This window comes from Ptychodera flava, chromosome 16, assembly GCF_041260155.1.
Source record: "Ptychodera flava strain L36383 chromosome 16, AS_Pfla_20210202, whole genome shotgun sequence".
Lineage (NCBI taxonomy): Eukaryota > Metazoa > Hemichordata > Enteropneusta > Ptychoderidae > Ptychodera > Ptychodera flava.
In genome coordinates, this window is record NC_091943.1 from 2,877,075 (window position 1) to 2,936,558 (window position 59,484).

Sequence of the window (59,484 nt, forward strand, 5' to 3'; positions counted from 1 at the left end):
GGTCGTGAATATTGTAAAAACGCAACGGTCTTACGTACCCGTAGATGGAAATGACCGAGAGTTTGAAGATTATCTACAGGCAAGACTCATTTTAGTTTATCATTTTGCTAAAAAATTACTCTTTTGCAAAGATTATTTCCATTTCAGTTAGTTTTTCAACCCCAGATTAAAATATCGGTTGATTGCTCCTTTAAGGATGAAAAGAAATCTTAAGTTGGGTGAGAAAGAAGCGTAAAGTTATTCAAAATTATGCAAATCACCCGATTTCCTGCCATTTGTTCCTCTTGATTTCAGTATTTCAAAACAATAAGCCCCAGTCTGGCTGGATCAAACGTTGAGTCATTTTCAGATTGTGTTCTTTATGTACTATATAACAAACGAAATTTTGTTAGGCAATACAGTTCTAATATTTTGAATAAGAATCATTTCAATTTTTCTCATAATGGTTTTGATCATTTTATGAATGTCAGTCTTTCAACCGTTGTCGTTGAAGAATGATAATAGATAGTGCTCAACAAAATTGTTGCCTGAATTACATGCTGTAGCTTCAAATGAGATATTAAATTTCATTAAGCAGTATCAAGTAGTTGACTTCAATAAAATTTATCATTGATACCAAAATTACGATTTTCTACCCCAAATAACTACCATCTTCATCCCTTGAGTAATCTATAGCTACCGTACTACACTTTATTTCCTCTGCTTGTTGAAAAGGTATTGTATAGCAGGGTTTTCATGTAATCTTTGATAAGAAATGTTGCCTTTAAAATGTATTGATTAAAGGCGGAGCCTCCCTTTAAAAGGACGCGAAGCTATAGCGGCGTTCATTGTGTAAGTGGACACCAAACAGGCAACACGCGGGTACATGCTCAAGAAAACGCAACTTTTCAGTTTTCCCCAGCCGCAAAAACGCAGACAGACTGTCAAGCGGTCATCACGAAGTTGATGCCGATCGAACTCTGTGGTTATATTCAAAGTGTAACGCGACTGGAAGACAATTTTTTAGGAAATTCGAACGTTTGTGGTGGGGAATAAATGACCGTTGGCGATTTGAACCGACCGTCAATCAAACGCTTGTATAAACTCTGTTTGCAGGATTAACAAAAGGTGACAAAAGGTTGAGATCAGTTTGTGTAATTAATGCTATAGAAATCAAACATCGTACTGACCAAGTGTTTGACTGGGAGGAGAACTCCACTAATGCGAGAACCTGGGATTGACAATTGCGGCTTTAAGTGCAACTTTTTCGTAATTAACGTATATACCTCATATGAGCACGTGTATGATTTCTTCACTTAGTTCAAATTTTGCTTTCCAGGCTCTAATTCGATTTTCCATGGAGGGGTCCCTTCGTCATGTCGTCATGAAGATAAAATTGTTAAATTTTCCACTTTGTATTTTTATCACAGATATTCGCCTGAAGTGTGCAAACAAAAATAAATAGGCCTAACTTTGGTACAGGCTTCCCAAAAGCTATTATACAACTGATTTCTAAAAATGTGTCTTTGTGCTTTTCGTTATGCTACTAATTCAATTACCATGATATTTATCTTTTCTGACCAGGAACATTTACCGGAAGCAGCATTGGCTTGGAATGTTGAGAGGAAAGCTTTGAAAATACTTGATGAAGAACCGATTGGTGTTGGAGAGTATGGACGAGTCTACAAAGCTCGATTGGTCCTCCATGGAAAGGAACAAGTAGTTGCAGCTAAAACTCTCTGCGAAAGTGGGTCAAATACCTCTAAACACACAAGTTGTCCACTTTGATAAAGGTTGCTATTCGTCGTGTGCCCCCTCGGCCTTATAATTTGAAAAATCAGCGTTAGTGTGTGCTCATTAACGTTATCATATACCAGTGCCCATATCGCTCCATCTGGGTGGCGTTTACCGTGCAATATCAGCAGTGATATTTTACGGTAAACTTCGAGATATGAGAGATATGTTCCGACATGCACGAAAGACGTCATCAGTTTAGGAGTGTTCGCAAACTACATTTGCAGTGCGATAGTAAACAAAATATACAAACAAAATGGAAATCTACGATGCGATGTTGCCAACTTAAAACTTTGAAGGGTTTTGAGGAAAAAGGATGTTTCCTGTGGCTGAATACGGGATAACGCGTTGAATCTTGTGGTGTTATCTCGTGGTTATTATATTAAATTTTTATATAAGCTCTACTAAATGTTCTAACTTTCGCATGGCCATGGTCTGCCGCAAAACAGGTAGTGAGCGCATGGCGTGACAGCGATGTCGCGAGCACGACACCTGTTGACATGGCAACTCTCAGTGTAAACTGACAACGTTGCCACCGCTCCGCATGACGACCGACCGCGATCGAAATCGGCAGAAGTTTAAAGCAGATAAAAGTTTTTTGATTGGAAAAGATTGGAATAACATACTGCTCCCAAAAAGTTCGAGTATGCCTATTTTTTTTCTACTGACGTTCACGGAGATATAGAGGTTTGTCGCACGTGGTGTCGACTTCTTCATATACTTTATGAATGAAGCCTGTTTACACAAATATTTCCTTGTTATGAGCAAGGCGGGTTAAGAAGTAAAGCCTCAAAATTTGTTTTCTTATCATTTACAAATTTCCCGGCATGAGTACATGTGAATTATAAATCAATTACCCAATATCGCCAATCCTTGTGTCGTTTCGGCATTCGTGTAATTTGTATCGAGTCAGACACCAGACGATGGTTTGCACGAGAAGATGGTTTGCGTGAACGTGCCTACTGACTATGATTTTCTCTTTTCAATGCAGCTCGTTCAGATGCAATAAGTCGGAAAAATTTCATCAACGAAGTCCGGTGTCTGCTGGAATTAGCATGCCATCCTAATATTATCTCCTTTCTAGGCATTCGCATAACTGGAGGTAGGACAATAAACGTCCTGCTATAGGGACAAAGCTTCACAAGATTAACTTATAATTATATAAAGCGAAGGATAATATTTAATGAGTAGATGTAAGCTCGGTTGTGGTAAATAAGGTGTTTCGCAATTCATCTGAATATTTGTGATCTTAGCGGCTGAAAATAGCGTGAATCGTATGAAACGAACTATTTTAAGTGTGAGAAAAAAGGTTTATTCGAAACAGGCGATGTTATTCACCATGAAAACCTAATTCATTTCAACTTATGTAAGTTCTTCTTCGTCCATCAAGACCCAAAATACATACTGACAGAATATGCATCCAACGGTGATCTGAAGAACTACCTCATCTCGCTGAGATCACTCAACACCAAGACTGAAACACGATTGATAGAAGTTGCCAGAGACATCGCCAAAGCGCTTTCATTCATGTCCATGAAACGTGTCATGCACAAAGACATCGCTGCTCGCAATGTGTTCCTGACTAAAAATTTCACAGCCAAGATCGGAGATTTTGGTCTTGGACGAGACGTTTACGAAAGACTTGAGAGCGATTATCATTCGCTTTCGTGGGTATGTTATGCATTATTTTGATTTTCTGAAAAGTCACCATTAAACTCCTTTTCAAACAAGGAAATATTAAAAAATAGTTGTAAAGCTTATACTTTCAAACGCTTTTTATCGATTTCAATGGCCAATAGAGCACGATTTTGTGTAAAAACGGAACAAATGAAGATGTATAATAAGCATTAGTTATTTTTCGTGGCTCTTGTATTCTGTTCATGTAGATGCTTCTGATATTTTACAGTAGACTGGAAGCGTTGTGGCAGTGTCACAAACTCTTTCTGCATCACATTTGTATTCGTGCCTTATATCCTTGCTACTTTATCCTCTTGTCTGCTAAACCGTTTATTTGCCTCCCACCTGTCTACCGATTTCTATCCTCAGTGAACACGCAAGGTTACAGGGGCCTTCTGATGGAAAGTGGGTTATCATAAGGTCACATGTACCACGTTTTACTGCGTATACTCACAGCAGCGTTTGTGATATTTCTGATATTTCTGTTCGCAGGCAAATCATCAAAACCGATTTCCATTACGATGGATGCCGCCGGAGTTTCTCGTTGATGGAACATTTACACTTGAAGGCGACAGGTAAGATTAACAACGGAACAAAGTGTTTAAGTTCCCCTTATTTTTCATATTTTTTATCTAAATAATGTAAGTGATGACTCTCAATGTTTGGAAAACTGAAAATGTTTCTTTTCTGTATTTCAGTGAAACCTTTCCAAATATTTTCCATTTTTACTCCTATAATATTTTATCACCTCGAATATGACAACAAGAAAATAAGTTTGCAATATGTTTACGTTTCCTCCCTCTGATAAAGCTAAAATATGAACTTCATTTCATCTAAATACTGTTATTAGTTCGTATTGTATAAACAATATTTATTGATATTTTTCTATACAGTAATTTTGTATGTTTGTTCATTTCGCAGATGGTCGTACGGGATACTACTGTGGGAAATAGGTTCTCTTGGTAAGTGTTGAAAATCAAAAGTTTTCACATCTTCAAACTCTTGTTTAAGAGACAGAGAGGAGATTGCCACTTTAAAGCGAAAGAGTCGTCGAAACTGCGCCTGTGCGAGTTTCTTGTTTACAAACAATGTACTTCGTGCCAGCAGGGTTGACTGGCTCAGAGGGTATTTTAGTGAACAAAATAACCATCCATTGAAGCTGTTTTTACTAGAGTACTGAATCAAGTTGGAGGTTTAAAGATGTTATTTTTAAGTTGATTTACTACCGTTGAAAATCACAGGTTTCTTTTACACCATGTTGAAAGCATGAGAAGATTTGATTTTGAAAATACCACACAGTGTAAATAATTTGAATTCCAGAAAAACTCTTCTGTGGAACAATAAGGACATTTTGATTGGCAAACGTTCTGTGTTTTACCAGGAATTTGTGGAAGTAGGAATTCTAAATTTAGAACAACTGCACAATTAAAATGGTCAAAAGCTTGACAGGGAGACTGTACATAGTAAAGGTATCCCTCGATCATCAATATTCAAATGGTTTGGACTAAAAAGTAATATTCCAGCCAACATACAAATAAATCAGCAAAGTCCAGCAGATGATGACGATGAAATAAAAATTGTATTTGAAAATAACAGGTCAATTAGTGTGGAACTGTATAATACAAAAGTAATCACACAGATAATTAAAGACATTAATTTTATACAACCAAAATCAGAACATGAACATGAACATGAATTTAAAATCAACATTGACAATAAGAACCACATTTATCAACTATCATTCAAAATAACTATAGACTCTAAATTGAGAGAGTTTCAGTTTAAAATATTGAACAATATCCTGTACAAATGCTGGACTGAGTAAAATGAATTTGCCCACGGTTGAGAATGCTCTATGTCCTTTCTGCAAAAGCAACAAGGAAACTGAGCTCTTTATTTTACATGACTGTCAACATGTGCAAATATTTTGGGAGTCATGTTATGGGGACAAAAATTAAAATTGAGAAAAAGACCAAGAATATGGAAGATCATACCAGGTGATCCCAAACTTTCTAGTATTGTGAATTTTCAACTGCTTATTGGTAAAAGGTACATTTATATCTGTCGTAGAAAAAAAGGAACTACCAAGCTTTATAGCATAAAAAAGATTTGTTAACTCCGTACAAAAAAGTGAGTTTCACATTGCCTTTAGAAAAGAGATTTCACATTGCCTTTAGAAAAGAGATTTCACATTGCCTTTAGAAAAGAGAAAATGTCTGCACATAATAAGAAGTAGGGAATTTAGAGTTCTAATATCCACCGAGACCCATGCAACCCAGACATGAAACATGACAGTGATGAATATTCAATATTTAATTGGCTTCTGTAATGTAAGACAATTTTTTTGTCAGATGTAATAAGGCATGCATTAAAACCTTTTTGATAACTCCAATAAGAAAACAAACAAACCAAAAAAACAATGTACTTCGTGCAAGATATCTCGATGCACCTCATCATCATCGCTGCAACATTTAAATTATACGACGTAGATTTAGACAGACATGTTTTAACTTTCATCAATCACCATCCTACCTGGGATACAATGTTTATATTTTTGAACTAATTTGTAAGAATAGGATATATGTTGGTATGTTCAGGAAATTTAAGCTATAGTGCACAATTTCTGATAAATTTAAACAATAAAAGATTCTATTTTCACAATTACTTCGAATTATTTTATAACATATGGATACCTGTAGTTCTATCTTATTTAATACCTTCTGTTCGATGCTGGTCTTTTGACAAGGTGGTTCTCCCATGATGGGTGTACCCGTTGAAAATTTACTTGAGTATCTACAAAGTGGCAGAAGACCAGTGAAACCAGAAGGATGTACACCTACAACGTAAGTAATTTTCACATGTATCGTTAAGGTCATAATAGTCCACCTTCCTGGAAGTACCAGTGTACTTACCCCTTAATTCAAACGTTGGTACATCGTATTCATTTCAAAAGTGAACAGAATGTACTTACCGTGTATACCAGAAGCCGATCGCCACCTTCAGCTCCGTGTCCGTGCCTACTTTGTATTCTGTATGTAATATGACTTGCTTATACTGTATCAGCTATATACTATGCCAAGATACAGGAATACAGGAATGCAGGAATGTTTGTCACCGTACACCGCTATGTTTCACTGCTTGTAGCTATCGGATTAAGCAGCTCTGTTGGCATGAGAACCGATACAATCGCCCAACACTAGACCAGCTGACGGCCGACTTCGATTATATGTTAAGAACTCCAGCGAGCAGATCTGAAGTTAGTTCTATGAATTTCACATCATTTTGTGCTCCTCAAGTGCTTTTTTTAGACTGTCAGTTAGAAAAACGTATAATAATCTCAAATTTACATGAATGGAAAATATATAATTTTCACGAGCGGCACATGCTGTTTTTCTATGTGTGTATTTTTTCCTTTCTCACATATTTACCGTTACAACTTCAATTTTATCATTATTTTCAGAGATTCTTCACTGAAGACTTTAAAGAGAGACACAACAATGGACTCAATGACAAAACATTTGAATTACCTGTATGACAACAGCGTGTGGCTGGAACACTTAAGCCTTGTTTGACAGTCTACCAAGGGCCAAAAGAGGTAGTCCCTCGTTATGCACAGCCAGCAATATACACGCGTTTGACAAAGAAGACTTTAGTCTTGAAATGTCGAGCACTAGTATAAATAGGAAATTATCTAAATTCTTGTCAACATATGAAAGACTGTGTTCATGTTTCATATTAAAGATGTCGTCTGAAATCCTTTGTTTGAATACTCTCTGGTCGTTAAATGTTAACGACACAATCTAGGACAAAAGAAAAGCACAAGAACTATGATTTAGTGTAGGCCTCAAGTTATATGCTAGTTTTGCCATGTATGCGGTGACACTTTTCATTGCGATGTTGTTAACCAAATGTGAACCAGGCAAAGATTTGCCACCGATGCTGTATAACTATTGATAGATATTAACATTACATTTCATTAATGTTCGTAAATTTCAGATTCAAAGTGTTTATTTCAACAATACTCTAATATATTGTATGAACAAATTCGGGATTCATCAATCGTAAACAAGCAACTTAGGAAAATCCTAAACCCTATTAACACGGCACGACTACTATGTACATTTGCATCTGTACTTAATTGAATGCACTAATCTATAGAACTTGTTGGTTGCTCGTCCTGCCATCTGAGAGCCTTCAATAGAAACTGAGGCAAGTCTCTAACAAAGATTAACGGCACAACAGATAATAAACATACTTGTCTACAATTCGGTCACAGTCGATTTATTAATTAATGATACATTAATACGGGTCAGAGAACACTGCAATATTGCTAAACGTGCCTTTGAGAAACAGGCGGTGACTAGGAAGCCACATTGAATATCCTTTGTCTTTAATGAGGAACAGCATCGAAGGTTAAAGGGAAACCTAAGTCCAGCGACTTTGACCGTTTATCCCTTCCAAAACCACCCTTGAGTAAAATGCAGCTCAAATTTGCAACATAATTGCACGCGCTGACGACTACGGCGTGACGAAAAGACAAGTTGAAGTAGACGACATTTATGGAAATGAGCCCGGAATTCCATGGGCGCGAAATGGCTTATGGGAGAAGCGTGCGTGACGTCATCGGCGATACAGACGATTGTAGCTTGCAGCTGGAGGAGTACTGTGTACAGTTCAGCGCGTTCGTAAGACGACTATGGAGAGTTCGGACAGCGATATTTCTGACATTGAGTATTACTTTTCCCCGACTGAAATCAAACCATACTAATTTGAATCAAGATATGTAATAATTTGAAAGCATCTCAAAACATTGTTCATATCTTGGTTGTTTGCGTTTTGTATATGATTCAGCGGAGAGAGTCACTGTGCTTGTACAGACCCCGAACTGGATTGGAGACATTGAATGACCTTGCGATCCTTCAACGTTACGTTTCTAAAACGGAGTTTTCTGTATCAGTCGCTTAAAATTAATTTTTGGTTCGTGAATGATACGGAATGATTGACTGATTGTATGTGTTACCATGTAAAGTCGAGCTTGGCCAGATATTTAAGGTTGCGAAATTTCCGATATGTATCGGAAAATATTTATTCGCGATTTGACAAGTCTATTATAGTGTCGTCTATTTTTCGAAGCTGGGGTAGAACTTAGGAAGTCGGGCTTACTCAGATCTACAAAGTGATGAAATCGCCTCTATAATGGATATTTGCCTGCTATTAAAAAAAAATAGTATCGTCTTAAAGCTTGTTGTAAGTAATGTATTTCATACAAGACCAGCCCAAACTCCCGATGATTTCCGATATGTCCTCTGTTCAAGTCCCGATCGCCAAGTAAAAATGTTTACATGTAAAAGAATGTAATTTGTGCAATTGCCTCCCGAGTCCCGATGATATCCGATCGGCCCTCTCGACGAAGTCCCGTGTGGACATTTAATGAAAAAAAATGCTCTAAATGTAAAAAATGTATTTCGTGCATTAATAAATCTAATAATGTAAAACATACAGTATTCTTGACTACCGGCCATGGATGCTATTTTTGAACTAAGAGTTTGACAGAGGTAGTCGGGTGGTCAGATCTTTTAGGTGGTGAAATCTCCGATATACATCGGATATTTACCCACAATTTGACAAAGTATCGTCTAGTATCAGAGTTAAAGTCCTAAGTCGCCGATTTTTTTCGGATAAATATCCGTGATTTCGTAGACCCGGCGTGCCGAAACCACACAGTGCAAGTAAATCTAGGATCGTCTGGTATCGATATTAGCCTAGGAGTCCCGGCGCAATTGATATTTATCGGGTAAATATAATATCGGCGATTTCTCAGACCCGGCGTGCCGAGACACAGTAGGCAAGAAGTCATCCAGTATTTTGTAATATCAATATTACCAGGTATAGTCTCGAAATTGCCTATGTATTATTGGTTATATATCGGAGATTTGGCAGACCTGGGATGTCAAGATAAGAGACGCTTTGTGTAGTTTTGTCTTCGGATTTTAGAGTCCCGAAATCGCCAATATTAATATTTATCTGGTTAAAACCGGTGATAGTAGGCTGACTCAGCATGGGATATGTCAAGATACGAACCGCATTGTGTAGTATCGTCTTGTGTCGGTATTAGAGTCCCGAAATCCCTTATAAAACAATCATCCTGAAAGAATTAGAACATACCGTTGTATCTTTTACAGATTTTTAAACTCGCCCGACTTTCTAGCCACTGACTGTCTTTGAAAAAGCTGTTCTGTGGGAAGACGGTAAAAGCTGACTCCGTTTGTTCTTCTTTGAGTGATTTTTGCACTCAACTGAACAACATTTAATTATTTTTTATGCTACTGAGCATTAAAGAGTCGTAACGTGCAGAACTGCACTCCTGCAGTCATATACTCCAATGCTTTGGTAGGCTGTCACACACGTTCGTGTATCGCAGATGACGTCACAAACGCTCCTCCCATGAGCCCTTTCGCGCCCATGAGATTCCGAGCTCATTTCCATAAATGTCGTCTACTTCAACGTCTCTTTTCGTCGCTCCGTAGTCGTCGGCGCGTGCAATTATGTTGCAAATTTGAGCTGCATTTTATTCAAGGGTGATTTTGGAAGGAATAAACGGTCAAAGTCGCTGGAATTAGGTTTCCATTTAAGCATTACAAACACTCTACCCATGATGAGAAGCAAATTATAAACCTTTGCGGATAAGAAAAGTGATGAAGTCATTGCTACTGAGAAACTTTAACGCAGCCTGTTTAGAACATAACATCCCTGGACGTAATCGGTCGCCCTAAAACTGTATCTGGACTTGTGAGCCGTAGTGTTGGAAACTTTCCCCATAAAATATTTGTAAAGTGAGTAACGTTACATTTTATTTCTGTGCAGAAGATTGAAGGCATGCGCTTCTCTAAACTTGTAATCTTTAGAACCACAAAGCTTAAAGGGCCAAAGGGGTCTTTGGTCTATGGTGTCTCGCTATTTCAAAAAGGTTAAACGTAACTTTGGCAGACGAACACTACAAACACATTTTCCAAGATTTACCGATATTTGAAATTGAAAACGGCCGCCATCCCTGTGTTAATTTTATGCGGAAAATTAAACTTTCCGATTTTCGAAAAACCTTATCGATGACATTTTCTTATACAAAGAGCTTGTAAATGAGCCCTCACAATTGGTAGACAAGACAAGATTTGTTAAAGTTTAACAGTCAAGATATCTGTCCCCGCGGCGCATTCTACCTTTACTTAAAGGCTTGTCTTGCCAAAAGTGCCAAATAAATTTGCCTTGTACAGCCACAAAGGCACAAGAGAGAGTTTGCTGCCATAACTTTTGGCATTTGAATATTTTCATGACGATGCCGTATATGTACTTTGAAAACATGCCCATTTTAAGCCAAGATATAATGGGTAAAGGTAAAAGCAAAACTACATTAGCACCGGTAGAAGTTCTACCCTCATATATTGTCATAGTCAGCGTGTCATCGCCATCGGCTTCCAATAGAAAATGATTTTACCGCTCTTGAACATTGCGTAAACTATGGGGGGTCCTATGACTTTCGTATGTGATCATGTTCTCAACAGACTAGTCTAGTGTCTTTAAATACAAGGCCTAGTTAGAAATAGGCAATCAGACGTGTGTTAGAATTCTTATAATTGTTTTAATTAAACATTTTATGTGCTCTTTATGTATTTTCTTGTAAGATTTATTTATGGTATAGGTGTATGTATTTTACAAATGTGACCTTTCTTTTATATTTTACTGCAAGAAATGGCGCTATAAAAATTATTACACTATATACAGTAAACACAGTCGTCTTATTGGCCCTTTTGACATTTAAAAGAATAGAAGACAAATATATTAGGTAAAATAATATAATATGTGTTTTTCCAGTAACATGCCTCCGAAAATTAGGATACAACATTTTGAAGAATTGTTTTTCACATTTTTTCTGTTAGTTGTCCGAAATGCCAGAACACCAAATATATAATTTAGGGACGCCACTTCAAAAACCTCTAGGGTCGCTCGGGTCAATGAAACAAACACGGTTTTTGTTTCCCTATACCGGAATTTCCTGTTTCTTTTCTCACCTGAGTCACATGATATAAACGCAGCTTATTTTCATAATGTGATTTTCAACCGCGGTAATAAGTACGCTCTTTTTTCTTCATATTTAAAATTCGGAAGCAGACCGTTGAAGCACATGCTTTCATGAAGGATCCATCATGAAGACTGTCGGAAAAGGAATAAATTACCTGGAGAAGCGCGTCCTTTGTTTTTTCTGTCTTATCAGATTATTTTGTGTAGGTAAGTGTATGTAAAGCAATCGGTTAGCATGTTGGGAATCAGAGGTTTGGAGTATCGTATCTCTTGACGTAGCAAAACCTTGGACAAAATCAACCCTACTCTTTCAATATCCGAATGACTAACCTCCAAAAATCGCAGGAAAATATCTAATACAATTTAAAACAGATTAAACGGAAGTTTCGTTCGCGTCAAAATAAATCAACGCTATGACATTTATGCATGTTATTTTTACGTTACCTACCCTGCCTTAATCTTTTTCTCTCATTTTTTTTTTGCAACAAAAGACTCTTCAACGCTCGCTGAAGTCGATAATAACCTTAACTTCACGATCCGTATACCCGAAGTAAGCAACGTCTACATAATTCGTGCCTCTGTCACCAGTTAAGAAAATGAAAGCGACTTACATTTAAAAGTTGGTGATCCGTGCCCAGGAAGGTTAGAACGTATCACCGCACGTTCGGCAACTCTTTATTTCAATATTACAGTGCGAATTGATACTGTTTTGGAAAGTCAGGCTAAACTTCTCTGTATACAGAGTTTAAAATTTACATTAACTATTGTAAAAGCGTAGTCGCTCCTTGTCGATCGTCATAACAATGCGATGAGTTAAAAATTTATGACGATTTAATGTGGGTGAGATGCAAGCTTTTAAACTTTGTCACAGAAACTGATAAAAAGGTCAATATACATTATTATAGTTAATATAGACTGCGTCATTCAAATGGTAAGTGAAATCTTCGACGTAATACTTTTAAGGATATGCCCTCTTTACATACAACGTATTGCTCAGTCGAGACGAAAACGGGATCTTATTCTATAAAGCAGAAGTTAACTCATTCAAATTTATGAGGAACAGAACAAAATCCTGGAAGTATTACAATTTCAATAGATTGTGTTTACAGCAAAGCCTTACACATTGATATAAATGCACGAACTGCCATGCATATTGATATATAGCATGTAGACGAAAACGCAATCTTATTCTTTAAAGCAGAAGTTAACTTATTTAAATGTATGAGGAACATGACAAAGTCATCGAAGAATTATAATGTCAATAGATTGCGTTTACAGCAAAGTCTTTCACATTGATATAAATGCCTGAACTTCCATGCATGTTACTTTATAGCATGTAAACACGTTTGATTTGGCCACACTAACATGATAAATAAAATGAGTGATGGATTACATGAACTATTTTTCTCTGTCATATAGAGCTCAAAACCTGGAAAGAAAGTATTTAATTTTAAAGACGCTTTGAAAAGCAACGTAACTTCGTTCCAGATGCTGTCAGGAAACAAGGTAAATGTGTAAAAATGGATCATGTCCTTGTTAATCCAATAAAAGTTTGGAAACATGAAAACTGCTTTATCTCAGAGTAATCCAAACGATTGGGGATTGACTACAACAAATTTTAGCCCAGGCGGAAAGAAATAAAGAGAAAACGACGACTACTATTCGGGGGAAATTTAGGCTTGACATTATGGAAATATGGATCAAACGTAACTGCTGCAAGATTATTGAGCAACAGCGATTCGTTAATTTTTCGTCACAGCCATAAGGAGCCAGTCGAACTGATAGGATCCCTTGCACATGGTAAAATTTTGGTCTGCTTTAAAACAACAATAAGTGTATGACAGAGTGAGCTCCTTCAATTATTTTATCAGTTCAATAAAACAATCAATCAATCAATCAATCAATACAGCAAAATTTTTATAGTGCCAAAATAAAAAAAGCAGTGTTGCTTTGTGACGCTCAATTGTTAAAACACACAGAATGCTCTGGAGAACAAGTTCGTTTTCACTTTTCTTTTGAGAGCTTCCAAGATTGGTGATTCTCGAATGTCGAGTAAGAGTCCGTTCCATAGGTGCAGCGTATGTCAATGCATTGCCACCATAAGTGATGGTTTGTAGGTTGTAGATGCTAAAAGTATCTTGGTGGATGAACGGAGCGTACGAGCTGGCTAAAGGGATGGAGTGGATCAATGATGTACGCATGAGTCTGATTGTCAATAGCCTTGAAAGGTAACAGCAAAACTTGTAGTCAATCTTATGACGAACTGGTAACCAATGGAGATGGATGAGAGCTAAGGTGATCGGCACAAACTTTCTGGTACGTGTGATATTCTCGCTGCAATATTTTGAGCTTGTTGTAATAGGCCTATTGTGTTATCTGGGAGTCCATATAGAACTGAATTGCAATACAAAAGTTTGGCCGTCAAAGTTTTATGTATTAAGGCTTGACAGGCTTCATTAGTAAGGCGGCGTCGTATAGACTAAATGCGGTAATGGCGATGGCTGTAGATTGATTTGCAAATGTATTTAATGTGCTGACTGAACATGTGATTCTTGTCAAAGACCATGCCGATATTGCGAGGAGATGAAACGGGTAAGATGGAAGAAGAACCGATGCTGTCACTGTTGACTGGAGATCATGCTGTTGAATTATATTTCCAAATGAATTAGTATAGATGGTGAACAAAAGAGGGTCAACGACAGAGCCCTGTTCACTCTGAAACTGAGTTATGATGATATCGTTGATTTTGACGGACTGGCCCCTTTGCATCAACTATGAGTTGAACCACTTGAGTGCAACATCAGAGATACCAAGATGAGAGGGTCTGTAAAGTAATATCTAGTGGTACATAGTAGCGAATGCTGCAGAGAGGTCGAGAAATAGAGAGTAGAACATAATTGTCAGAGTCCACGGATAAACAAATGCCATTGTGTACTTTCAGGAGGGCAGTTTCAGTACTGTAACATTTCCTGTAAGCTGATTGAGATGGTAGTTAGAGTTAGATTTCTTTTAGGTAGTCGGAGATTTAAACAGCGATGATTTTTCTCAAGTGCAGATAGGAAATAGGTCGGTTAATCTTGAGAATGGTGAAGTCCAGTGGCGGTTTTGTCAGTGCGAAAAAGGTTTGCAGTTTTGTGATGAATTGAAGTAGAGGGTGGAGACATTTCTTGAGCAGTAAAGCTCGGACTTGGTCGAGGCAGTATAATTTTGATGGCTAGTTGATTGTGATTTTCCAGACATCCTCTGTTTGAACGGACTTAAATTGCAATAAATTAGATTTACTCTTGGTTTTAAAGTGGCTTTGTTCACTGGTTAACGTGTTGACTTGATGCTATGACGCATGTTGGTGATTTTCTAAATAAAGTACTGGCTGAATCGTTATGCCAGATCAAGAATTGAGGTATGGGAAGTATCAGTTACATTAACAAAGCGAACACATGGACAATAAATATATAAATATTTTATGTAAAGCAAATCCTTATAAGCTTTGAAACGTTGCAACGAAATACAAGTGACACACGTAGAGATTATCATAATAAATATCATCTGCATAACTTAAAATGCAATCCAAGTACGAAGTACCTTTGTTCTTGTTATAATTCACCCCATGAGTCGCCACAAATGCAATCATTACTGGGAAAGATTATGAAGCTGAAATAATTCATCCACTTGCAGTATCTTCTCATTTATCAACCAATACTTTTAGTCAGTATCATTTAATTCCTTTTCGTAGGACGACAGATTCAAGCTACAGCCTGAGGGTATTCTATTAACGAAAGGATTTTTGGACTGTGATATCGATGCTACTTACAAGCTGCACACGTCATTTATCGTAAGTAACATGGTTACCTTTTGGCATAAATAAATATAGCATATGCATCCACGAACGATGTACCTACACAGTACGTAATTAAACCTTCATGTTTGTGTCGAAAAGTTTGAGTCATGCCAAAGAGAAACACTTAAGCACATGCAGAGGTGTAAATATATCTTACGGATCTACGTCTCTGCAACATCCCCCTCCCCCACCATGTAGAACTAGGAGCTTTGACCAAAGCAGGAAGCGGGAGTTATATAAGAGTGTATCTACTAATGCCAAATTCGAAAGAAGAATCGAGGCTTTTTCCCGGAAAAAAATATTAGCTGTACTTACTCCTTTTGAATGAAAGGTCTGTAGGATATCTTATATGACAGGCTACTCCTTTAAAAATTCCAATTATCGGTAGATTACATAACTTTTTGGAGACCATCAAAGCAGATTCAAGCACTAGAACCAGAAAACGAACGAGTACATGTGCACGGCTTGAATCAACACACAATAATGTAAAAGCGCGGGGAAAGCGAAATCGCACTTCAATAATGAGGAACTAACGGACCGGAAAAAACACATCTTTCATAATATCAATACACTAGCCTAATTATCTAAGTGATAGTTTGTCTTAAAAGAAAGGTATAAGATATTCGAGGGAAAACGTGCAGAGTTGTGATACACAACACTCAACAAGACACTAATCACACCAATTATCATATACCCATGCCCACATTGCTTCATCCTAGTGACGTTCAACGAAAAATATCAGCCGTGATATTTCACGGTGAACGTCGAGATATGCACTATAAACGTCAACGGTTTTGGAGTGTTCCCGAAGTACATTAGCAGTTTGTTGGTAAACAACGTAAAAAAACAAAATGGCTGCCGCTCCCCGCCTGCAAAGCGATGTCGCCGACGTAAAAAAAACTGAAGGGCTTCGAGGAACACGCGTATTTCTGGTTGCCAAATACGGAAATAACATGTTGAGTCTTGTAATGTTTTCCCAAGGTACGGTTTTCTGATTACGGATCTCGTAACTTGAACGAGGTCACCACTGTGTGCGTCGATAAATCAAACATAGCTGCCGTCACATGCGGTAAATTTGAATCCTACAGTGATCGTTTTCATCTCAATCAAAGCGCAATATTCACCGTGAACATTAGCAGTGGTTGTTGGTCGAACCATATAAGGAAAAAGGGTCATGTTGTATTTCTTACTCCTGCCAGGAAAAGTCACTGCAATATTTCCATCGTCGACTGTGTCAATAACTCTCGCCACGGTTCACCGGCAAGCCTTATCAACTGCCTCTACCGTTACCTCCCGCTGATACGTAAGAGTGACCATTCCCCAAGGGCCATACTGATACAATAAAGGTTTCTGGCTAGCAATTCATGTGATTTATCGGAGATGTCACAGGATAGGGCACCACAGCTCTTGGAAGTAAAAAACTAGTACACGTTTGCCGTTGGTAGCTTGTGCATGAATAAGCTGACATGAACGAATTCCGAAGAACGATATTTTGTTTCGTTTTGTTTCTTAAACTTATTTTTGAGTCTAAACTAAAAAAAGTAGATAACTTTACGTTGAAAAATGGGGACTTCATTTTTTCCTGTAAACATAGTTCCATGTGCAAGCATAATGTATGTGCCTGTGGTATTGAGTGGGTCGTCACAGACCTGACGTTCCTATCATCGCACCAGCTGGATAAGATAAACGCAACAATGGATCATTAACACCTTAGGGGATTAAAGATCTTCTGTTTGTCACCCGAGTTGGTCAGGCAAGGACCCGGGTTTCAGGTACCATGCAAGTTAATTCAGTCTTTCCCTAATGTGTTACAAGTCCATGGTTGTGCAAGAAATTTGATTTTGGAATTTCACCGAAATGGAGATTTAATATACATAGCAGTCTATGATGAAACTATGAGCAATTTCTTTTCAATACAAAAATAGGTAAATCTGAGCATTTTTGTACGCTTGATTATTGATATTTATGTTCTTAATGAGACTGGAGTGGGTACAAGTCCATGGTTGTGCAAGAAATATGATTTTGGAATTTCACCGAAATGTTGATTCACTATGCATGGCAGTCTATAATGAATCTATGAATAATTATTTCCAAAGCAAATTTTGGAATTTCACTGAAATGTTGATTTACTGTACATGGCAGTATATGAGAGAACTATGCACAATTTTTCCAATACAAAACAAACAATATCTTTGCATTTATGTACATTTGATAATTTATATACACTTTTCCGCTTGTCTCTATTCTTTCATGAGTTTTAACTGTTTAAGGCGTTGAATGTAGGATACCACTGCATCTTCTTTGTTTGTGAAACTTGTGGATAATATGTACGTATTCAAAAAAAAAACGGCGTATTTCGTTGGTGATTTCCTAATCAAGAAATATCACTCGGGGAATCAAAGTTTGGTCATAAAATCAGCTTCTGTCAAAAGTAACCCTCCCCCAAGATAGGTTTATAAAAAGTAACCCTCATCCTTGAACGGTTTTCTAAAAAGTGACCCTCCCCCCATTCCCCCAGTCCACCCCTGTATTTACTTAAGTCTCCCTTGATGAATAGGTGCCGCACGTTGTGATTTCGAATCCGATCGAAATCTGCTGAATTAAATCGGACTGCAATATAACGATAATCACATAAAAGCTCTGAGACACATTTGTTTAAGCAGCCCATTTTACACGAATAGGTTTTAAGTTTGTCATTTTTCGCAAAAAGGAAAGTTCACGGGAGAATATGGCAACGTTGACAGTGATTCTTCTGGACGAGCCCGACTGGCCACCATTTTACAACTCAACGTGTGAAACCCCTGTTTACGAAGGCCTTCCAACGGCTCGAGTAAGTGATTATTTAAATGTGTATGACTCTGACAGACGACAATGATCACAATAAATTGATGCATTAAAATGTGTATTCCAATAACGAACAGATGAAATTTATCGCAGTGTCCCGAAGCTTTCTGGAATGCACTGAAATAAATGCTTTACAAATAAAACAATACAAAAGCTATTCATGCAGGATCGTCAATCTTCTCACTCACTTTGTAGTAATAAGTAAAATTGCTAATTTGTAAGCCTAAAAATGATAAAACTTAAAAAGGTTTTAAAATTGTAAATCTTTATTTGATTAAATCTTGCTTACGCAAGGTAACTGTCTATAACCCGTGTATTTTAAAGGAGATATGATGGCCTAACGATAGTATTTTGGCTTTCATGTTTTCGTGTGCAGAATGGCTATCTCATGTTCGATGTCTTTGTTGGCGAAGAGAGAATTCGTGGATTCGATATTCAACTTCAAGATGTAATTTTGGATGCAGACTCCGACAATGGTAGATGTAAGCCCTTTCAATTGAACTCCTCAATATTAATGTCTTTAATATGCAACATTGCGTAAAACAGCAGAGGCTAGGTCATGTTAGATGTGTGGTCAGACATGGTACCAGAAACCAAAATACACCAGTAAAGGTAATGTAGAATATTCTGATACTTCAGAATATATTTCTGGCAACCAGAAACCCGGAAGTTGAATGTTTGCCCATCTCTTATTCTTACTGCCTTACTTCTAAAGAACAAGTAAATTTAAAAGAATCAGAAGGATTCTCCTTTCAATCTCAGTATCTCAGTAAAGTACATTGCCTGTGGAACATAAATGTGTTGAAAGAAGTTAGGCCGTACTACATTCCACAACTGTCATCGTCAGTTGTACGGCAACATAATTCAGTGAGTGCAATGAGGAAACGTTTTACCCATGTAATCAATATTTATGCCATTTTTCTTTTTTCAGTAATGATATTATCGCATTTGCTTTTAGTATAAGGCAAAGTTCAATGACTCTGTTGATTACACTTACCATTCATCGTACACTTTCAATATAGATACTGATCGCCTTCGCGTCCCTCTGATTGTCGTTTATGCACTATCTGCCATCCAGTGTGTGCAATAGAGGAAAGTAGTAGAGATCCTCCACATGACTATCTTATTGATCTGTTTCCTAAAAGGTTCCATGCGTCCGTTATTGTATTATGGTATCAAAACAGACGAAAAATTAAATATTAGATAATAAGGCTGATAAGCTAGTTCCTGTATGTTGTTGTAACCCTCACTTTTCATGCGACAGCTGTGCACATAAGTATCCCTTGTTTTTCAAAGACATGCACCAAATGATACACTGTTATCATTGTCATTCAAAAGCTAAAACTAGTAGGTTCATTATATAATTCTTGGTATGCATAGTGCTAATAACATGTGTTAGAATGTGAAGAACATATGTTACTATTTGATAATTAAGCTGTAGTTGTGTGTATTAACGGGAAGTAATGACCAAGGTTACCAACAGCAGGGCCGATAATTACCCTGCTTTCTTAAGTTTATAGAAAGAGTGTGGCACTCGGCCCTGAACCCATTTCATGTCTTTACTTCAAAATTAAAGATATAGAATCTCTTTTATAATTACTTGTGTCTCTTTACATATGTTTGTAATGATATCAATGAGATTGAAAAAAAAGCTACAGCAACCTAGTTTCTGTTCAGTTAAATCGAATGAAAGTTTTAACAACAATGACAACAACAAAATTTATTAGTTCTTTGTGGTTGTATTGTTACGCCAGGACTGTGGTGATAGTGGTACAGCAATTGACGCAAGTAGTGGATGTGTGAACCGAGACGGCTGAATGGGAAAGCACATTTCGGTTTAAGCCGTTTTTAAAACCACTGCCTTACTGTAAATAAGTCTACAAAAGTGTATTTTTTGACCAAGCCACATCTGCAACCCTAAATGGCGGTCTAAGCTGATGATGTACTGTTACCCTGCAAATACCCATTTGAATACTTTCTTTTAATTATACAGGTGGCGTAGAAATCTTCGCAGATTTAATCGACCCATTCAGATTCCTATGTGATTTTATAGTAACATTTAGTCAACTGGAGGGACCACCAGTACCTAAACCGAAAACCATATTCTATCACGGCAGGGTACGTTTTATTGCCAGTAAATGTTGCGTTACCAGAACTGACATCTTCTTCATCATAACCAAATGTTGGTACAAAAATTTGGTCGAATCGCCTTCATTAGGTTTAATACTACCTTACCTTATATGTTATAACATTATCGAAGTCAGAAAAGAATGAAGAGTAGGAAGACATGGGTGTTACGTGAGAAAAACCGAACAAAACGGTGAACTCAGCAGTTTCCTTTAAAACGGAATTTCAACAAAAATTAAAGCTAGTCGCTAAGGCAAGTGATAGAATACAAACTGTAAAAATGTAAAGGCCACTTATCTCAGCTGGGACGGCAAAGTTTAAAAGTCAGACAGTGTGGCAGACCGATGTAGTTCTTTGGCTTGCTTGCAGGCTTGAGGTTGCACAAAGTCCAAAGAGTAAATCAAGCATTGCTGTGAAGGTCTTGAAAAGTCTTGAAACTTTAAACTGCTGGAGGTTCCAAACTCTGAAGTAACACGTCAGAGACACGATCCCAAATATCCGGCTGAAAGCCTGCTGTCCCAGTATTTATGCTTTAATGGTTATATATGAGAATTAAAGAACAATCTAGAACTTCTATTGATATGCTAATTACGGCTCTAAACACATTTTCATTGGTGACTAATTGATTTCTAGAAAGTTGTAAATATGACTAATTGAATTCAAGGTTGTAAGGTCTTGAAGGACAGTGACCTTGCGAATTTTCTAAATTGATTGAACTCAGGTCATGAGTGTAGGGAATGACGTACATAACAATGGGTCAAACTATTTTCTTGTTTGGGAGACTAAAAACGAAATATAAGTGAGAGAAAGGTATACCTTTGAGAACTGAACAGGGTGAGATGAACTTTATTCTAGCCAGCATAACGGTTGGATTCAGATAAGTTGAACTGTATCACTCACGTTTATGTTTTCTTTCCTCCAGGACACATTTCCTAGGAATTTTTCAAACGATTTTTCGATACGATCTGATTGTATTCTTGAAATATCACTTGATCAGATTCCTACTTGCGAATCTGTCGTGATTCTTATATCTGCTGCTCCTTCCGCCGCGGACTTCATCATGAACACAGTAAAAGCAGAATTTGTAATTAACGGTAAGCTAAATTTCATGACCACAGTCGACTTCATCTGCATTTATTATGGTCTAGTCTGTGACGATTATTGTTGCGTTTACTACATTATTGCTCTTTATAAAGAAGCTTCTAGTTAGTCAGTCTTCTTGAGTTTTATGAACGCAACGAGTTCTTGGTCCTACACTTTACTCGGCCACGATGATGATAGGCTTTGGTATCGACCCTGTTAGCAGTCTGCCATTGGCACTTGTATGAGGGGATGGCATCAATACTGTTGTCAGGTTTACGTAAAGCGCAATGCTATGCTTACAACACAGACAGCTGTTAACCTATGAAATCAACAGAAATAATAATGATGGTATATTTTTTCCTTGTCGACAACAAGTATTGAAGATCATCGAGCCATGTTGATCAGATTCCTACATTCCTACTGTTGATCAGATTTACACGTTGTGCAGAGCATCTCAGTCAGCGGCAGTGAACTCTGTGTGAACTATATGTCCTTGAAAATTGTCATTCAGCTTGAATACAATTCACCAAGAAACAGTACGAAATCAGACTGGTTAGGATATTTGTCCTCGTTCAAATAAATTTCAATTATTTCGATTTTGTCCTCGTACTTATAAATTCCACTTATTCTTCTTTGCCATCTTGAGTCCAATGAACTTGTTAAGAACGTATGTTTCAATTTAACTTTAGCCTTATCTTTGCTTATTCTTTGTGCGTTTTTGCGAAAGTGTTGGACTGTAACTCTATCATGGAGTTCTTGAATGAAGTTTGAATAGGTCAAGTATTTAGATTTTCCAGCAATAGAAAATTAGAGCCGCATGAGCGTTAGCACTGCAGGTCAGCATAGAGAATGAACGGAGGTTTCGTTGAATCGGGTCTTCTCGAGAATCCAGACCATTTTCATGTCATTTAAATTCATTTTAAAAACTAAGCATCAAAGTAGAAAATTGTACCATAGAGGGTTATGTCAATAGATATATGATACGAGCATTATAAACATGATAAAATGACAAGATAAATCATCTGAACCCATACATTCCTTGTGTTACAGATATTATACCAGAGGAGAGTTGTTATGTGGCCTCCAGTGGACAAGTGGAAGGCTGCCTTATGTACGGACTATTTATTTATTATCAATATGTTTATGTAGTCGAAATCCTTCACATTTCAAGTGTTTCTTGCTGCAATTTTTTGACATTTCCTACAGGCTGCCCAGAAGGTAGATATGGTTTGATGTGTCATAAAGACTGCATATGTAGAAATGGTGCTACTTGTCATGGATTCAATGGTGCTTGTAAATGCCCAAAAGGATGGATAGGTCCAGCCTGCGATATAGGTAATCAAATTTGATATCTTTGAAACTGCAAGTATTTTCTCTTTTTACTTGACATTTTCGGTAATCGAACCCTTTTGAAGCACTCAGCGTAGCTCCCGTGATGACAGACTTCTTTGCTTGGTATGTAACATAGACTACATAGACTCTAAGTTCCAATCATCGAATAGAAAAACATAAATTCAGCAAATACAGACGCCATGTAAAATACTGTAAAATGCTATTATCGAAAAATATCGCACTATCCTTCTCAAGGGAGATAGTATGTTAAGTTATGATTGCTGAATTTAAAGCTTCGTTAACTACTTCCAAACATTCACCTCACATAAGGTCCTTAGTGAAACTAGTGTTGTTTTTTAACATAAAATGTTTAGTACGAGCATTATACAGTGTAGCTAAAATCATTGCACACTTTCTTGATGATATCAGACGCATTTGTTTGATTCCAGCTTCAAAAGAGATATTGATAGTACCTATGAGTACTATGCCCATCTATGGACAAATGTTCTTCCTTTCCTGTCACTACAATTTTAAAGTAAACTCTGCAAACGGTACAATATGGACATTTTTCAATGGTTCATCTGGTAGTATACCATTGGATTCCATAGAGCAGGTCTTGTATGAACTGCATAGCAGGTCAGTACATTTCATAGGCGACTCCAGTGCCTGACAGAAAATCCACGGTGGCTTGTAACAAATATCAGTCACATGCTGATGAAAAAGAAGAATATCATGTTAATTTTAAGTATGGTTAGTTGATTATATAAATCAGATGCTTTAATGTTGAGCAAATTATATTTTGCGTAAGGATATTTTTTGCAGCGCTGCAACTTTGACAAAATACAACTACATTTAATTAATCGTCAATTCAAAATTAGAATTCGTTCATATTTGTGTGGGATATAAAATTTCACAATATGTGGTTTAGAGTTTTGAGACAGAAATATCGTTAATCGACACATGTAATAACCCCTTGATGAGTCAGTTGGTTAAAGATATCGAACATTTGGTGCAGTGCTCTACTTCTATAAATGGTAAATAATCAATTATTTTTATATTGCCCACCTGATTTGTACTCAGACACAAAATACTCTTGTGCTTGAGCACATCAATCACATCAGCTCTTAAAGAATTTCACATTTAACTGGAAATTAATTTATTGAGTCGCAGACAACTAATTCATGCAGGACGTATGGTCGGTCCTTTAAGGTATAAAATGTTCAGAAGAGCAGAGTACAAAATCTTGATTTCGAAAACATTTACGCTTGCAAACCCTTCTCGTTTTCTGAAAGGCAAAATAAATAAATATACGTAGGGACTGGTCAGTTTCTTCGGCCTGGGGTATATATATATATATATATATTATATATATATATATATATATATATATATATATATATATATATATATATATATAATATATATATATATATATATATATGATTGTGTAAAATTAATATTTATTTATATATATATATATTATATATATATATATATATATATATATACACAAACACACATATACATTGGCCATACATATGTATGCATACATATACATACACATATATGTATGCATTCATATATATATATACATATATATAATATATATATGTATATATACATATATATATATATATATATATATATATATATATATATATATATATTAAAAATTTCCTCTCTATATACATTTTCTAACTGTTCTATCTCTGAAATAAGGGTGATTATGTAAATCAATTTTTTTTACATTTGGCGCCTCTTTAGCCATGTAACCTTTTCAAAATATTACAAAGAGAGATTAGACACGGGGTCAGAATGATTCAACTTTTTCTGCGAAAGTGCTGTAAAATCAATCTAGAATTTTCCTTTCCAATTTTCAATCTATTGCGCGAAAGTTCAGAAACGGAAATGAGCACTGACACCCTCATATCTGTAATTAAATGAAACTAGATATCCTTTAACATATATAAGCAATGTATGTAGCCCAATGAGTTGCGTTTTATGGTTCATCAGGCTCTCCTATAATCGTGGTTAGCGCGGGAAAGAGACACGGAGGCCAAGACTGAGACCACGGATCTACATAGGTCACCACGCATCGCTTTTGTCTCATCGCCTGCTATATATGTACTCTCGCCTTAACCTAATGCCCCTCCTCTTTCCCTCAATTACCCTATCGAAACTACTTGCGTCATCTCTACCGAGTTATTACCCATGCTCATATCAGTGCGGTCAATGCTACATATCGGCCATTTTAACTTTTGCCACACTCAAGTTCACATCGCAAACTCCTACTCACACTCCACTTTAAAAAAGTAACTTACCTGCAAGACAGCAGCCCACAAATAAAGAGAACTGTACTTATTTTGTTTATTTGGATAGCTTAAAACGCATTAAAGGTCCATTGGGTCAATGTCATCGGCCTGTAATGGGTGCCCGGTAACACGTTGCCCGATGTGTGGTGGGATCTAGTGAGGGACCCCGTACCGCCGTACTAGGCCGCTACGACTTCTCGACCCCCGTCCCCACCCCCATGGCAGTACGTGTATCCCAGCAACATGCCTCCCTCCCCCGAGGCAATTTAAATCTGCGACTGGCCTTTTGGGGGGAGTGGTGACGACACCTGGATGTGCCATCGCTCTTGGATTTCGGCCAAACCTTTGTCTCCTTGTCATTTCTTTGCGTCAATTAATGTTATACGTTTATGCAAAGAATACATTCTCAGAACAATGACCAATTATGAACAATGGCAATTTGTGTATCACATGCTTTCCAAACATCGGCATTTTGTCTTATCTCATTCCAAAGTGTAGATTGTTTCAATAGTAAATATTGTAAAACTGAATTCGAGTTCCTACTGGAGGTTGACCTACGACGGCCATGTGATTTTCACAATGAAAAAGTGTTCCAATTGTGAATGTTTGTCATTAACGCTAGTAAAACGCTATGAAAACCGTCTGTTTGGAAATTTCGCATTCAAACAAAATCTTGTCTGCAGACGGTGAATGTTCATTTCGACCAGTAAACGAAGCCTCAACACATGCCTTGAGCACCTAGGGAGAGAGAAAGTGCTTTCAGTATGTAAAACAATAAACGTTTAAGAATAATTGACAGGTGATTGACAGGTTATTCTATCACTTTGCTGACAATTACAGATTTAAAAAAGACATTGTTTGATGTACCATTTAATGAATAATAAAATCCAACGATGGGTTACTGTTGATCATTTGAATAGTCTACTGATACAAAGTATTGTTACAGAAGAGTAAATAATTTCATTACCTACATAGAACAAGTTCAGATGCCTTATATAAGGTTTTAAGTAAAATGATTTTACATTTCTCTAGCAACAAAAGTAGATTTTCAATTTTCAACATGTTGAACTCCTTAAAGTCTCCATGTGGTTATTATTTGTAATCAAATTCGTCTTTTCATACTTCAGTCGACTGACAATTCCTCATTTCAACGAGGGCCGAGTTGGTACTTACCAGTGTTCAGTTACCGATCTAGATGGAATAGAATACATGGCTGAAGCTACCGTTACCTATTCAGGTAATCCCTCTACATTATTGTAACCGATATCCCTACCCGATCGTTAACATCAACATCAACAGTATTACACAGATGTCTTCATCTTTGTCATAGTACTCTATTTTCGTAGTTTGTTTTGGTATTGAACTCTTAAAAGGGGCAACGGCAGTAGCCTTTCAAAATATTGGTATTGTTCTGAAAACATTCACTTAGTAGGGTAAACCACAAATTTATAAGCCTGTAAAATAAAAATATGTGGTCACGCTTCTTTTGATAAATGAGTGTTTGTTTGTTTGTTTGGACTTTGTGTCAACATAGAGCACATACTGGCTGTGTTCGTATTTCAACATGATATATTGGACCAGGTCAAGAAACTATTTTCAACCGATAGATTGAAATTCAAGAGAAATAATCGAACTTGACAGAAAATGTTTGTATAATTAACTGTCACAAAATTTGCTATTCCAACCTTTAACCACCTGGGTAAGTTAGAGGCTATGGATAATTTACACATGCGTACGGTAAAAGTAACTTCTGTGTTTAGGGGGGGGATTTGGTTGTATTTCGATTACCTTGCACAAAAATCGTACTTCAAGTTTTCATATTGCAACATCTCTGTACACGTGTTTATGTATTGCAAAAATCGCGCTATATCGTTTTGCGTGTATCAGGCCAGTATGGCACCGGGGCTACACCAGCCTTTTTTTACATACATCTGAATCAGTGCATGAGTAAAATAACGTAACGATCAGTTTGGATACACTGTTTCATTTCATTCTATTGGTTGCGTCATTGTTGAGTTGGCGCTGAACAGAGATAGATTGTAGAGGGAGTATGCGGCGGGGGGTAGCGTATGCGTGATTTCATAAGGACGTAATTACCCATTGTTGGTATGCAGATACAGAATGAGCCTTAGTTGGATTTTCGCACTTCCAAACTTTCGTTTAGAGGAGGGGGAGGGGGTTGAGGCCAAACGCAATTAGTTTCGTTTACCATGCGCATGTTTTCATTATCCACGGCCCCTTACACTGTACACCTCAAAAATTTGCAATATATTAGCGATGAAGTTCCCATACAGGTTGCGCGGAAAACATGTTTGGTGATTTCTGCAATGACACATGCAATTGCCAACAGGCCATGAGATGTGATCGATCTACGGGCTGTGTTTGTCTGGACGGATGGGCCGGAAAATCATGCGACTTGGGTAAGATTTGTCAATTTATGAACATTCATACTAATTTTTCTGTTATGCACGCTGAAATTCACTTCGGTTGTTTATTCAGCAGATGATTATCTGTTTATTTCAATATTTGACACATTATGTACTATGTCAAGTTAACATGCTCTATCAAGATTTTAAAGCAACTTGAAACCTAGCCATGTATGACATGATCCTTACTTTGTTTCCAACAGACGTCCAGCCACCAAATATCACTGGCTGTCCTGGAGACCTAACTGTGGAGGCAGACGTTGATGGAAATTCCGCTGTAGTCAATTGGATCAGCCCTTCGACTACTGACAACTCTGGTCCAGTTGTTTTGACATCCAATCGAAAGTCCGGACAAAGATTTGGCATTGGAGAGCACGACATCATGATGTGGGCATCGAATACATTGAATAACATTGCTCGTTGCAATTTTACGGTGTATGTTACCAGACAGAGACTAGAGAGTAGTAAGCGGTTTTATAACAACTCGATAATTTACGCATTATACCTATCGAATAATGTTAAATTCGATTTTACAACGCGCTACATTGTTATTATGTTTTCCTGACGACTGAACTACAAGTAAAAAAGAACATCCCAGCAAATTTGATGACAATTTCATATTTGGCCGGCAAAGAAGATATAATATAACTTTGCCTGATGAGGCACGAAACGAGAACATGGAATATGTCAGTAAATATGTATAACAATTTAAACGTTTTGTAAATTTTCACAAAAAGATAAACAAAAATACTGTCTTGTCAGGAGTTTTAGAACTCTTTTCAACCTCAGTAGCTCTTACGATCAACAAGACCTGAAAACTTGAAAGTCAAAATAAAATACTTGTCAATTTTTTAAAATAAATTTAAATTCTGCAAACCTCAAACAGCTTTTCGTAAAGATACATTGCATTGTACCCCATGAAAACAGATGTAACCCAAACATTCCTTAGAGTAACCTCATTATCTGAGTAATTTTTCTCTTCAAAAGTTCAATATCGCAAGGCAATCATGTACCGGTGCTGACAACAAAATCATACTTTCCATACTATAATGTGATTGCAAATTTAGCTAAATAATTCACACATTCAGAAAGAAACCTGGACTAAATGGATAAAAAATGCAAAGACAAGTGCCATCCAGTAAAACCTCGCACTTTATTTTCAAACTTATCACCTACAGCTGGAACTATGTTTTTACTTCTCTATGTGTGGGCAATGATAGTACTGGGTGCAGTTGTCATTATTCTTCTATTGCTCGTGTATATTGTGAAAACGCAATGGTCTTACGTACCCCTAGATGGAAACGACCGGGAGTTAGAGGATTATCTACAGGCAAGACTCACTTTATTTATTCTTATGCTCAAAATTACTCTTTTGCAAAGATTATTATTTCAATTTTCATTAGTTTTTCAACCCCGATTACAAAATATCATTTGGTTTCGCTTTTAGCATGACAAGAAGTCGTAAGTGGGTCTTTTTGGATCATTTTAAGAACGTCAGTCTATCAACCACTGCCGGAATTGATAGTGTTCAACAAAATTGTTAATTTTTTTACACATGCTCTAGTATCAATTTTTTTTCTTCCATTAATTTTATCATTAATTCGAAATTCAGATCGTCCATCCAAACATGTACCATCTTCATCCTTCAAGTAAACTATTGTTACCATACTAAACTTTATATTCTCTGCTTGTTGAAAAGATAAAGTATGGCGGGGTCTTCATGTATTCTTTGATAAGAAATATTGCTTTTGAAATGTATTGGTTAAGTGCAAATGTGTCTTAATTAACTTTGGTACTTTATATGAGCACGTGTATGATTTCTTCACTTCTTGAGTTCAGGTTTTGCTTTCCAGACTCAAATTCGATCTTACATGGAGTATCCCTACGTCATGAAGATAAAATTGTCAAATTTTCCATTTTGCATTTTTATCACATAGATTCGCCGGAAGTGGGCAAACAAAAATAAATAACTCTGTTACAGGCTTCCCAAAAGTTATTATACAACTGATTTCCAAAAATGTGTCTCTGTGCTTATTTCTTTTTTCGTTACTATGCTACTAATTCAATTAACACTACACGTATCTTTTATAACTAGGAACATTTACCAAAAGTAGCATTGGCTTGGAATGTTGAGAGGAAAGGTTTGAAGATACTTGATGAAGAGCCGATTGGTGTGGGAGAGTACGGACGAGTCTACAAAGCTCGATTGGTCCTCCACGGAAAGGAACAAATAGTCGCAGCTAAAACTCTCTGCGAAAGTGGGTCAAATTCCTCTAAACACACAAGCTGTCCACTTTGATAAAGGTTGCTATTCGTCTCGCGCCCCCTGAGCCTTATAATATGAAAGTCAGCGTTAGCGTGTGCTCATAAACGTTATCATATTCAAATGCCCATATCGCTTCATCGGGGTGGCTTTTACCGTACAATATCAGCAGTGATATGAGAGATATGTTCCCACATACACGATAGACGTCATCAGTTTAGGAGTGTTCCCAAACCACATTTGCAGTGTTCAAGTAAACAAAATGTACAAACAAATCTAAAAACAAAAACTCCCTGTCTACGATGCAATGTTGTCGACATAAAATTTTGAAGGGTTTTGAGGAACAAGGATATTTCAGGTAGCTAAATACGGGAATAATGCATTGAATCTTGTGGTATTATCATGTTGTTATTCTATGAAAGGTTTTGTAATTTTTATGTCAGCTTTATTTAATATTAGAACTTTTGCATGGTCAGTTCTACCTCCGAATAGCTAGTGAGCGTGGCGTTACTTCGATCAGGATTTGACGCTCATGGTGTCGACTTCTTCGTATGCTTTGTCAATGAAGCTTATTTACAAAGATATTTTCATATTAATGAGCAAGGTGGATAAAAGTAAAGCCTGAAAATTTAAATTTTTCCTATCATTTATAAAATTCTGGGCATGAGTACATGTAAACGTGTTAAATCGATTATTACCCAATATACCCGTGTAATTTGTAACGGGTCACACACGAGACGATGGTTCGCTTGAACATGCCTACTGACTATGATTTTCTCGTTTCAATTCAGTTCGTTCAGATGCAATAAGTCGGAAAAATTTCATCAACGAAGTCCGGTGTCTGCTGGAATTAGCATGCCATCCTAATATTATCTCATTTCTTGGCATTCGCATAATTGGAGGTAGGACAATAAACTTCATCCTATAGGGACAAATGGGTTAACAAAATCAGCTTCATACGATTAACCTCCAATTAGACAAAGCGAAAGATAACACCTTTACCTAAATTCTAGCTCAATGTCCGGTAGTTGCAAATAAGGTATTTCTCATTTCATCTGAATATATGTAATCTAAACGGCTGAAAACACCGTTTAGTACTTTGTTTTTTTCAGTGTTACAAAAAGTTTTGTTCGACAGAAAGCGTTGTTGTCCACAATGCAAACCTAATTGATTTTAACTTATGTAAGTTCTTCTTCGTCCATCAAGATCCAAAATACATACTGACAGAATATGCATCCAACGGTGATCTGAAGAACTACCTCATATCGCTGAGATTACTCAACACCGAGACCGAAACACGATTGATTGAAGTTGCCAGAGACGTAGCTAATGCGCTGTCGTTCATGTTCATGAAAGGCGTCATGCACAAAGACATCGCTGCTCGCAATGTGTTCTTAACTTCAGACTTCACAGCCAAGATCGGAGATTTTGGACTTGGACGAGACGTTTACGAAAGGCTTGAGAGTGATTATCATTCACTTTCGTGGGTATGTTATTAATTATTTTGATTTTCTAAAAAGTCATCATTTACGTTGTTTCAAACAAGGAAAATAATAGTAAAGAGGTCTAGAAACTATAGTCTTCCAAACGCTTTTCTCGACTGCAATGGCCAAAAGAGTAAGATTTTGTGTATACACTGAATTAATGAAGATGTATAGTTAGAATAAGTTATTTTTCGTGGCTCTTATATTCTGTTCATGTATGTGCTTCTTGGAGTTTGCAGTAGACTGGAAGCGTTGTTGCGGTGTCACAAACTTTCTGCATCACCTTTGTTGTATTCGTGCCGTATTTTCTTGCTTATTTATCCTCTTGTCTGATAAACTGTCAATTTGTCCTGGCCCCCTCCTGTCTACCAATTTCTATCTTCTGTGAAGTCGCAAGGTTACAAGAGCCTTCTGATGGAAAGAGGGTCATCACGAGGTCACATGTACCAAGTATTACTGCGTATACTCACAGCAGCGTTTGTGATATCTCTGTTCGCAGGCAAATCAACATAATAGATTTCCATTACGATGGATGCCGCCAGAGTTTCTCGTTGATGGAACATTTACACTTGAAGGCGATAGGTAAGATTAACCCTTTGAGCTCCAAAGTAATTTTTGTTTTGACTTGATAAAATATACTTAACTCAATTGTTTTCGGATTTTTGCCAACATTTTGATGAAAAACTGTAGCCTATAAAAAGTGAGGTCCATTTGGTTAAAAATTATCAAAAACTAATTACAGATAAATTCATTAAAATTGGCAAAATTTTGGTGGGAAAAATCACAGGGGCTCATAAGTGCCTATTTAAGTCAATATTACAGCGTTTTTCTTTCTTTTTCAATGTTACAAATAAAGCTGAAGAGCACAACATTTGTGTAGCTGTCTTTTGTGTAGCTTGTATTGGCATGTATAGTGCGCCCTCAATGGGGAATGTGATCATATGTAAATACGACCTTTAGTTCCGTGACCTCTAGCCAATTCCTCTGGCCATGCCTTCTGTACACGTGTACAGACGTCGCTGTGTTTACTGTACTATATTTCCCAAGGGAGGCAGATCCGGCCATATCCGCAGTATCAGTGTTATGGTGAATCTCCGAAAACATGAAATCTTGGTAATTTTTTTGACGGACACGGCCATTGTTTTGGCACACGATCTGACATTGTCATTAAAGTCTAAAAATGAACCTTCGTGAATGTAGAATGTGAAGAAAATTGGACGCTGTCAGCACCATGTCCGAAGCGACCCATGTGCGCCGTAAAGTACATGTGTGGGCAACTTGATTATACTGTATAATGAGGACGTAATCTGGTGAGTGACGGCTCGTTCAAGAGTGGTGGGGCGTGCCTTATGCAAGAAATAAACAGGAAATTAACATATTTACAAACACGATGTGTTGCACATGGCCCGTACGCGACACAGCCGGCAGATCACCTAAGGGACCGTCTCAGATTGTCGCAGAAGTTCAAAAAGCGAAATTCATTCGTTAAGGGGGGGAGGGGGTTTGACCTCCATTCAATTAGTGAACTTCACTTTCGCACTTTTATTTTGTGATCACAAGTTTTCGCGTGTTTATTTTAAATTAAAGAAAAACTGCACACTCATGCCAACAAATTTTTAACCGTTTCCATCTCGTTTGTGCCCCAAACACAATTTGCCGATAGTAACATTGTATCCTAAACCTTTCATTCATCAAATTATACAAAGACAAAAAGTATCATTTTTTAAAATGTGCTATTTATAAGCGTCTGCTCTAACCACTAGATGTTTTTATTCTCACTTATTATGCACGGGGTTATGCACCTGGTCATAGTCGTTTTAATATGATTGAACATGCCTGGGCCCCCTTGTCAGAGTTTCTCGCTTATTTACTGCCCCTACCAAGTACAAATTGCGTGTTCACAAAGACAAAGAACAGCACAAGAGATGCAAATAGGGAAAGTAAAATAAAATGAAACTTTTACGCGGTAAAATGCCCTGTTAATACTCAAATCTGATGGATTAATTGTAATGTGGCAAGGGGAATACGTCTTTAGTAGCTATAGCAAAATGCAACATTGTATTCTCAGGCAGACATGAACATTTCGCACTTTTGAAGTTTCGTTTAGGGGGAGGGGGAGGGGGTTTTAATCTAAACGAAGAAATTTCGTTTCTTGAACTTCTGCGACAATCTGAGACGGTCCCTAAAGTTTGTTATGCCTATTTTGTTCCCATTTTATCGCTGGGAGGTTAAAAAGCCAGTCGAGATTCGGATGCGCTATTTTGCGGGTTGCGGGCTGCGGGTTGCGGGCATGAAAAAATGTGTGTTTTTTGATATCATTTTCGCCCTTCTCACACTTCAGATTAGTTCAACCGCCGATAAAAGCACAATTTTCAAAATCGTTTTCAACGCCGTTTCAAATAATTTTATTGTGGTGAACACGATTATAGTCCTAGGAAACTTTTCATAGTCACGCTGGATCAAATGCTTGAAGGGGGCATACCGGCATGGAGCGACTATCATACTGCAGGTGCAAGTCATACGTTCATGATATTAGGAGATAAATTATTGAGAGCTGCAGAACACAAACTCATCCAAAAATATTCCTATTAGATCGATTCCTGAAAATAAGGCAACGCACCGGCGTGTTTTTCCCACTGAAATTCTCGCGTAAAATGTTAGCAGAATGTCGTTCTCTGAGGTCGCGACCTCGCTTGAACCGAAACGGCAAAGTAAACTAAGTCCTTTGTTGTACGTCTTTTTCTTTTTAAAGATTTCATGAAAAATACACGGCATTTACAATACACATCACTTCTACGCTTTTTTAAGTCAAATCTTTCCTTATGCATTGCATTTAACTAGGCATTGTTTAATTTTCTGTATGAGTTGCCCTGGAACCGAATTGTGAATGGATGCATTACAGAGAATTTACTATGGCCTGATACTAGAAATGTAACAATTTTCATTCCGCGATAAGTGGCGACATTTCCAAGGCGCGATTTTTTTTTGTCAGTCTGGTATTACGTATATTTCTCACTCACATCCATGGCAAGAAAGAAAAGTGATTCAGATCCCTAATTATTTGTAATGGCCAGGCAGCTCGGAATAAATAAATTGGTCCTCGGAATCGCCGCTTTTAGTTTAGCAGATTTTGATTTTTTCAGAAACATGACGTATTTTCACCCATTTGGTTTGGTCTGTTATAGCATCTTTAGTCCAAAAAATCAAGTTTACAGCATTGATGTTTTCAACAGCCTTCAAATATACAGTATTACGTTAAAATACACCATATAGTTGTGTTTCATTAATTTTAACCATCTTGACCTGATGGTGAAATATGGACTTCGCAGGAAAAGGGATACTGTACGATAGACCTGATCATCATTATTGATAATAGACACATTCTAAAGGTTTTATTTCTTATATACTAAATGCCATATTACATATAATAGAAATCTAGCCATAATTCTAAAAACCGCAGCCCGCAACCCGCACTTTAGCAGATACCGTCGAGATTGCGTTATCACCTAACACCATACCGATTGGGGACAGAGCAGAGTAGATCGAAACGGAAACGGGGTAAAGGCAGTGACTTATTTTAAAGCTGAATAAAATGCTGTCTCTGGTTGTGTAAGTCTGTCAATCGAAATACATATTTTGTTCCCAGTTGATTAATCATGGGGGATGGCAGTCTCGATCTCCCCTTTATGGATTGATATTTACTGACTCGTTCCTTCTCATTTTTGTCAATCGATGAAAGCATTTTCGTCTTCCTTATTCAATCTTACTTTGACCGATGTTATATCCTGACCTACAGTGTCATTAGTTTTGACCAACGTGCAAAGACGTTGCCCATGCGCCCGGTTGACGAGATATTTTGCAAAACGGTGAAGAAATATTATTTATTTGTTAGCCATGTTCACAATAATGACACTGCACTGGCTCAAAAAGAAAGAGAAGGACAAGAAAATATATAACACTGAACTATTTGAACTCATACGGCCATACTTTATGCATGGGGCCCGGGAGACATCGATGTCAGTCTTTCCGGACTGTTTACATGTAACTTAGGGATATCAAAGGAGATGAATCAGTTGGTTGAATAAAACAAAATTTTCGGACATATTTCATGTCAATGTTGTCAATGTCGGACTTTTGATTCATTTCGATTGAGAAACCAGAATCACCTACAGAGATATCTGTATTAAACACGGACGCATAATTCGGAATAGTTTGTTGTGCTACTGACGGTCTCAGTCGTGGTGTCTCTCCCATAAAATTTCGAAGCTATAGGCCTACACTTGTCGTTTCGATTCACAGGTAGCAGTACACCTATGACCAGATATTGTATGTTCTTAAAACTAGTCTAAGCAATTTTACGACACTACACTCTTTGCCACCGTGTCCCCGTGAAAGTCCTTGAACCTATGGACGTGCCCATTGTTTTACTGCGCCCATTCTGGTGTAAACCCTGCTCGTTCCCAGCAGAGTACTTTTTTAAAGTTCTGTACATCAGTGTACACTGTGTGTATAAGCCCTAAACCTAGTTTAATTCAATTATGGAAAGGTATTAGTAAAGAATAAAGGGTCGTTACAGTTGCTAAAATTGCGAGAAAAACGGCACGTTTTTCCAGTACTTTTACAGTTCTGTGCTTTCCATCCCCGTTACTCAAATAGAATAGTCCTATTCACAAGCGCTATTGTTTTAAATCACGTCCAGGATGTGCTGTTGATTTTCATTCTTTCGTGCAATTTCATTCGTTTGAAGCAATTTCATTTGACTGCTCTGTGGGACTCTTCTGGATATGTGTTTTGGATAAAAAGAACTCTACAGTGATAGACATAAACTTCGACGGTGATAGGTATACAATATCGGTTCGATGTGCGAAGATATACAGATTACAAATTATTTTAGAAGTTCTCAAAACCAGTAAAAATAACGTAGACGTACATCGCATGCTTTCTTACACCGAACGAGCCGTCGGTTTCCATAGCTATTATGTGAAATCCGGCCTCACCGATGTCTCTGTCCCGATTCGGAGAACAACTTTCAAGCTGCGAGTTGAGGTTCAGATGTCCGATTTTTCATATTCAAAGACTTATTGATTCACAGAGAACGCCCGTCTTGTTTTTAGCACATGAGGGCAATTGAAAATTCAAAGCCAAATAGCCAGTGGGAAAAAATTCGACCGGACGACTCGCTCTCACCAGCGATCGCAATGAAAATAAAATCGAAGTCTCTGAAGTCGGTATTATTGCTCCGCCATGTTTACTGTTGGTTGTAAATTCACAGATTTCTTCACGGTAAAATTCATATAATTGCCATACCGCGAAGTTCCCTGTGCAATATGTCTTATGTCAATATGTCTATTTGACAGAAAAAGCGTCACGGACATTCGATCGATGGTGATGAACTTTCTCCAGGCCGCGACATATCACCAGTTACGAACTTTACCGGTTTTCGATACGAAATATGCACGTATCAGCATTGTTCACGTTGTGTTTTGAGTCTGATATCGAATATAACAGGAAAAAACTAACGATTTGAGTGACGATAGAGACCATGCCCGATACGGAAAATTGACATCAACTACTTGCATTGAGCAGTGACCTGAAACTTTAGACTTATATATAAATGTCGACAGTATAAAATATCGAAATGCCGGAGAGAGAGAGAGGGAGAGAGAGGTCTACGCTGTCGCGATCTGAATATACTGTTTCGGATATGACTTCGGTGTAGACGATACACAGACATCGAAAATGTACACCTACTTTCCAGAAATTCGACTAATCTTATAATAAGAGTAGAATAAATATAAAAGTGGTGGTTGAAGTAAATCTTCAGATATTGGTTTTCCAAAGTTAGACAATACTTACAGAAATATGGTCGCCATAGTCTTCTCTTAAAAAATATTATCTTCAACACCACGTTTCTTATGATCGGTGATGTCATTTTTTATTATTTTTACAAACTTTCAATGCATCAAACGCCATTAGACTATCTCATCTGCCTGTCAGGGAGTTACAATATATTTCCAAGGGCTGGCACACGATGTCAACTTACGCGTCGTCCGTCGGGCGGCCGGTGGCAGTGTCACAGATCGCTCCGTCTGTAATCGCGGCCACTTTTATTTTGATGTGACACCCAGGTGCGTTTGAGGTTTTTTGTTACCTAATTTGTCGACCTCACAAAATTTCACAGTCCATGCTTTGAAGCATGCAGTCTCAACATGGCAAACATGTCTCGCGTAAATTTCATCCTCGTCGTTCCAATTGATTCGACCACTAAAATTATTTCGGCAGTTTTAATTTCCTAATAAATCGACGATTTTGAAATCGTAATTATTTTTTTCTGGTCGAATTGATCGATTGAGACTCATTCTGTACGCCTGCTAACTTTCTTGAAGATAAGAACACGTATTTTCGACCATTTTCCCGTGAGCCGTCGACGGCTTCTACAATGTTTGCTCGATCGCGCGTACAACGCACTGAATACTTTACCGGACTTTCTTTACTCTGCATTTTTGCCAAAAACAACAGTCGCCAGAGCCGTAACATGTTGCTCCATGCTTGAGGTCGCCGGTAGCCCTGGTGCTTTTTGACGCTCATTAATGCAGACTCGCCCACATAAATATATGAATATTTATGATGCATTTTAAGTAACCAGGTACTTAGCGGCGCTGATGGTCTTGGCTTGGCGAAGAGCTGCTTCCCTTGGGAAATTAGTACAGTAAGCATAGCGAGGGCAGGGCAGGAAGTAGGCATGGCTAGAGCCGGGCCTAGAGGTCACGGAACTAAAGGTCACATTTACGAGGACTCACTATACATGCCAATACACGCTACACAAAAGACAGCTACACAAGTGTTGTTCTCTTCAGCTGGATTATTTTTAACATTGAAAAAGAAAGAAAAACGCTGTAATATTGACTTAAATAGGCACTTGTGAGGCCCTGTGGAAAAATTACAGCACTCAAAGGGTTTAAATCTGATGAAAAATACATGGAAATTTATTAGATCCCGTTATTTTTCATGATTATTTTTAAAGGTCTGGTGAAATGGTCCCCTTCTTGTGACTGAATATCTTCCAGGGGGGCAATATTATTACACTCGCAACAGAATTGAAACCTAAAAGTACACACCTGTGTTAATTATTTTGCGTGGTTTTTATCGAGTCCTTTTGCGACACCCTGGTCACGCCCTCAGCGGGAGTCAAGGTTGGCCAAGTGTGGCGTCACAGATGTTTTCATTTACATCGAATAGCAGTCCCACGCCGCCTTATCTCTGCCCGATATCCGCTAACAAAACAAAGTGCGATCAGTGCAACCCACCTGTGTTCATGCTGCCCATTTGCCACTTTCGCCAATGCCAATTGAGTCAGTCAGATAAATTACCCGTTGTTAAGTATATTTCAAGTACTTTACTTTCTCCCCCAACAGCAGCTAAAACCAGTGTTTGTTAATCCCTGTAACGTTGAACTGTAAAGGTATTTTTGCCTCACCACACTTCGTTTAACTGTACAGATATTTTTGCCTTACCACACTTCTTAAAGAGGCACTCCCATTTGCTAACATTTTTAAAACACATTTTTTTAATGCCAACGGTCGATATTTGACGTGGCGACTGCGCGCGGATCGCGAGATATCGATAAAAACATGTCATTTCCCGAGCGTATTTTTCACATCCCGAAGGTTTACGATCGTTTCTGATTTTGACCCGAAATCCCCCGAAGGTTTGTTGTTGTGCTGATGGACGATATTTTAGGGAGTCTACAATAAGTTCGAACGACGCGTTTAATTTACTTCCCACTGCAAAGACTTTGTATACAGCATTAAGCTTATGCCTTTACCTTAGGTAAGTTTTTTAAAACTTCTCCTTAGTTTTTGTCGTTTTCATTATTCTAAATCAGTTGTGTTATGTTTTTAACCAATACCACATAAACATCAGTTTTTACGTGTCAAGTATTAGCCGCGTCCGACGACTACATTTTGTCGTCTGCCACACAGTACGCCGCGCGCGTGGTATGCGTCTATGCATACCACGCGGCGGCCGCTATGTATCAACCACACATAACTGTGCTAGTCACCTATGCGAATTCTGGTGCAATCAGCAAAAATTGTTTTTCGTTTATACGTCAAGTCAGTAAGACTCACCTTTCTTCCACGGGACATGACCGATCTCCGACGCATACTGTGGCGTACAGCAGCGCCAGCATAGACTCGTACTCCATAGCTTAGTTGACAATGGCCCCAGTGCCGAACGTTCGATGTTCGGAAGCTGAATTTAGGTGGGCCACCGGAATTCAAACTTTTACTTTTTTGAAGACATGTTTTTGTCGATATCTCGTGATCCGCGCGCAGTCGCCACGTCAAATATCGACCGTTGGCATTAAAAAAATGTGTTTTAAAAATGTTACCAAATGGGAGTGCCTCTTTAAGTGTGTTGTTGCGCAATAAACATTATTATTGAAATCTGAAGTGGCGAAAAAAAAATCGATCCTAATCCGCCACAGTGGCGAAGCTGACTTTTGTCTAAAAAAAATATAGCAAAATAAAGAAAAAACGTGCTTTTTTGTCTTTTGTTGATCTGCGCTTCTCTCTCGGCGATTCGCAAAAACTGTATCTACTTCCATATTATTGCGTTCTTTCCGTCGTGCGTATTTTCAATCGAGCCACGTCTCGCGAGAGATTTGACGTCATTTAGTCTAGTGCACAGTATACATAAATGACTCTCGCGAGAATTGAAACTTAGACACACGCAATCGAGCCCTCGTGATAAATTTGACGTCATTTTGTCTAGTGTACAGAAGGCATAGGAACGCTTGCTCGCGAGAATTGAAACTTTTGCTATACATAGCAGACATACGCATTTTAATCGCGGCCACAACGTTCGGTGTTGCAGTTGATTTGCATTGCGGTCTAGATGTTCCGTGTTGTGCATTTTAATCGCGGTCTTAAACGTTTCATGTTGCGTACGATTTTCATCGTGGGCCTCATGGTCCAGTATTCCCCGTTGTTCTTCATTCTAATCGCCATCCCAACGACGCGTTCCGTGTTGCTGTCGATTTGTATCATGGAGGTAGAAATCTACCTTGATGATTTGTATCGCGATCTCTTTACGTTCCGTGTTGTTGTTTATTTTAATGGTAGTCCCAACCACCGTGCCCCAACGTTCAGTGTTGCTGTTCATGCAGCTGATTTGCATCGCGATCCCCACCTTCCGTGTTGTTGTGCATTTTAATCACGGTCCCATTTAAGTTTTATGTTACTGTCTATTTGCATTGCGGTCCCGACGTTCCATGTTGTAGACCAGTGCATTTTAATGGCAGTCACAACGTTCAGTGTTGCTGTTCATGCAGTTGATTTGCATCGCGGTCTCAACCTTCTGTGTTGTAGTGCATTTTAATTGCGGTCCCATTTACGTTCCATGTTGCTGTCGATTTGCATCGCGATCCAGAATCGTAATTTTCAGCGTTAAAATAAAGACAAGCGGATACAGGGTTGATGTGTTGATAATTTATTCTTGTGCATGCATCCGACAACGTCTTCCCATAGTGAAGGAGGACACTGTACTGATCATGTAAGCGGAAACCCTAGAAGTTACCCCCGTGGGGAGCTTACGGAGGTGTGAAATAGTTACTTCCCATTATGAGATACGGCGTCGGGCAAACTTCGGAAAGCCGAAAAAAGTCGACTTGAGAGGCTTGGGTGACACGCCCACATTGCATTTTTCTTTTGCCATATTTCATAATCACGCGCGCTAAACGAAAAAAGAAATGAATATAACTGTTTTATAGACCATCAACTGTATTTCTGTGATTTTGCAACATGGGCATTTCACCAGACCTTTAATATGGTGTGATTACTTCAACGTTTGGAAAACTGATAATGTTTCCTCTATCTATTATCAATGGAATCTTTCCAAGTATTTTTCGTTTTTCAGTCGTACAATATCTTATCACATCGAATATGACTAAGTTTGCAACGACTGTAAGTTTAGCTTTACTTCCTTAAATAAAACTAAAACATTAACCTCATTTTTTCTAAAGACTGATATTAGCCTGTTTTATATAAACAATATTCTTTGACATTTTGCTATACAGTAATTTTGTATGTTTGTTCTTGTCACAGATGGTCGTACGGAATACTACTGTGGGAAATATGTTCTCTTGGTAAGTGCTGAAAATCAAGGTAAAGGAGGGCACATCAGTCCCAGACCTCTGCTTCATTTTGGGTGGTAACGATAACCTGGCATTAGACATCGATAAAGATCGCATGGCAGGGAACCCCCGGGAGTGGCGACTGTTAAGGCTTTATTTTAAAGATTTTGGATTGCTAGATTTGGTTGACGTGTGGCGGGTTCGTAATCCAAAAGTTCGTCTTTACGCTTGGAATCGCCTCAATCCAGTAAGCATTCAAAGCAGGATTGACTAGTTTTTGATTCGTGACTCCCTTATTGATAGAGTAGAGGATCTAGGAAGACGGTATTCTTCCTTGTGCTCTGTCAGAACAATCAGCCATCACTCCGTATTTAAAAATGTTCCACGTCAATGACTTGTTGTTTTCACTGATACATTGATCATATTGTAATGTTACTTTCTTGATACATCTGACAATAATGAGTAATGCGACTTTTTTCCTTTTATGAGACTCGAATAAAAAATCTTCTAAATACGAAAAAAGTGCTAAAAATCACAAATTTTGCATTAAAGTAAGAGACAGAGAGAAGGTTTCGACTTTAAAAACAATTGGAACTAATTTGAAAAAAGGGGAAATTATGGTAACATAGGTGTGATCAGCAGATTTAAGGTCATCTAATTATCGCTTTTTTTGCAATGCACTTGCCTTAATTGGTGATTTGTAATATTGCAACTTTCAGCTATAGGGCACCTGACATTTTTGATAAATTTGAACAATAAAAAGATCCTATTTTCTCATAAAATACCATTCCAATCGTGTTTATAACACATCAATACCAGTAGTGCTATCTTAATCATGCCTTCTGTTTGATGCTGGTCTTTCGACAAGGTGGTTCTCCCATGATGGGTGTACCAGTTGAAAATTTACTTGACTATCTACAAAGTGGCAGAAGACCAGTGAAACCAGAAGGATGCACACCTACAGCGTAAGTAACTTTCAACTGTATTGTGAAGGTTTATAATATTTTGCCTTTCGTGAAGAAGCACTGCAATTACCCCTTAAATTCAAACGTTAGCACATCGTATATTCATTTACAAATGAACAGAATGTACTTACAGTGTATACCAGAAGCCGATCGCCACCTTCAGCTTCGTGTCTATGACGAATTTGTATTCTGTATGTAATGTGATTTACTTATAACAGTATCAGCTATATACTATGCCAAGATACAGGAATACAAAAATGCAGGAATGTATGTCACCATACACTGCTATGTTTCTTTCCTTATAGCTATCGGATTATGCAGCTCTGTTGGCATGAAGACCGATACAATCGCCCAACACCAGACCAGCTGATGGCTGACTTTGATTATATGTTAAGAAGTCAAACGAACAAATCAAAAGTAAGTTCTACGAATTTCACATAATTTTGTGCTCCTCGTGTTTTCGTAGATTCAGTTAGAAAAACGTATAACAGTCTCAAATTTACATGAATGCAAAATATATAATTTTCAATGAGTGGCACTTGCTGTTTTCTGAGTGTGTATTTTTCTTTCTCACGTATTTACTATTACTAGTTCAATATTTTCATTATTTTCAGAGATTCTTCACCGAAGACTTTAAAGAGAGACACAACAATGGACTCAATGATAAATTATATGAATTACCTGTATGACAACGGTGTGAGACTGGAACATTTAAGCCTTGTTTGACAGTCTGCCAAGGGCTAAAAGAGGAAGTCCCTCGTTATACACAGCAACCAATATACACGCGTTTGACAAAGGAGACATAAGTCTTGAAATGTCGAGCACTAGCATCAATCGGAAATTATCTAAATTCTTGTCAACATATGAAAGACTGTGTTCATGTTTCATATTAAAGATGTCGTCTGAAATCCTTTGTTTGAATACTCTGTGGACGTTAAATGTGAACGACACCATCTAGGATAAAGGAAAAGCACAAGAAGTATGATTCTATATGTAGGCCTAAAGTTATATGATAGTTTTGCCATGTTTGCCGTGACACTTTGCGTTGAGATGTTCTTAACCAAATGTAAACCAGGCCTGCATTTGCCTCCCATGCAGTATAACTTTCGATAGATATTAACATCGCATTTCATCAATGTTAGCAAATTTCATATTCGAAATGTTGATTTCAACAATGGTCTAATATTTTGTATGGACACATTCGGGATTCATCCATCGTAAAAAGGCAGCTTAGGAATGTGCTAACACTTATTAAAACGCGCACGATTAGTATGTACATTTGCATCTGTACTGAATTGAATGCACTAATCTATAGAACTTGTTGGTTGCATGTCCTGCCATCCGAGAACCTTCAATAGAAACTGAGGCAAGTCTCTAACAAAGACTGACGGCACAACAGAAAATAAATTGCACTTGTCTACAATTCGGTCGCAGTCCATTTATTAATGAATGATACAATATAGGTCAGATAATAATAATACATTGCTAAACTTGCGTTTGCGAAACAGACGGTAACGAGAAAGCCGCGATAAATATCCTTTGTCTTTAATCGGGAACAGAATCGAAGGTGTAGCATGACAAAAAGTATACCCATGATGAGAAGCAAATTACAATCCTTTGGATTTGAAAAGAGAATAAAGTCTGTTTGGAACATCATATCGCCTTGACGTAATTGGTCGCCCTGAAACTGTATCTGGACTTGTGACCCGTAGTGTTGGATGCTTTGTCTATGAAAGAATTGCAAAGTGAGTCATAATAATAATAATAATAATAATAATAATAATGGGTTCTTATGTAGCGCACATGTCCACAAGTACATGCGCTCAAGGCGCTTTACAATTATTATTATTACCGCTGGTCACTGGACCTAATATGATACCACTCAACTCACAGGGGAGCAAACAACAGCTCACATGTGCAGCCAATAAGCGCAGCAGAGCTAAACGCACACATTACAACTACTGTCCTACCAGGTACCTATCACTCCTTAGTGGGGAGACGCAATTGGGAATAAAGTGCCTTGCTCAAGGACACAACACTATGGCCATGCCGGGGGTTCGAACTCACCATCCTGTGATCGTGCGTCCACTGCTCTAGCCACTTGCCCATGATGCCTCATGTTACATTTCATGTCTGTGTGGAGGACTGTAATCTTTAAAACCACAAAGCTACAAGGGCCAAAGGGGCTTTAGGTTTATGCTACTTTAGAAGGGTTGAATATATTTTGGCACACGACAAACAAATTACTCAAGAGTTACCAATACTTGAAATTCAAATTGGCCGCCAGGCCTGTGCTAACTTTATGGAGAAAACTAAAATTTTCGATTGTCGAAAATGATAAAGCTTTTTCTTACTCCAAGAGCTTTAAATCGAGCTCTCATAATTTGTAGAGCAGAAAAGAATTGTGAAAGTTTTGAGAGTCCAGATATCTGTCCCCGAGGCGCATTCTACCTTCACTTAAAGGCTTGCACTTTTCATTGTAGCTTGCCCTTTTGTGAATTTGAATTTAACTATGACTGCAAGATAGCATCTTGCAAAAAAGCGAAATAAATTTGCCTGGTACAGAAACATAGGCACAAGGGAGAGTTTGCTGCCATAACTCTTTTTTTTTTTTTATATAAATTTTTATTTCGGGAGAAATACGTTTAAACAGCGATCAAAAAAAAGGACGCTGATACATTTACAGAGCAATAAGTACTGTTTAGAGACAAAAAGCTACACCATGGCATTACAGTTGAGGAGAGATTTTCCCAAGTTACAGATGCTTTACATTATGTTTCAAAATTTTCCCACTTCAGTAAAGCTTTCTCAATACAGTTATTTCTTTTGGAAATATACATTTCGACTCTTTTCATGATTCGCACATTTGTTTTCACAATATTAAAGGATGGGATCCTATTCTTTACCTTGCAATCGTAAATAGTCTTCTTAGTGACAAGAATTAGGTGATTCAAAAGTGAGTTAAAAGATGCATCTCCTAAGAGAATTTGTTTGGTCGATAGAGTAGGAGGTGCATCAAGTGCAGAGCCCCATAGGAACAAAAAGGTTCTCCATAAAGTTTGCACACATTCACATTCTACAAATAAATGAAGAATGGTCTCGTCAACTTTTTGACAAAAAGTACACAAGTTACTGTTAACTCTGTGGGGATTCATACGAAACAACATATGGTTTGTATATAGGATATTATGATTTAACTTCCATTGGAACTCTTGTAATTTTGTTTCCATTGTAACTTTAAATGGCAGTGCAAAGATATGATCCCACTCATCTTTATCTACAGTTAAAAATTGTGAAAAATACAGAATACTCTTTGGGGGAATAACAAAACATGTTGTGAAAAGTTTTCTAATGGTCTTTAGAGCACATTTTGTCAGTGGCATAATTTTGTTGCAGATTATTACACTGATAGATAATTCTGGTCTAATTACTTCAACATTACATTTCTTCCATTTCGATGGAATTGACTGTAAAATACCTTGCCATTGTAAAAGATGATTAAGATTACAACCCATATCTGATAAATCAATCCATGTTTTTATATTATTATAACGGTTAAAGATGTCTACAATATACACTATACCCTTGTGGAAGAAAAACTTATCAAAAATTGACTGATTGTTGATACGGATTTCTTTGTTGTTCCAGATGATTTGTTGTGAAATACCAAAGTTATTACAAGGGTTTATCTCACTCCAAAATTCCAGCATTTCTTTGAAAAAACCTGGTAATTGAACAGGGAGAAATTTTACACTGTAATTACATCTGAAGATGAGACTGCCACCAAGTGGTTGTAAATAAAAATCCAGAAAAAGTTTCCACGGTAATTTTGTCTCTGAAATGTAACGCTTAATCCATGAAATTCTAAAAGCTTTGTACAATGCAAAAATGTCTATCATACCTATTCCCCCTTCTCTGATATCACCTATTAATGAGTTCCTACTGACCCTATCTGGGCCATTCCAAATAAATTTGTGAATAACACTGTTAATTATTTTGATATCTGAGAACTTGAAAGTAATAAGGTTGAAAATGTACAGAAACTTTGAGATTATCAATGATTTAACTATTTGGATTTTACCAATTAAAGTAAGCCCTCTGGATCGCCAGTGGCAGAGCAAACGAGAAATATAGTCGAATGGACCTTTAATATTTTTTTATAAGCAGAAGCATGGTTATATGAGCAGAAAATACCGACAATTTTAATTGGGGTGTCAGGCCACCTTATACCAAAGAGTGCATCCTTTCTATGCCTCCATTTACCGAGCCACATAGCTTCCGTTTTGTTACGATTTATAGAGAGACCAGATGCTAAATGAAAACTGTTTCAAAGAGAAAGAAGATTCACAGCAGATACTTCGTCTGCCAAAAAACATGTTAAGTCATCTGCAAATACAGCATTCTTGATTTCCTTATCAAAGATACTTATACCATGAATATTATCATTTTGTCGAAAGGCAGCTAAAAGTACTTCCAACCCAATGATAAAGAGAGCTGGAGATAAGGGGTCTCCCTGACGAACACCTCGCTGTAATTCAAAATATCCTGTTGAAAGGCCACGGTTAAGTACACAACTAGTTGGATGTGAATAAAAAACACGTATCCAATTTATAAGAGAAGGGCCAAAGTTAAATACTTCGAGAGCTTTATATAAAAATGGCCATTCTAGGCTATCAAAAGCCTTTTCAAAATCTATGGCCATTAGAATACCAGGTAAGTTTTCCATTTTTGTGTACTCCATAATACTATCTATAATTCTTACACAGTCACCAATTTGACGACCCTTTATAAAAGCAGACTGGGTCTCATTTATAATGCTATGCAAGATCTTGTCTAAACGTCTAGAAATACATTTTGCACCAATCTTGTAATCGACATTTAAAAGTGTTATGGGCCTCCAGTTTCTAACGAAACGCTTATCCTTTCCTTTTTTTTCAATGAGAGTGATAACCCCTTGTTTCTGACTATTTGACAATTCACCATTCTCATACGCTTTGTTTAAAGCATTAACCACATAGCGACCTATAAGAGGCCAGAATTTAACATAAAATTCAACAGAGAGGCCATCATTACCTGGAGTTTTATTAAAAGGCATACTAGAAAGGGCCTGTAAAGCTTCATTGTAGGTGATGAGGCCATCACAAGAAGCACTGTCTTGATCAGTTAATTTTGGTAACTTAACCATATTGAAAAAGTCACTTATAGAATCTGAATTCTCAGAATTTTGTTTACTGTGATAGAGTTTTGAATAAAATGACTTAAGCTCTTTTGAAATCTCTTGAAAGTCTGTAATCCTTCTTCCTTCATCATTGATAATTTGGGTGATGTGGGACCTTTTAGAGTTGGCTTTTTCCAAACTAAGAAAATACTTTGTATTTTTCTCCCCTAACTCATACCAGTTGGCTCCGGAACGGATTATGCTACCTTCAACAACATGATTCAATTCTATCTGCAATTCCTTTCTGATACCTTCAATATCATCTCTGATTTCATTAGAAGGATTAGAAGCTAGTGCTATCTCCAGTAGAGTAAGTTTGGACTCAAGATCTGAGATATTATCTCTCCTGGCTTTAGCTTTTTGTTTCCCAAAAACAAGAGAAGCAGACTTTATTTTGTATTTTAAGAAATCCCAAATCTGAACAGGATCCTGTGAGTGATATTCATCTACCCAATTTTCAAAGTTGCTGTAAATAAGATTGATAAACTGATCATCCAGAAGAAAGCTATTATTGAACTTCCAGTAGGAACGTCCTAGGCTGGCTCGACTATCACCAATGGAGAGTGTAATTGCAGAATGGTCACTATAAGTGCAAGAAATAATACCTGTATCTGAGATAGCTTGCTGCAGAGAGCTACTCACTAAGAAAAAGTCTAAACGACTCTGAATTAACTCAGGACGCAACTTGCGCCATGTAAAACGGCTTGTGGATGGATTACGGACTCTCCAAATATCAGAAAGATCAAACTTGGCGCACAGCTCATTCAAAATAGCTGCTGACTTTTTCCATGTAGTTGGGTTTCCCCCTTTCCTGTCTAAATTAGGATTGATAGTCATGTTATGATCCCCTCCCCAAATAACTTCTCTATCTGGTTCTATTTCCATTGCATGAAGCATCATTTCAGTGATCTGTGAAAGATATGAAACATGCTCAGTTTCATTATTTGGACCATAACAATTAATGAGCAAATAAGGCTTTTCCTTTGCCATAACTCTTGGCATATGAATATTTTCATGACGATACCGTGCCAGTACTTTGGAAAATCCCAATGTTAATAAGAGATATAATGAGTGAAAGTTAAGTATTTAGTAAGCTGAGCAAAACTACGTTAGCAACGGTAGGAGTTCCACTCTCATATAATCTCATTGTCAGCGTGTCATCGACATCGGCCTCCCTGTAGAAAATGATTTTACCACTCTTGAATATTGCGTTAACAACTTTGGGGTCCTCTGACTTTCGTATATGGTCATGTTCTTAACAGATTAGTCCATTGTCTTTATATACAAGGCCCCGTTAGAAGTAGGCAATCAGACATTTTGAGTGTGTGTTAGAATTCTTATAATTTTTTCGATTAAACATTTTCTGTGTTCTGTATTTTCTTGTAGGATTTATTTATGGTATATAGGTGTATGTATTTTACAAACGTAAACTTTCTTTTATATTTTAAAAAATGTTTTTAAAATGACGCTATAACAAGTAGTAAACAATATAAATTAAACACAGGTCGTCTTATTGGCCTTCTTCACATAAAAATTAATAGAAGACAAATATTGGGTCAAATAAAAGAATATGTGTTTCCGGTAACATGGTTCGAAAGGTAGGTTTAAAAGTTGGAAGCATTTTAAAATAATTCTCTCTTTGTTGACCGAAACCCGCAACTCTAGATAAGATTAGAGGCGCCACTCGAAAAAAGTCAAGGGCCGGTCGGGTCACCGAAGCAACGGGATTTCCTGTTTCTGTTCACACCTGAGTCACATGACATACACGCAGCTTATTTTCATGATGTGATTTTTAACCGTATTAATAGTACGCTCTTTTGCTTCATATTTAAAATTCGGAAGCAGTCTGTTGAAACACATGCTTTCATGAAAGATCAATCGTAAAGACTGTCGGACAAGGAATACGTTACCTGGAGACGCGCGTCCTTTGTTTTTTCTGTCTTAGCATATTATTTTGTGCAGGTAAGTGTGTGAAAAACTGCTGGCTTTAACATCCTTGCAGTTCACTCGGTTAACATGTTGCGGCGCAGAGGTTCGGAGTATCATATATCTTGACTTGGCAAAGCTTTCGACTTAATCAACCCTGCACTTTTAATATCCGATTGACTGACCTTCAAAAATCCCAAGAAACTATCTGGTGCAATTTAAAACAGACTATAGTGAAGTTTCGTTCATGTCAAAATAAATCAACGCTATGACATTAATGCATGCTATTTGTACGTTACATACCCTGCCTTAATCTTTCTTTCTCAGTTTTTTCGCAACAAAATCCTCTTCAAAGCACTAAGTCGAGAATAGCGTTAACTTTACCATCTGTATACCCGAAGTAATATAAATTTTACTATAACCCAAACGGGATTCGAACCCCCGCACACTCACGGCAACATCGCCTAGCTGCTAGGCCTCACACAAAACCAGTCGGCCACTGCTTCCAACCCAAAAGAGTTGGTCACAGTAACCGACTTAGATGTTTCAATTCTGTGCTCGGCCGAGCAACACAGTATGCGTGGAGCAGACGACACACAGACACAGTACACACACATATAGTAATCGGAAAAGCAAGTAACGCCTAAATAATTCGTGCCTCTTTCACCACTAAGGAAAGTGGAAGCGACGTAAAATTTAGAAGTCGGTGATCCGTGCTCAGGAAGGTCAGAACGTATCACCACACGTTCGGCAACACTTGATTCAATTTTACAGTGTAAATAGAGACTTTTGGGAAGTCAGCCTAAACTTCTCGTTATGCAGAGTATACAATTTACATTAGCTATTCTCAGCGGTTCAGCGTAGTCGCTCCTTGTCGATTGTCATTCAATGCGATGAGTTAAAACGTCACGACTGTTTTATGTAGGGGAATTTAAGGCTTTTAAAACTGTCACAGAAACTTATAAAAGGTTCAATATACATTATTATTGTTAATGTAGACTTCGTTATTCAAGTGGAAAGTGAAATCTGCGACGTAATACTTTAAGGGATATATATACAACCTATTGCTCCGGCGAGACGAAACGCGATCGTATTCTATAAAGAAGAAGTTAACTCATTTAAATTTATGACCGACAGAACAAATGGAAGTTTTATAATGTCAATGAATTGCGTTTGTAGCAAAGCCTTTCACACTGATATAAATAGCAAACTGCCATGCATGTTGATTTATAGGACGTAGTTTACGCTTTACATACATGACAAATTGCTTCGAACCCGTTTGAGGCCAAAAATAACACATAAGCCGTGAGCCAAAATAAATCTTGTCCTTTTAGCTGTGGCTTTTACAGATAACAGGTGTTTGGAAGCACTCGTCATCGGTCTTACTATTGACAAAGACCATAAGTGACAGTAAGACATTTTCAGTTATTTCGTTATGTATCCAAATGTATAGGTAACAAATCTATGGTGCGGCGACGCGATCACCATCCCCCGTTATAGTTGCTGTCGATTTGGTCAAATGAAGAAGAAAAAGCTATGAACTGGTCGTTTATAAAGTGGAGCTCTGTGGACTGAAAACAAAATTTATTCAATTTTTGCTGAACTTTCCTTTTATGACAATTCATCATTGAAGTCGGAAAGATTATTTCAGAAGATGATGTTTCCCATGCTTAAAACAACGAAACATTTTTCCATTATGTTTCATTGTCAAAACAAATATTAAAAAACAAAATAAAGCTATCATTATGTGACACACTCCTTTTCATATAGTACATAGAATACATTATTGGCCTTGGCAAGAAAAATGAGACCAGTCTCAGAAAGTAGAAAAATTAGGAAGTACTTGGTCTTTGGTTCTTTCTGACTTGCGGGAAGCAAATTACATACCTTAGAATTTGAAATGAGATCAGAAAAACATAACATCACCTAGACGTAATTGGTCACCCTAAACTGTATCTGGACTTGTGAGCCGCAGTGTTGGATACTTTGCCTATAAAATAATTGTAAATGAGTCATGTTCAATTTCATTTCTAAACTCGTAATCGTTGCAACAACAAAGCTAAAAGGGCATAAGGAGACTTTTGCTGTATGACGCCAAAAGTTTTCGCTACTTCAGAGGGGCTAAACGTAACTTGTCACAGATGGATCGTTGGGCTTAATGATACCTTCTTAATTTGCCCTGCTAGCATTTGGCGCGAATTGCCCCGAACGTTTATTTCTTTATTCGACGCGGATTCTCCCTAATCGTAATAGAAATTTACAAGTCGACTTCCATCAAAACTTTCAATTATAAAGCAGTCGGTCTTTTATTTTTGTCATCGCATTTAACCTGTTGACTTAAATTACGCCTCTAAACACGTTGGCTTGATCACATTAATGTTGACATGATACACAAATTAATGAGTAATGGATTAAACAAGCTTTCCTGCATAAAAATGGCAGTAGAAGGTACCAATACATTACCATCAAACATAGGTCAGGTTATGTTAGTAACAACATGGATGCCCAGCACAAATACACAGATGAAGAAATTATTAACATGCTTAATTTCTTAATCGACAACATATGACGTTTCAACAATCTATCGGCATACCAATGGGTACAAATTGTGCACCACTTCTTGCTGACTTATTTCTCTATTCATATGAAGATGAGTTCCAACAATCTCTTTACTAAGCAGGGTCTAAAAAACTTGCAAGGCGTTTTAAAACATGCACAGATATATTGATGATCTCATTAGTCTAGACAATCCAGACATATCAAATTACTTACATCATATTTATCCTGATGAGTTTGAAATCAAAGAAACAACTGACGGTAAGAACTCAGCTTCATATCTTGATCTGTTCTTACAAGTGGGTACTAATGGGCTACACACTAAGATTATGACTAAGATATGACAGATTTCGATTTTGAAATCATAAATTATCTGCACTTATCAAGTAATATTTCATCTGCACCTGCTTATGGTGTGTACGTGTCTCAACTTCTCAGATATTGTAGGGCTTGTGATTCCAACGCTGATTTTCAAATGAGACACAGCTTATTGGTATCAAAACTAGTGAGACAGGGATACACATCCAAAAGACTCGTGAGGACATTAAAAAAGTTCTACGGTCGATATGACGACATTGTGGCCAAATATGACACCTCGGTCACTCAAATGATTAGCGACAGCATTCCCAGCTTTGACTTATTATAGTGATTTATATATTGTATCACTTCATACAATATTTAGACAATTTTGGGACCAATCCTGACGGGTGTAGCATGCTACCAGGGTACGCTTACCCGTTCCGGACACCTGGTACCACCACTAACTATCAGTGGTTCAGGATGGTCCTACTTAAATTTGTAAATCTCAAATGTCCGATGGACTAGGTAATGTATTACCTTGAATGAAAATGATTATTGGACCAGTTTAATGTCATATTGATGCCTTCTTTCTACCCACCCACTCGTTCCCATTTTTTTTTTGTAACTTGTTCTTCTTCTTTTTTAATGTCAGCATTAACTTGTGCTTCACGTCGTTTTGTAATTTTATTTTTAGGGCAGTCTGTCCTTTGGGTTTTTGAAACCTGAAATTCTCAATAAAAAAAGTTGCCCATTGAAGCCCATACTTGAGGTGTGTGTTGTTTTTCACTAGAGGGGAGGGGTCGTCGGAACTGCGCTCAAAAGTCGTATGGATCCATACATACCGTGTAAACACTGTATCCAAGCTACCTTGGCGACTGATGAAAGTTAAAAAGTGCTTTTCAAATTGTACATCTTAAAATTTAAATGTTGCAGCTATGTTGACGTGATTCATCTAGATGTTGTGCACGAAATCCTTTGTTAATAACAAGAAGGTCACAAAGGCGCAATTCTGACAACCGCTACCTTTATTATAACTCATAAAGCCGGAGCGCCATAGCAGGTCTGTAGTTTTAGTGGGCTGAATTGTCCACTGGAGACCTGTACTCAGTATTTCAGTATGCCGTATAACTGATGTGGTAAATGGACTACTTTTATGGCTGCACAACTGAATTGCCCGTCTTAGCGACGCTATCGCTCGGGCGAATCATAATACTTTCAAATCTAGGTGACAGTCTTGTAAGAGTCACACGTGTGCAAGGATCTTCGAGTGTCGGTCGTCAACAATAAGTCGATTATTCTCGTTGGAGCCGTGGATTGATTCATGGCAGGGTGTACGAGGTTTAAAATGTTTCTCATCAAAGTTTGCATATGAATTGATTTATAATTCCAATACCGTTCATCCGAGCTTTCTTAATTGTTTATATTGGAAATTCCGATGTGCATCTTGGACACAAGCTCGAATTTAGCAGCTCCATAAACGGCACAAATTAATTCTGACGTCTAAAAAACGACCCGCGTTAACATCAGACATATACAGGGTTCTGGTCCTTTCAAAATGTCTTCCATCTAAATTGACAATAATCAAACTTTACCTTCATGTTCACGAACTCACTAGGGTCACTAAAAACAGCAAATTAATATCAAGACGCAGCTTACTTAACCTGAGGTTTGATATATATATGACCTTGACACACTTTCGTGGTATGGTAGCCATGCTGCTCTACCCTGCAAAACCGGACGTCAGCTTAGGACTGTTGTTCACCTGTCCCTGTATTTCGGTCTGACCTCAATATCTTAGAGAAGCTGAAGGGTTAAGTGGAGTGGTTTGTTCACATGTTCGTTTCGTGACGTCAAAGAATAAAAATCCTCTGAAAAACTATGCAATAAAACCATAGTCGAGACGACTATGTTGTCCCCGCGGTCACCAGGAATAATTACTAGGGTAGGTGCAATAATTGTAGCCCACAGGCCGAGCGCCGACTTTTTCTGTCGGGGTTGGCTGTGTAGCCTACGGGTCGGCGCTATACAGCCAACACCACGGAAGATGGTGGCGCACGCGTACGGCCAGTGGGCTACAATTTATTGCAGCTGGTCGGTCGGGAGCTTTTTTTCCATTTTAGACTGTTCATTGAGTGCAACCAATGGAAAATGTGAACAGTTCACATTATATCTGCACTTGCTATCGCTCGTGCAGATATATCGTGAACAGCGTCAAAATAACGTGGTATACTCGTCGCTGGGTGTATGTGGTTTATTTTTTAATTGCGTCACCGTTCAGTTTAATCATTAGAGTTAGAATGCTGCCTAAAATTCAGTTGCCAACAATAATACTGACTTGACACATATAATAATGCGTTGAAAAGTGGGAAGCCGAGCATTTCTGCATGAATTTAGGAGCAGAACAAGCAAACGGTATTTTGTACTCGGAACAAAAGTGATGGGGCACTGACACGACAAACGTTGTGCTAGATAGAGGTTGAGATCGTGTTGATAGCGGGGCGAATGTAAGAGACATAGTTTGGGCCAGGAACACCAAGTTTACGGTAATTTTGAAGATTAAAATAATGGATTTCAAGAGACCAGGTATCAGTTTGTCTTAATTAAAAATCGGACGATGTATTTCGGTCTGCAGTTGTAGTTACCATATCAGGCCGATACCATGCATACATGAACGACGGTTTTGACCCCACTTTTTCGCCTTTCATACACTTTTGACCAAGCAATATCGATCTAGTTTAGATTTTCTACTAGACATAAACGGTTATTTTGCAACCCCCTTGCCACTCGGTCATTGTTTGTAAGAAAATGTAGATATTTGACATCAGTAAATGGGTGTTGACGATGCATAGTTCATGTTACCGCCGTATCGCTGAGGACACACTATGTGTGACTTGCACAGGTGTAGCATGATGTAGAATGCTTTAACTTCTATAGACACTGTAAATAACGTAGTGGATGGAGAATAAGATTTATAAACCCATACATAATATATGATTGTTTAAATTAGAGATTAAAATGTGCAATATCTTTTGTGTCGTAGATGCCGGTGATAAAGTGAAAGACCATAATCTTTATTGGACCCATATACAGCGATATTAAATGCCGTGTATGGAGGTGAAGCAGAAGTGAAACATAGTGCAGGTTTGTTTGAACATTTAACATGCTACCTAGCATGTGTAGTTGCAGTATTTTCTCTGCAGTCTGTTTATCATAATATTATTGCTTTTTAGTAACAAAACCTGTAGAGTTTAATGGAAATATTATTTTGCCTTACCTGTTATTTTCATCTCATGATACTGAACCCACTGAATAAAAGGATGTAGATCTCAAATTCTGAAGCTAAAATCTTGGTCTTCTGATTTGTTTGGTGAAACACATAGATGTTGAGAAACACTTTCTAAAATATGCAGGTTTTAGACATAACAAACAGTGAATCTCAGCATGAGTTTTATCATTCGAGATTAGTGTGTGTATTTTCACTGCATATTAATGAAATTCCTGCTATATTTTTTCCGGGTTTACAATCATGACTACAACAAACAACAAATCAAAAAGTTATTACTTCAGTCGTTAGACTAAAAGGCGCACCATCACCAACGCAAAGATTAACATACAGTAGAACTTTTAGGCAAATAGAATTTCAAAATTGGAAAAGATAGTAGCATTAATTGCAAAGACTGATTTTTTTACAATTTTCCCCTGATATACATCATTTAAATATTTGAACACATTTTTCACATTCATGTATGTGTGAAAAGGCTATGCTGCTATTGTCTGCTTAAATGCTCATAGATATGTGAAATGCTACGTTAAAAACGGGATTTAACAAGTGATGCGTTTAAATATATTAAAAAGATGAGGTACTTTATCATCCATTGTATGTGAAATCAGAGAAAACTGCCAATTCCCTGGAGAAAAATTTACGTAGCCACACAATATAGGATTTGCCACAGATACAATTAATACATTTGGAGGGGAATAGACAAAGATAAAATATATGACATAATTCGATCTCAATGACTCTTACATTCAACCTCCCTCTGCCTTCTTGAAGACCAAGTGCAGGAGAGCACCTTCTGCATATTAAGGCTGTGATAGTAATTATTTTGAGCTAAAACCTGAGGATTGAGTGAATCTGAAAAGTATTTGCAGATCACAGATATGCTCACCCTGCTTCCATTAGATAAAATATTCACTGAACACCAACCTTTACTTTTTTCCGGGCTGGTCAGTATGGTGGTCATACTGTTCGTGTTGCAGCTGCTTCTCAAATAAGAACACTGAAAAATCTGTAACATTGTGTTTGTGAGAAGACATACAGCAGTTGACAAGGCTTCACAAATACTTAGGCTGTATATCATGCATTTCACAAATAACTGATGATATTGCAAAAAAAGGTCATATGAGTGAATGAGGCTTTGTGAACATTAGTCAAACACTACAAAGATGAATTTGAATCTGTAAAATATGTCAGCTTTCAGCAAAATCCTATCAAGATATTGAATAACATAAGGCAACACATAAACATGAAAGCCACCGATGTGACTCGTTGGGAAGCTCTCCATTCACAAAGTTAGTGTGCAACAAAACTGCAGGTCTCTACACACTGAATTATAAACATGGTTTAAGGCCTTTCTGTCGTTCTGTTTTCTCCGTTGCACTCTCCACGTCCTTGAAATTCTGCGGATCCACATATGGTGTCTCCATGCTGGCGCCTATATATATGTAAACAGAATATCTTTGAATTTTCCATTCTTTAGGAGTGGGAAGTATTTGACGTCCAGCAGGATGATGTGCTTGAGGGTAATCTTACTGATATCGGCCTACATTATGCCCGTTTGCAGGCATTTAAACCGAATTTGCCCAGTTTCATTTCCAAAATAAGCCAATACGAAATATTCCAACACATCTGATGGCGATTCCAACGCAGGGTATATTTGTTTCTTTGAGCAAAACCTCTGCCAGTAATTGATCAAACCCTTTTTCGGTCCCTAGCTTGTTGCAATAGCTGGGAAGCGTTCCTCCAGTGATGTACGACAGTTTGTTGGGCATCAGCAGGTGGTGGCTTCACCTGTTGGTTTCAACCTGACCACAGGTTCCACTGCATAATAGAACAGATTGGCCGTGCCCCTTGCGCTGTATCTGCAATGCCATATGCCACTATTTAGAATGTGCCATACTCATTGTTTGAATTCATTATTGTTTTGTTTTGTTTGGAGCCAATTTAGAAGCAGGGGTATTTTAAAGAGAAAGGGGAAAGGATCTGGGTAAGGACTTGGCAGGTATGTTCAAACATCCTGCAGCTTGAAAAACTTATCGCTGTCTAACCAGAATAACGCACTGTTATAACTGACATGCTGTAATATAATAATACATGTACTCTTGAAACTTGAATCTAAGAGCCTTCAGAAGCAAGGGAAATATTTACGCTCCTATTGACGCATGCGCCATGAATTACCCTATGAAATCATGGTTCTAGTACTTGGAGTATTGTGGCTTCTGAGAAGTGGTTGAATTTTGATTTAGTTTCGCAAAGTGTATGACTCCCCAATATGTTTTCCCACGTTAGTTTCACAATTTATTATATCAGATTTGTCGGATCTTCCTGGTCCGCATGTGAGATTTAACTGAAAGGTTTGGATTTTTCATTGTAGCTTACCTTTTCGTGAATATGGATTTAGCACGGTCCCCATTTTAAGCATAGATAAGATGAGTGAATTTAAAGTGACTATTACGCTTAGCAAAACTACGTTAGCACTGCACCGGTAGGAATTCCACTCTCATATGTTGTCATTCTTAGCGTGTAATCGCCATCGGCCTTCCAAGAAAATCATCACTGTTGAACATTGCGTAAACCATGTTGGAGTCCTCTGAATTTCGTATGTGGTCATGTTCTGAACAGACTAGTCCATTGTCTTTAAATAAAAGGCTCCGTTAGACAATCATACCTTGTAGGTGTTTTGTAGAATTCTTATTTATATATTGATTAAACATTTCTGTGTTTCGTGTTTTCTTGTTACAATTATGTTTGGTTTAGTTGTATGCATTTTACTATTGTAAACTTTCTCTAATATTTTACTGCAACAAATTGTGTTATAACAAGTATTAAACAATATACATGAAATACAGTCATCGGCCCTTTTTACATAAAATGAACAGAAGTGAAATATTAGGTCTAATTAAGGAATATGTGTGTTTCCGCTAACATGACTCAAAAATTAGGGTACAACAATGGGGAGATTTTTTAAATTTTTTTCTTTGTTGGCGTACACCCATAACTCTAGATAAAATTTAGATAAGCAACTTCAAAAAAAATAAACTGTAGCGTCGATCGGGTCACCGAAACAATCACAGTTTTTGTTTCCCTATACCGGAATTTCCTGTTTCTCTTCGCACCTGAGTCACATGATACTCACGCATCTTATTTTCATGATGTAATTTCAACCATGTTAATAGTTCGCGCTCTTGCTTTACATTATACATTTGGTAGCAGTCAGTGCGTTGAAGCCCATGCTTTGATGAAGGATCCATCATGAAGGTTGTTGGACAAAGAGTACGTTACCCGGAGACGCGCGTCCTTTGTTTTTTCAGTCTGATCAAATTAATTTGTGTAGGTAAGTGTGTGTAAAGCTGCTGCCTTTGATATCCTTGTAGTTCACTTGGTTAGCATGTTACGGCGCAGAGGTTCGGAATATCATATCTCTTGACATAGCATACCTTTCGACAAAATCAACTCTGTACTTTTAGTATCCGATTGACTGACCTTCAAAACTTGCTAGAAACTATCTAGTACAATTTTATGGCGAAGTATCCTTCGTGTCAAAATCAACGTTATGCCATTAATGCATGTTACCTATCCTTCCTTAATCTTTCTCTCTCATTTTTTTTCGCAACAAAAGCCTCTTCAAAGCACGTTGAAGTCGAGAATAACCTTAACTTTACGATCCGTATACCCGAAGTAAGTAACGCCTACATAATTCGGGGCTCTTTCACCAGTTAGAAAGTGGAAGCGACGTAAAATTTAAAAGTCGGTGATCCGTGCTCTAGAAGGTTAAAACGAATCACAGCACCTTCGGCAACTCTCTATTCAATATAAAAATGCGAACAAATGCTGTTTTCGGAAGACAGGCTAAACTTTTCTTTATACAG

General features: G+C 37.6%; 2 protein-coding genes and 1 long non-coding RNA gene across 3 annotated transcripts; all 3 read left to right on the top strand.

Annotated features, from left to right (window-relative positions):
* The first annotated feature begins 1,539 nt into the window (after window positions 1–1,539).
* On the top strand, window positions 1,540–7,022 carry LOC139114899 (insulin-like growth factor 1 receptor). Its single transcript, XM_070676829.1, has 7 exons — window positions 1,540–1,726; window positions 2,765–2,875; window positions 3,164–3,444; window positions 3,943–4,025; window positions 4,372–4,412; window positions 6,197–6,293; window positions 6,911–7,022. The coding sequence occupies exons 1-7, from the start codon at window positions 1,540–1,542 to the stop codon at window positions 7,020–7,022; spliced, it is 912 nt and encodes a 303-aa protein (XP_070532930.1).
* A 14,241-nt stretch (window positions 7,023–21,263) lies between these two features.
* Window positions 21,264–59,280, top strand: LOC139152523 (uncharacterized). The gene is made up of 5 exons (XR_011556646.1): window positions 21,264–21,429; window positions 22,625–22,753; window positions 55,376–55,476; window positions 58,826–58,949; window positions 59,235–59,280. It is a non-coding gene; the product is annotated as an uncharacterized lncRNA (long non-coding RNA).
* Window positions 31,740–43,364, top strand: LOC139152522 (fibroblast growth factor receptor 2-like). The gene is made up of 5 exons (XM_070725711.1): window positions 31,740–31,817; window positions 41,342–41,382; window positions 42,239–42,335; window positions 42,641–42,752; window positions 42,950–43,364. The coding sequence occupies exons 1-5, from the start codon at window positions 31,768–31,770 to the stop codon at window positions 43,022–43,024; spliced, it is 375 nt and encodes a 124-aa protein (XP_070581812.1). The 5' UTR covers window positions 31,740–31,767; the 3' UTR covers window positions 43,025–43,364.
* Window positions 59,281–59,484: the final 204 nt, after the last annotated feature.

Coding starts and splice junctions, on each gene's coding strand:
- LOC139152522 (XM_070725711.1), top strand. CDS start 31,768: ATGCCGCCAGAGTTTCTCGTTGATGGAACATTTACACTTGAAGGCGAT. Junction 42,336..42,640: donor GAAGGATGCACACCTACAGC/GTAAGTAACTTT, acceptor CTTTCCTTATAG/CTATCGGATTATGCAGCTCT. Junction 42,753..42,949: donor GTCAAACGAACAAATCAAAA/GTAAGTTCTACG, acceptor CATTATTTTCAG/AGATTCTTCACCGAAGACTT.
- LOC139114899 (XM_070676829.1), top strand. CDS start 1,540: ATGATATTTATCTTTTCTGACCAGGAACATTTACCGGAAGCAGCATTG. Junction 3,445..3,942: donor ATTATCATTCGCTTTCGTGG/GTATGTTATGCA, acceptor TTCTGTTCGCAG/GCAAATCATCAAAACCGATT. Junction 4,026..4,371: donor TTTACACTTGAAGGCGACAG/GTAAGATTAACA, acceptor TTCATTTCGCAG/ATGGTCGTACGGGATACTAC.